This window comes from Manacus vitellinus, unplaced genomic scaffold, assembly GCF_001715985.3.
Source record: "Manacus vitellinus isolate BGI_N305 unplaced genomic scaffold, ASM171598v3 scaffold_1_pilon, whole genome shotgun sequence".
Taxonomy (NCBI): Eukaryota; Metazoa; Chordata; class Aves; order Passeriformes; family Pipridae; genus Manacus; species Manacus vitellinus.
Window position 1 is genome coordinate 43,275,696 of NW_021939396.1, and position 72,089 is coordinate 43,347,784.

The window sequence follows — 72,089 nt, forward strand, 5'->3', positions numbered from 1 at the left end:
CTTGTGAGTGGTGGCAGAAAGTAGGGTTATACTGTGGCTTCTTTGGACTGCACATTCATTTCAGAATAGAACAGAATTTTACTGTGTGATTGCTTAGGAGAGGAGTTAGCATGGAGATAGAACTAAGCCTGGCTCCTGAATGGATTATCACATGGGAAACTCTTTGTTCACTCTGTGGACTCTCAGTGATGATGAAAAACAGTTCTATTGAAATGACAATCTTGTCTTGCTACTGAGCAAATAAGTAAATCTGCAAAGGCTGAAACTCCACTACTTGCAAAACAATACTCCAGAAGAATCTCATGAACTTGCTCTAAGGTGCAAGACCGTACTAGTGTATCTCTCACAGGAATGCTATGGCTCAGAGTAGATCAAAATACCACATATTACTTTGAGATAGATAGAAAAAGCACTCAAAAATGTTAAGATCCAGGAGGTCTTTGTTGTATTAGGAATTTAATGAATTTTCATTTGGTACTACCTTTGTAAGATAAAACCATGAAACTTTTCAAATGGGAGGTTTTGGTGAGAAATAGCATGCCCTATTTCAATCTGGGCACAGTGGGAACAATTTGATCTTGTATTACATAAAATACAGAAATAATTCCTCATAGTAATAGACATAAAGTTACAATTTAATCTGAGTTGCATCCCCAGCAAACTTGTGCCAGAAATGAGGTGAATTCTGCCATCCCTTTCATACTTCTTGGCACGTGTTACTCCATCCTGTGCTGGAGGAATTCTTGTGGTTCTAGGCTGCTTAGCCAAAAATTGCTGAAATGCTGAATTGACAGATTACTATTTTGTGCAATGCAATCTAGAGTGATAAGGTTTTACAGAGTCAATCACAAGCTGTGAGTGTTACAGGAGATGACTGATAATATAGCAAGATCTTGTGCTTTTTCTCATCTCAAGCATCTATCTCCTCAAAAATAGTAGAAATCATACTAAATGGGGTATTCTTGAATTGTGTACTTGTCCTGACCAAAACTTTATTCCAAAAAAATTTTAGAAGGACTGGTTATTCTGATAGAGCAGTTTTCTGAACTTGTTTCCTTGTCTGAAGTTGTATACTGAACTTTTCTATACTCCAAAAGAGGAAAAATAATCATAACTTTAAAATAAAAAATTACTTATGACAGAAACTCATTTAATGTCTTTATCTGAAAATATATTATTTCAATCCTGTCTAAACATCAAGTAATGGAATAATGAGTTAACTAGCAATAAATACCTAAAAGTTTGTAGCAAAAGCGATATCAATTGTTGTCTAAATTGTAAACAAAATGTCTGTTTCTTTACTCTTGTGGTTGGTGTAATTTTAATTGATTATTGCTGTCTTATTAGAAAAGTGTCTAGCAAATTACATAAAAAGTCCATCCATACAATGGTTTAAGACAGGTATTATTCTTCTGATACTCGGCATGCATGAAAAGCTCTGCCCTCTGCAGGAGTTGGTTACAACTTCAAGTTTGGAAGTTTGGAGGTAATTGCTCTTTTTCACTCAGCTTGGCTTGATACTAATTAGTAAAAAAAAATCCTCTCAAGTCCCCTTAATTTAAAAATGGTTTCCTAAAATTTAAAAGCTGATGAGTTTCTGAAAGGATTCACTTATACTGGAAAGACTGTTTCTACAGTGAAACAAGTGGGACTAGCCATGTAGGGTCAGGAAAAACTTAGCATGAAAGATGAGGGGGAAAAAAAGTAAAATGATTGTTTTGATTTAAAAATAATAAAACATTACCCTTCTACTTAAAAAAGGAAATTGAACTAGTTTCTCTGTTGCATTTTTATGACAAGAAATTTGTCCTAAATGAAAGGGAATTTCTCTAGTTTTCCCAGAGACTTTCAAAAATTCCACTTAAAATAATTTAACCTGTTCATCTCATTTTTTTACAGTTATAAATGAGATAGGGAGTATCTTGTAAAAAAAATCAAAAGTAAAATCATAAAGACTGTCAGGGATGCCCCAAAACATTGGTAGTTTCTGGGAAAAGCACCACAGACATATACTGAGAAGGTTATGGATAAATGGCAATGTAAAATGTATCCACTACGATGGCTTTGATATAGACCATTACAGGGAGAGAAAATTAATTTATTTTTATCTCTGTCAAGAACGTGATACTTGACTGGGGGTAGATTTTGCAACTCATAACATCATTTCAGTATCATTCAAAGATTCAGGTAAAAAATAGCAGCAGGAAAAATACTGTAGGGAAAACTCAGTTCTGTATTTGGAAACTTATCAGTAGAAGTGTTGGAGATATATTTCTCTACCAGTGAGTCCATACACAGAAAGCCAAATAGTATTCTTTATTATCCTTCATGTCATAGGTCGTTGATAATTATTACTGACTTTTAGGATTCAATGCTTGAAGCTAACAAAGGAAATGAGCACCAATTCACTTTGAGTTTTGACTGTAACTAGTTTCTGTTTGGATGCAAATGCTCTAGTGACTTGTGCCTCAAAACATCGGCTTTTTCCCAGTGATGATTATTTGTTCCTTGGTTAATACACTTACAAACTTTAGTCCTGGTTTTCTTTACTAAATACCTTTGGATTCCTCCTGGAGTTGCATATCTTCCTTCTGGACAGGGAAGGCCCCTGAACTATGTCTGTAAGTACAATTTCTTGATGTTTGGGAAAAGTTCTTATTGTTAGGAAGTGACACTGTTTCTTGAAACATAAACTCAACCACCCTTTGATTTCATTTTTGGGATAGGGTTTTGCCAAGCTCAGGAGCAGAATAGAGAGGTTTAAAGTAGCTGTCCTTTGACAGTCAGTGACATCATGTGCTGCCCCAGAAGAAATGCACAAGGTGCCAGTATAAAAGTAGAAGAATCTCATGTTTGGATTCACTGACATAGTTCCTGTTCGGCAGAAATAATACTTGATACCTATGGCCTCTGTGGGTCCCACTGCATGGGTTGAATTTTGAGCTGTTAACAAATTTTTTTCCTTGTGTAGCACTGACACATATATGTATAGTATGTTTACTAAGATAAAAAGATAGTATAATTACTTTAAGTAGTGTGAAAAAGTCTGTCAAAGTGCTAGAGTGGAAAATGCCTATGTGTTGGGGAGGAGGATAGTATATAAAAAGTTTAATGAAAGATAAAAAAAAAAATCTATGGTTTCCATTATTTAAACCTGAGGATACAATAACTACATAATGTGAAGAAGCTTAGTAATATACCAAAGCTTCCTTCTGATCTAAAGTTAAGTTTTCCCTGCACTGACTAAACCACAAAAATCAACATTTTTATTATTCCTCAGCTGTGAAGTGTAAGTAGAGCTGCCTTAGTGAAAAGCAATCACCTGCAGTGAGACTGCCTGAAGGAGAATGGAATCATGTGGTATGACGACAGCCACAGTCAGAATAATGGGGACAGAGTTTTTAATTTTAAAGATCATCTTCTAATTCAGTATCTACTGTGAAATAGAGCTATCTACACCAAAGTGTTACCTAACCCAGGTGTATCAAAAGTCAGGTCTCTGAACTGCAGTGGATGTGGAAGAGACTCCTGGATGTTTTTTCACTTAATACACTCTTATTCCAGTGAGATAAGGAATTATTTCTGGGTATACTAAAATATAAAGATGTCTGCAGTAATAGAAATACACTGAAGGAAATTCAGCCTTTCTTCATATGCACATTGCCATTATTTCAGTCCCTTGAAATCTTAATGTTTGCTGTCTTTTCAAAATTACCCTTGATTAATGTCATGGAAAAAATTATTTCTATAGAGCAAAAGCTAGACTGGAACAGAAGATAATAATTTTCTCAACACTTCTGTTTTTAAAACCATGAATACTGATTAAACACAGTCTAGGACTGAGTGATTTCCTGATCCTATTTAACTCAAGATTTATTTACTGTGCATTTCTATCAGTTTACAGGAGTAAATCATTAATTTGTAAAATGTCACTTGGCTAATGAGTTCTGCTAATTGCTTTAGTGGTAGCTGAAGAAGTGAAAAATTAACAGTTTAAAAACTGTTGCTTACAGACTGTAGCAGTGAATAAATCAATTCAGCTGATACTTACAAGTGTTATTCCTTTGGGTTTTCCTTTCTGTAAGTTGGAATAGATATGGTGTTCTCCTCCTGATAATTGTGGATCATTCCTTACCCTGTTTCCTCCAGGGTGATGAAAATTCTACTAAAAAAAAAGAGAAAAAGGATGTAACTATAGATTTTTTAGTGACAGAAATAACTTAGTGATCATCTTCAAACAACTGCCTCGTGATCCCCAGGTGTTTTGAAGCCGGAGGATGAAAGAGTTATTTCTGTATGTTGAGGATTTTGCAGAGAAAGTAACAACCAATTCTGACCAAGAAAATAAATATTTCTTGAAACTCACAGGCAAAATATTTCTTCCTGTCCATTTGAAGACACCACCAGCAACATAACCAGCTTTCCCCCCTCCCCTGCCCCCACTGCAGATGCTGTTGTTGGGGACATGACGGAGGGAGAGACAAAAATGTGCTTGGGACATGGGCTCCGCTTCTTGTAGTTGCTGATGCCAGGGTTGCATTGGTGGCATATTGTATTAATTGCAGCTAAAGCCTGAGCTCTTGGATTCAGGAGATGCTTTGAAAATACCAGCTTTTTGTAGTATGCACTGCTGGCTCTCACTGTGTCGGGGAAATACTTGAAAATATGATTTGGTTGTACCAAAAGTTCTGCAGCCATAAAACAAGTTTAAAAACAAACAAACAAATAAATGAACCCTACATAAATCCCTTCTTGTTGTAGTGCCATGGGCAACTAAAGGGAGCTGCTGGAGAGAGGAAAGGGCAGTGGCAGCTCAGAGCACTTCTGGCTCTGCTTGGAAGGAGCAGTGGGAGGCCTGTGAGGGAAAACTAACCCCAAAAGTTTTCCTGCTGTGACAGAACTGATTGAACATATCAGTCAAGTTAAGGGGACAAGGCTCAGGAATCACAGCTAATACTATTTTTCATTTTAACATCTGTCCTCAAGGATCACAGTTTTCATTCTCCAGACCACAGAGGGGAGATGTCACTGCCTTAGATGTTCATGTTCTGTTTCTGGCTGCTTTTCAAATCCACTCTCTTCATCTGTAGGCCACATGAGCCCTAAGCGTTCTGAGTTAATTGTGTCCTCAGCTGCAATAAAAATACTATTAAATTTAATTATTCTGTTATAGATGCAAATTAGAGCAGAATCTTTCTTTAATTTATTGAAATGCCACTTAGAAATTTATGTATTTTTTAGAGTAATATCTAGAACTTTTTCAATAACAGAGCTGTAAAAGATTACAAGGAGATAGGCAATACTTTATTTTTGCTTGTCACTACATTTTTTGCTACTAGCTAAGACTTTTTTTTCTCTGCAAGCTAGAGTTCAGAAAACATGAGTGGGTGTTGAACATACTCCTCAGAAAAGTTTTCTTCTGTCCAAAGCAATACTGTAACTTTGTTCAGTATGTTATGAAACTTCCTACAGGCTAGACTTTTTCTGAAGACTTGCTAGGTATTTTTAGCATTATACAATATAATTTCTGAGTGCCTGGAACTTGACATTGATGAAGGTTGCCATGAAAATACTTTTCTTAGCATTGAGAAATTGCAAATGGGATGTTTAAACCCCTTTCAGTGAAGGTCTTTCCGTGGTGGTATGCCTTTGTTACACAAGACAAACAAGAATTGGGATGACAGCGGAATGGCAGATATGTAGTGAAAACCTTCACTGTGCTGCCATTTTCTTCCTCACTTTGGCTGCTAGGTATTGGTGGAAATGAGGAACAGTTCAGTTGTGAAAGAACAGCTTTGTTGCATTTTTTCTTTTCCTTTTTTTCCTTTTTTTTTTTTTTTGTCCTGAATGACATCTTTACAGTGAAAACTTGTAATTTTAAGTGTATAGGTTTAAAAATTTGTGTGATTTATGCTCTGCCTGAGCTGTCAGTGTGCTGTAACTCAGTGTGAGTGAGGGCAGGTGCCAGCCTTGTGGAAGCCCTGCAGTGCCAGGCAGCTCTAGGAGTATGGAAACAAGAGCTCAAGGACTCGTTCTTCCGTTGGTCACATGAAACAATCCCAACTGTGGGATCAATACACCTGCAGATGAGACAGCAGTCCAGATACTCCTGGTTGTTAAAAGCAGATTCCTACTAAAAGATTCCTACACTGTTTGGTGGTAAATGAAAAGGGGACTGTTCTCTCCACATCCTTATTTAGTGCAATTTACCAAATACCAGATAGAACTGTCTGCTTCAAGTATAGTTGGTCCTGCTCATATGAATGCCCTGCATCAAGTAGCTTAGTAAAAATCCTATATGCTGTTGTGGACTGTTAAGTTTGTTAAATAGGCAATTATTCTTGTCAGGGGTGTTTAGTCAGGTGTGGCCACTTATACATTATACAGTCAGGTATGGTGTTACTTATATAGTAGCTGTATGATGGATGCATTGATCAATGTAGCATTTCTAAAGTCACAGAAATGAGAAATAACAGCACTGACAGCACCTCAGTAGGCACTGGCTCCTGACTGAGGAGAAAAGAAGCCGACGTCTTAATTTAAAAATCCTGCTTTTACACATTAATAGTACAAAATCAACTGTTTGACACACTACTGTGGTTTGACATTGGACTCCACTGATTAATAGGGTGTCTGTGTCTATGAAGGTAGTTGAAGTTTGCCATATTTCTTTAGGAGCAAGGATGAAAATCCCCAAGTCCATATTCTAATTCTAAATCCAAAACACAGCACTGGACCAGCTAATAAGACAAAATGTCCCAGCTGAAAGCAGGACAGTCGTTAGGCAGTTAAAAAGGGTCTGAGGGGGAAAACAACCCAAATAAATGCCTAATCCCAACTAAATTTATTCAGTCCTGATACTGGATCTAAGACAGAATGATAGGGTAAATGAGCACACTGAGCAGTTGTTGCACCTGTGGTCTTAGGAAGAGAAAAGGGTGGAAAATGCTAAATGAAAAGTTGTATATGTTTACTAGTAGAAATTTCCTGTTCTCAGCTCATGATAAGAATGTAAGAAGGAAAGATATAACCATTATTCCTCAACCTGGATGGGAAAAGGAGATAAGCATAAAAGCCTTGGCCTCCGTCTCCCTCAGATTCCTGTAGAAATACCCGAAAAGACCAGTAGGGGCAGAAAGGCTCTCATGGCCATTTTTGGCAAAACCGGACAGATCTACATTAGTAAGGAATGTTACTAAAGAAACATTCCTTTAGTATGTTTCTCTATGGCACCATACCTAGAAGCACTGAAGTCTCAAAAGCCTGTTAGAGCTCCAGAAACTCCTGCTTATGATAAAAACCTTAAAGCAGCTTTCCAAGCATACTGCAAGAACTCAGGGCTTACAAAAATATCATGAGGCGTAAGAAATGTTTCCTTAAGCCACAGAGAATTAGATTCCTTATAGTGAGGAGTCTTCAGGCAGCAAATGACTAAGCCTGATGCCATGAAGATTTGGGAGTTCTGTTACCGCTGCCCTGGAGGAAGGTCATGGAAGGAGTTTTTTATAGTTTTCTCCTGTGACTTGATGTAAGTTCTATGTCAAGGTACTACAGCCAATAAAAAGATTTACAAATGAATATGAGGAAAAAGGCTGAAGAGGTGTATGGTCTTCACACCTGGCTTTAGAGTACAAAAAGGTGCCGATGGGAAAATAAATGCAAAATATTTCAGGGGGGCAAGACGGTGGAGTAAGGGCAGCTAAGAGAAACAGTAGAGGACAATGAAAAATGCTGAAATGATGTAGTTAGATGAAAGGATTGTACCTGTCCTTTTAAGAAGCTGGACAAAGTAAATGAGACAACAGAAAACTTTGAAAATTTAAGTAGCAAGCTTGAGGGAAGAAATTGAATGTCTTAAGTCTTTGGTGTAAAGCAAAGTCATTTGAGGGGCTGATGGACTTGATGTGATAGCAGTTGTGACTCAGCTACAGATGGGGAAGGATCTTTCCTGGTCAACAATGACTGATGTGAAAGCTTGTACGAAGAACACCTTTTCGAAGAAAATCAGCTAAAAACTCCAAAGAAATGAGGAAAAATTAGAAGCTCTCTGGTGAAAAATTACTTAGCAGGACAGGAAAAGATGGTTTAAAAGAGACTTTGCTGGGTTTGAACTAATGAGTGTTTGCTGTAAGTTTTTGAGTTGGGTTTAGAGCACCATGTTGTTATGGACAGTGGCCTTAGTAAGTTTTAACTGTCTAAAATCAGCCTGCAGTTTGATGTAAAGAAAGAAGAAAGCTGTGTCAGGTATTGCTTCCAGCCTGGTGAAAGCAGTGCATGGGTGGCAGGTGAGACCTCACTTTTTGTGATTAAATTTACATCCTTCTCTCTGTGGAAGAGGATGCAATGGTGATATGAAGGAGGTAGATGTGACCCTAGACTGTGATAGACATTTCTAATAAAAAACTGCTCCTGAGCTAGCCAGTGAAGTACAAGATGGTTTCATGGGAGTGAAAGTTTAATTGGTTAACAAGAAGGACAGGATATTTCCACACCCATCACAAATAAGTTAATTCTGGGTAGGGATGGTGAGAGAAGAAGACAAGACAAACCTTTTCATTTGAAAATAGTAAGAATCAAACTGGCTATAAAGAGATGTTGTTGGTTGTCATGGTACTGAGAGACTCGTTGGTAAACTAGAAGAGAAATTTGAGTGTGGAGTTAGGAGTAAATAATTAAACAAACTCATTGAAAGCTCCCTAGCTAGCTATTATAGCTCAAGAAAGAAATTTTGCAGTCTTGATGGTCAGTTTTCTTTAACATGTGTTCAGTGTTTAGCAGCATCAACAACAAAAAATGAAATAGATTATTATTTATTTCACTGTGCAGTTCCACAATATATTGTCACTATTTGTTGTTGTGGTCTCTGCATCTTCAAAACTCCATAGCAGAATGAGAAAAGCACGGTGAAGATCGAAAGTATAGAAAAATGCCTACAAAAAGAAAGAATTTGCTTGTAACTGCACTCCCAGCCTCTTCCCCATTTCTCACTATTTTATGTTTACCATTCCTTTCTGTGGGCAAAATGCTAGAAAATGAAGCTTCTAGAGAGAACCATCATTTCTGATTTGCTGGTTTAAGGTTGCAGACCACTGAGCTGTCTTCAAATGATGCCTTTCATGATTGTACCAAGGCCGTACCAGATCCCTGTTGAGAGGGGTTAGGTTTTCTTGTGGTGCTCCCCATCTCCAACATTCAGGAGCTTCCTCAGCCCTGGCAGAACAGCAGTATGCAGAGGCAGCTAGGCTGCAGTGTGTGCACTGACGGTAAATGGGGTAATTTGGATGTTGGCATGCCCTTTTTAGTTTACTTGGGTAAAGAACAAGTCTTTGAAGTTAGTTTTGCCTCACCAGTACTCACAGAGTGCCTCCTGAGACATAATGGATACAGAAAGAAAAAAATAGTCCAACAAGGTCTGTGAGTTAATTTCTCATTTAGACAGGGGTTTAAAACAAAACAAAACAAAACAAAACCAACCCCCAAAAAACAACCTCTTGCTGTTCAGAGAAGAGCTTGTTTGATGGGGCTGTAGGCACCTGTTCTGCCTGTTCTCTGAGCTCTGCACAGTGTTTATTTGTCACTGCTGAGACAGGATGGCAATTGGATCAGTGTGTGAGGTACTAACACCCAGTTGACTAACACCAGTGACTTCAGAGAGATTCTGGTTTTTATAAAAAGAATAAAAAAACAAGTAGAACTTTTTCCAAATTCATACCTGGTTCAGGAGCAGCACCCGTGTGACAAGGATTTTATAGTACATAAAGCGACAGACGTTGCATGAACACTAAAATATGTCTCTCAAAAGTTCATCTGTTTCAGACAGCAGCAAGGGAGGAGCAAAGGTGACTTATTTATACTTTTTTTGTGATGATGTGGGAGTTGGTGTGATTGGAAATCAGGGCTACACAAATGGCAAAATCAAAGCATCATTTCCTCCTTCCTCAACTAACCCTCTGAGTGACTTTCTAAGAGTTGTGCTGGACCTTATGGTTTAGGTCAACCCTGGATGATTGCTTCAATTTTGTGAGGTCCCGTAGATTGTATCAGATAGTGATCATGTTGTGTGACCTCCTGTGGCCTCTATGAGAGGTATCTTAAGAAGTTTCTAGATCTGGGATAACTTCTTAGTATAGAGAAGTTTGTGGGAAGATTTTCATCTTGATTTTAGGAGTGGAAATGTAGAATTAATTATTCTGGTCATAACAAAGTACACAACAGATTTATCTTCTCCTCCCCCCTCCCATTCTATTCTGTTCTTTTTTATCAAAGTCAAGAGATCTACTTAAGAATTGTCTTCTTTTGCATGCTATTCTCCCTTTCTGTGGTGTGATGTAAACAGAACAGTTCTGCTACACTGAGGATAGTGGATTTCTCCTGTTACACTTCGCTCAGAAGTACATAGATTGTCATTCCCTTTGTACAGCTTTTCTCAGCATCATGTATTTGATTCACGTGGATGCTTTCAATGTGGTTGGCAGGATAAAGAGAGGCATATTATCCAGCACTCAACATACTAAGAAAAAAGAGTAATTCAAGTTAATTTATTGATTTGTAATATCAGAACTTTTGAATTTTATCCTTGTTTTTTTCTTGCCTTTGTACATTCATGAGTAAGCTTCTACACAGGTGATAAAATGCTAATTAGAAGTCAATTTCTAATTAGTCCTTCCAGTAATTGTTATTTATGAAGGTGGAGTGGCACGATGTTAGGGATGAGTACGATTTCAGTCCTGTGTTCCAAAAATATGGCTTTCCATAACCAGAGTGAAAAAATTAATTTCCAAGAGAATTTGCCATGAGGCTGAACAATGGTAGGACCTCAATGCATCCATGCATGCATGGATGAGTCAGCTCACTTTACGATTGTGTGCTGAAATGACAATGGAAGGGAATAAAATGAGAGAGTAGAAATCTATATACAGAAGTATCTATTCACATATGTGAACAACTGATTGTGGTCTAATACATTTTTCCAGTAATTAGTATTAAGATTTCCAAAGTCTTCACAAACATGGCCATGGCAAAAAAAACCCCCAAACAAATCCCATGTTTGTTTGGTAAAGGCCTCCATGTGCTCTTATTTCAGGAATCTTTCATGCACTGTGCAATCATCAGAGTTGCTGTGTGTAATTTCTGTTGACTTAATTTTTTTTGTCAGAGTTACTGAGGAGTAAACCTTTTCTAAGAAAGGGAGGATTTCAGAGATTTTTTTTAATCCAGGGTATAATAGTTTCTCCTTATGTCATTTAATGGAGAGAGGTGATTAAAAAGAGTGCAGAACTCATTTCAAAAAAGCTGTGCATAGAACTAAATAGAATGCTTCTTTGGTATAAAAATGTAACTATTACTGAAACTACATTTGGAAATTTTTCTGCTTCTGGTCCCTCTTTGTCATATGCTGATGTCACTAATCTGATTTGAAATGAAATAATAAGTACTAGTATCAAAAATACTTTACAATAAATGTTGAATTATTAGACTGTGTTCATTTACTTGTTTTACCTCATCCTACCCTGCTGCTCCATCAGCCACATGCTTTTCCTTTTAGGCTATTTTCTACTGAAGATTTTAAGCAAATAAATACAGTGTAGGAAAAGAGCAAAACATAGAATACTTAGGGTAAATGTTGTGTGGGGAGGATGGAAGAACTGAAATCAATAGAAGTCTATCTGAAATTAGAAAATGAGAGATTTATGACATATGTTCACAATAATGATAGTTTATTAAGAGTGTGACTTTTATACCTATTTATTAAAACTTATACCTTCAGTTTAGATGCTCAGGCCTGAGTTGTTACCTGGTTTATGGTAATTAATACACTCTCAAAAGTTTAAGAATTAAATTTTTTTAATTTTATTTTTCAAATTTGTACTTAAATGCATTTCTTGTGTGTTGGTGAGTTTCTCTTGCTGTTGAGGGAAGGAAGTGTTGTACAGGTAAACACTGGTGAAGTATTTTTCAAAAATATCATTATGTAGTTCATCAGCCCAGAAAAAAAAAAATCCAGTGAAACCTGTTGTTGTTGGCCAGCACAGCATGCTAGAATGTTGAGTGGTTTTGAAATATCAGTATGCAGTTCTTGTCTATTCCAGTTCCTCTTTGAAGACAAAAGTAAATTTTTAGGTAAAAATTTACCGTAAAAGAATAGGAAAAAATATTTACAATGCTCAGAAAAATGTGGATTTCCCAAAACTGAGAATAAGAACAGTTGCAACTGACACTCAGGTGATTCTCAAAATGTTGTTTAATGGAGGCTTTTCCCTCCCCTTTTTTATTAACAAAGAGGGGGGCATTTTTGCTTGATCTTTACACTTCCTATATCTGTTTTTATTTTCTTATTTTGATAACACACAGAAGGCGAAAGCAGTTATTCTTATGCTGTCTTTACACAAATTCTGGTGCTGGAAATATGTCAGAGAGGAGATGAGTAAAGTGGCCTCTAGGGACTATAGTTTCTATCACAGAAAGAATGAAATAAGGTATGACAACCTTGAAGTGATTTTCATTTACAGTGGCAGGGGAAAACTGTGGTATTACTGGAACAGGGATAAAGTAGATGAGACAAGCAAGAGCTACATTGTCAGTGGTGCAAAACCCCAGCATCTTGGTGTGTCTGAGTGAGAGCTTTTTTAACTTCTCAAAAAAGAGGGGGCCACTCTTATCACAGACAAATTAAGAGAAGGGTTGGATGGTTTTTGGATGAGGGACACTGCATATACTAAGAATATCAGCCTGTTTTTGTCATGTCTGAATGACCCTTGAAGCATGGAATTTGTGGCTTAAATGCTCCACTGTGAGTCCGGCCAGTACTGGGCACTTGGAATAAAATTCTTTTCTCAGCATGGGAATTTAATTCCCCAAAATTCATTCCAAGGACAAGGATAAAACCCAAGAAAGTCGATCTCTGACAAGTAAGCAGACAGCTTTAGAAAACCAGAAACTCAAGTGGCTTTTCAGTACTCATGATGAGCTGAAGAACTGCATGTTCTAGAGTAGAATGTCTTTCCTTTAGCAAATATAAAAGTTTGGTTTTGATAGGAGAGAGCACTGAAAACAGAGTACTAGCATCTGAAAGGAGCTCAGCCTTTCCTTGTGGATACCTTGCCTCAGGGCAAAAGCAGGTGAATGTCCTGTCACTGTCTTTGTTAGTCTCTTGAGCACAGTCACACGCTGCAGCACCGGCCACCAGGAAAGTGGGAGAGCTGAGGATTTTGTTGTGAAGTCTTGCTGTTTAGTTAGAAAAAAGTGACAGACCACAGAGAGAATAAGCAGCTTATAGGAAGCTGTAGGGAAGATGGACAAACTGAATTTAGATACTCTGTCTATTACACTGAAAGAAAGAAATGCTTAGATCAATTAGATAAATGCTATTTAATGTGGACATACATCATCGAGCTAAAATGCAGTGGATTTAAGTGGTATGTGAACTGGGAGCTTTAGCTGCTTCTTAAGGTGAGTTGATTTCTCCAGGTACCTTTTCTTTCACATTTCCCATTTCCCTCAAGTCAAACGTGTAAAGCTGTGCTGCTACTTCATTATGAGCTGCTCTTGGAGCAGGAGCCTGTTGCTGTTCATAGTGTTTAAGCAGGAGACAGGAGCTTGACCTTTGGAACAAGAAACTCGATGGAAGTAAAGAGGAAGCGAGAAATTACCACCAGTGCAAATGTATTTACTGTTATCTGAGACAAAGGTCTGTGAATGTAACTGGAGGATTTTGCTGAGCTTCCATCATCATATGTTTGTGGTAATTTCCATTTGCCAAGAACAGTTCCAGATAATCTCTCTAATACCAGTTAAGACAATACAGCAACAGCATCTGTGAGAGGAGAAAAAACAAACAAAAGGATTAGCCTTTTCTACATTTATTTCTTTCTGACTATAGTAGAAGACAGCTCCACCTGAGGTGGTTGCCCTTAAATTCTGTGATGTGTTAAACCCTGTGTGTGAGAGCATTTACGTATCTGGGTGTGGCTCTAGCAGATGTATTGCTTAATGGATTGCTGGTGTTAATTATTTTTTGTGTCTATTTGAGGTTACTATCTTTTTGATTTCTGCAGGGCTGAGATTTTATTCCAAATATTCACTTCTTGCTGCATTTATCCATTGTGAGTAGTACTAGTCAAGTGATGGTAAAATACTTCATTTGTTTTTCAACTCCCTTTTCCTTTTCCTTTTCCTTTTCCTTTTCCTTTTCCTTTTCCTTTTCCTTTTCCTTTTCCTTTTCCTTTTCCTTTTCCTTTTCCTTTTCCTTTTCCTTTTCCCATGTTGCTTTCTGTATCAAAATACTGCTAAATATTTTGACTAAAGGAGCTGATGCTTTCAGAATGTGGCATGGGGCTTGTGATAACTGCTACTGCAAATCATGCAGGTGTATGGAAAGAAAGGGAGGAAGTATAGTCATTCAGATGATACTTTTGCTCCTCTGGAGAACCTTTACAAGTGAATGTGTCCATTTTGATTAAAACTAGTTTTAAAAACATGTATTAAAGTAGCAGAAATAATAATAAGCAATATTAATTTATGACCTAGGCCTACTACTCTCAAGGATTTTGATTTTTCTTTTCAGAATGATTATGATTATCATTATACTGCTTTGTTTTATGAAAATGGCTTAAAAGTGAATCATAAAAATAAAGCAGAACATAGTTACTTTACTGTATGTATGCTTTTCAAATGAGAAAGTCTTTTGTAGTTGTAAATTGACCAACACATAATTTAATTATACAGTTTTATTGAATTTTTAAGACTACACCTCTAGCTGTATTTCTACAATTTAGTATTACATTTAAGAAAGAAGGCTAAGAATTAATTTTCTTGGTTACTTGCCAGGTGGGTATATGGGAAACAGATTTGCTTGTTCTATGCATTTTGTGGGGTGCTGTTTGGGATCTGCAGTCTCTCAACACTGACATTACTGAGCATGTTATGCTGCCTCAAAATTAGTTTTCCAGCTTATGGTAAGCTTATGTTTCTGTCTTAGGTTTCTCAATTTTCGTATGAACATAGATCACCACTTTTGGGCTGCATATCCTAGAGAGCATCTTTATAGAAGAGATCCTTTGCATCCAGTCAAACAATTCTTGTTTCTGTGATCATTGATAACTAACTGTAGGGCTGGATGTATGCAGCTGATTACTTGTAAGATCTTTTAACTCAAGGTTATAATTGTCAAACATTGGAATAGGAGTCCTGATGTAAAAGCAAGGCTAGCTTGAATAAAATAACTTTTCTTTCAGAGTTTATTGGTACATTTTGATAGAGATTTTTTCATAGAGATTTATGTTGTGCTAAGTTTCCTAGATGTATCAGAGAATTCAGCTACCTAATTTTTTTCAAAATTGTTGCAAACCATGCTCTATTCTTACAAACCTTCAATCTGTTGTAATATTTTGAATGCCTGTTAAAGTTATCCCTCTTACTTACCCAGTTCAGCTGCCCACATATGGGAAACTGCATTCAAACACGTCAGCCATGCTAATATTCGCTGATTGCTTTGTGTCTTCCAGGGAACAGGTTCAAGAAGGAACATGGTCAAATCTTGATAGCCTGTGCTTGGACTGATGCAGCAGTTTTTGCATGTTCTCCCCTGGCTCACTATGGAGAATATGAAGTGGAGCCCTGTGGCACAGCCTGCTGCATTGATTGGCATTCCACCAACCAAAATGCCAAGGCCACTTCTTAACACCATAGTCCTCTTTGCTTTTTGTTTTGTTCTCCCTTGTGGAGTAATTGTCATTTCCATTCCCCTATTCTGGTAACTGTGAAAGAATCCAGGAAAGCAGCGGAACAGTACGTCTCAGGTCCTGCCAGGATGAGCAATGCACAAACCATTACTGTCAAGGTATTTGAAAGTTAGTTTTTGGCAAGACCTTTTTGGCACAGCTGGGCAGCACCATTTAAGGACCAAGAAAGTTCTTAAGAAGGGAATAGAGATTGAAAAAAATAATTGATCCTTACTGCATTTCATTTCAGACAAAAATGTTGTCCTGCTTAGTCGTCACAGCAACAAGCCTGACAGAGTTCAAGAAGTGTTTGGGCAATACTCTCAAGCACATGGTGTGACTCTTGGGGATGGTCCTGTGCAGGGTCAGGGGTTGGACTCAATGATCCTTATGGGTCCCTTCCAACTTGGCATATTCTGTGATTATGTGGATTCTTCATATGGCAATGAGTTTCTAAACATACAAATAATAGCTCTGTTGTTTCTGGAGGGTGATATTAAGCTCACAGAGCTTCATTACTTATGAAAATTAAGAATACAAACTTTTAATCAAAAGGAAGGTTAAAAATTGGAGCACTGTGAAGAATTGATTTTGGGTGTTATGCATTTGACATTGCTTATGAAAGCCAATCTGGTTTTGAGTGAGTGAATTCCGTTTGCCCAGTTACAGACATCCAAGAAGATCCATGTCTAAGCTTTATATCATTAAAGATTTTATATAGTATAGTAGAGATCAAATTCCTGTAGTGTACAGGTGAATAAAGGACAAAAGTCACTGAAAATGTATCTCTGTAAATTCGTTTTGAACCAAAACCTCTGAAGGTTTGGTTTTCACTAGCTTATACACTCAAACCCGTGGTTGCAGTATTTGTTGTGGAAATTGTTTCCTGCTGCAAAACCATGTCCTTTCAAGGAGAAGATCAGCATTTATTTTTTTAATATACCAAAAAAAAAAAAGAAGAGGAACTTTGCAGCTGAAATTAGGTGTGCTTCACCCTTTAGATAATGTACCTCTTGAAAGATATGGGTGTTACCTCTTGACTCTTAACTATCTCCACTGAGAAAGTCTTTGGTTGGTTGGTTGGTTGGTTTTTTTCCTCAATTTCAGTGAATCCTTCTCTCATTTTTCTATTTTGGTGTGTCCTTCTAAGTATCTTCCTCACCACCTTTCAGATTTCCACTTAGGTTCATCTTTGGTCCTTATCTTGTCTCTCTGTTTAGGAATATGGACACTCTCATTTGCTAATACAGTTGGATATCTCGCAGATCTGCTTCTGTATAGATTTGCTGTCTCTTTTTTGTGCTAACAAACTTGGTCTCCCTCTGACACTTCTCTTTAGATTGCCAAGTGCAGTGTAGCTACACTAGACATCATAATCTGCCCTGTCTCTCCCTTTGAGTATCTTGGTTTTGACCACCATGGGAAACACCATCCTCCTGCTTACCATATGATCTTGTAAACCAAGTATCTTCCTCATTCCAAGCAGTTCAAGAACTTAAGAGTTATGTCCACATTTTACCCACTCCTTCTCTGTAATAACTCTTAGATGAAACACTTTCTAACTGAAGCTCTAAAGCATATTCCTGCCCATCCTGGATATTCAGTAGAATTTTGTTACTGAAGTCTTTCACTTGACTACTGGATACTATACTTTAACTCTTTAATTAACTTCCAGACCTCTTCATAGCTTGTCCCAACTTGCTTCTATACCCCTGTTCAGCAAGACCAAGACTCTGGTTATGCTGTATGCTCATAGCACTCAGAAAAGCACATGTATGTTCAATGTTACTTGTCATTCTTGTGAGTTATTTCTAACAAAAAAATGGCAAAATGAAAACTATATCTCTTTCAAACTTCCTTTGTGATGTTAAGACAGGAAGTCACACTGGTATATCCCACAGGTTGATATTGGTTGAGCTGCTGGAACATTAGGGAAACTGCTTAATATGTAGTGAGAAGTATTTTTTCTTTTATTCCATTTTTTTCCCTTCAAAATTGTTGTGTTCTTCACTGTTAAACTGTAAACTCTTTGAGTTACTTTGAAACTGCTTATCATCTGCAGAGACTCTCCCCCTGCAATAATAATAATAATTATACAAATAACAGGTAATTATACATGATAATCCTTTGAAGACACTTGCTAAGAGGATGGTATAAGTCAAGTCATAAATCATAAAAGCAGAAAGGAGAAAAGAGAGTAACTTTCCTAAAACAATTCAACCCAAATATGTTAACTCTGTGGTGCACTTCTGTTGTGATTTAACTCCAGTTGGTAATCAAGCACTATGCAGCCACTCCCTCAGTGAAAACATGAAAGTAAATTCTGTGACTTGAGTTTAATAATTGAAACAAAATAAAATATAACAACAATAGTAATAATAGTCATAATCATCTACTACTGCTACTAACTGTATTGAAAAGGGGAGAGAGAAAGAGGAGCATAACCCAAGAGAAACAAGTGATGTTCAACAATAATCACCGCCCACTGACCAATGCCCAACCCATCCCTGAGCTGTGATTGGTGACTCCCGACCAACTCCCCCAATTTATACACTGGGCATGATGTTCTACGGTGTGGAATATTCCTTTGACTGCTTTGGGTCAGCTGGTTGGTTGGCTTCTTGCTCTCTCCTGGCTTTTTGCGCACCTGCTCTCTGGCAGAGCCCCTGAAACTGAAAAGTCCTTGACTCAGAGCAAGCACTGCTTAGCAACAACTAAAACATCAGTGTGTTATCACCATTATTCTCCAACTAAATTCAAACCACAGCACTGTACCAGCTACTAAGAAGAAAATTAACTCAAAACCAGTAGAAACAAGGACAACTTGGAATTATTATTTGTTGAACTGTAGTTCTTCCTGCTGGATTTCAGCTGCAACACAGCCTACCTCATAGTACCCAACAAATCAGAGACAATTTATAGCCATCCTTCCTCTGGCATTTTTCATTCTGCCTCTGACAGCAATCCACTGTAATGTAGGAGTCCTGATCAAGTTTGACCTGCCCTCTACAGTTCGATCCAGCTTCGGCCGAAGTGCTTGGACATTATATCAGTCATGAAAAGCTAAATCCAGAAAATTAATTGGGCAGCTAAAATGGAACTAAAACACCTACAAGTTTGACTAAGCCCAGAAATGTGATTATAGAAGCTCTTGCTTGGTGGCTGCCTATGCTTTGAGGCTCCAAGAAAATTCTATAGGTTCCTCTGTGAACATAATTTCCAAGTTCCTGCAGTTTTCTTTAACCTGTTTTGACCTACACACTAAGTGGTTATCACTTTCCTAAAACATATTAACATAAGCACACCGTAAAACTCAATTTAAACCCCCTTTAGTCTATTTGTTTATTAGCAATTGAATATTTTTACTTAAAAAGAACAATAAAATACAGATAATATCATAGTCTACTTCCCATGTTAAAAGGTCTGTCTGTAATATTTTTTTTCTGTGCTGTTTTAGAATGACAATTACAAGACTTTTAAAAAATGTAATGGGAGCTGTGTAGTGCTGTTAGTGCTATTAGTGATTGTGAATTTGCAAGGTTGGATAACTGATGATATTGCTTTTATTATTATACAGTGCCATAAAAATCAATTGTAATACATACAGAGGACACAATTACTCTCATGTGATCTCTTCACTGGTGCTTGGGTTTGACAGTTTCTGGAGAAAACATGCTCTGAGCATATCGATAAGACAGATAAATATTATGAAAGCAAGCAGAGATGTAGAAAATTACCTCTTCTCCAGGAGTTCCTTGGGATTAAGCTATTTCAGAAACACAATTTAGTTCTCCCTAGGCATTGCAAGATGTCTTGTCAAATATTTGTCCAAATACCATCTCTGAATTTGCTGCAGTACATTCAATTTAAATCATGAGGGCTTTGGTCTAGGAGATTGTGTTCAGTTTTTGTTCTGATGAGTATGACCTTGAACAAAACTCCTGGTATTTATCTTATATTTCTTTGTGTCTGTAATCTGAGATACCTCTGAAGTACTTGATTTAAAACGCTGAAGATCCATTTGGCTGAAAAGGAAAAATTTGAATAATTCACATCTATTTTCCAATATTTTTTATTGAAGGAACTGATTTTGGTAATCTTTGGAATGCAATGATTTCCAGAGAAACAACACAGACTTGGACACCATTGAGGTTAATTGGTCTTATATTTTGTTCCTACAATGCATGGACATAGACTTGGGATTTTTTTAATCCTCATTACATTTTTTTGTTAAATTAATAGAAATTTTAGCATCAGCATTAATGGAGGATGTCACACTGCTCTGAAACTGGAAGTATTATATATGCACTGGTACAGGCAGTCTTGAAAGCTGTGGCTAACTGCAGGTGGGAAGATCTATGAGCATAACGGGAATTATAAAGGAAATCAAACTGGATAAAGGCTACTCTTCACAGAAGACCCACAATTTAGAATACAAGATGTTAAATCTCAATAATTCTTTATAAAGGGCAAAATTACTCTTAAAGAAAAAGAAGAAAAACAGCCATTTAATGCCCTTTTCTGATTTTGTCAACTTTAAACAGAGGCTTTCTTTGTAAAGCAAAGCAACATTGTGATTTGCTGTAGGTATTTCAAAGGGATTAGTTTCTCAGTGCATGTGAAGGGCAAGAATCTACATGGAGACACAAATAGCCTTAATGCAAATCTTGCACTATCAACTTTATAATATTTATTGATTTGAGGTGGAGTCAATTAGCTTTTTGTCAAGTGTAGGAGATGACTGACAGAGAACATCTTGAACATGTCTTACTGTCAGGGCTTGCTAGGGAAGAACACATACATTTCATCTGGGCAGGATATGAAATTGAGTTTCTCTTTAATACAGATGATTGCATTTATGATTGACTTTTATTTTTGAGTAGCAGAAGTATTTAGAATAGTGGATCATAAAACAAGTGCTTTTAGATTCCTATTTGAGCATGGTTCAGATAAAAAAACCTCTTCCATTATGCTTCAGAGGTAAAAGCATCAAGTGATGGGAACACCAGTGGTATGTTTATGTTCTCCTACTCTTGTCTGTGATCTGAATTAGTGAGAATGCTTTGTTGCTAGCTTTCATAATTACACTCCTTAATTTCTGAAAACAAAGCTATGATAGATGTTTGGGCATGGCCTAAGATACACTGGTGATATTCTCAGGGAAATTTAGAAGCTCCCTCTGGCACTTTGGCAGACAGGGGCTAGTGCTGGGCACTCTGCATACAGGCTGGGTCTTCTCATTTGGGCTTTCAGGGCTTTTGCCCAGTGTGATGCGTGTGTGCCTGTGCACACTGACTCTGAACAAACCTTTGCTTTTGCAACTCATGATATACAGAAAATGTGTTGACAATGCAAGGAAGGGCAGAAACCAGCTTTGGATGCACTCTGGAGGTGTAGACTCCCACAGGGAAATTTGGCCCTAAATCTACCACTGGAATTCCTCTCCAGAGGGAACTTAGATCTTCCTCACCCATGTACTTTAGGTGACCCTAGGGCAGGACAAGTGGAGTTTAAGTATTTAATCCATTCAGATGCATATAATGATCCCATCTACTTGGCAGCCAAGGTAGTCCATGATGCAAGGAGAATGGATTGCACTGAAGGTACATAGGTGACATAAACATTTCAAAAAAAATGCTTATGCTGCACTAGAGCATTGTCTCTACTTAGATCTACAGGCAGATTGTGTTAGTGCCTGACTACATGAGAGGGAATGCCCTTTTTATGTGTACCTTTTGTAAGATATGCATTATTGTAGAACTCAAAAAAAAAAAATGTAGCTACTAAAATATTTGGGGCAGTAGCAATTAGATAGCATTAAAAATATTTTACCATGTTTTAGCAAGACCTTTGAAGAAGAATTACCTTCACCTTATACAAGTCAGCACCACTAAGTGGAGCAGATACAGTGAGATCTTAGTATGTACACAAGAATAAATGCACAAAATAACACCAGATTTTTTAAAAAAATGCTTCCAAAAGTCTGTTCCAAGGTCTTAAGAGAACTGATTGGAAAGTGGCCCATTGAATTGTTTTGGAGTAGACAACAATGTGAATCAGGTGTGTTTTTCTTCTGAACAATAGTACTGTGATGGTATTTTACTGTTTTTACTTTTTGACTATATTGTGTTTTCTTGATTGAAAGGAGGAGTAAAATCCCTGATATAAATTTCTCATTTCTAATTTTTTTACTTCTTCCTCCATTTTAGCAATGCATTGTCTTACTGGTTTATTATTTTGCAGAAAAAATTCCCACAAGGTACAAGTTGTAATAGTCTCTTGAGGCATACAAAGTCATGGAAATTAATTTGCTGCTTATAAGCATTCATTTGGCCTAAGTCTTACAGAACTTGAAAACAGTTGCACTTACCCTGTCAGAAATAATTTGTAGGAAAAACTTCCTATTCTCAGCAGAAAAGTCTCACCCATAGCAATTCCTTTAGAAGTGAAAAAAAAAAGAAGAAGTATCATTTTATTGGCTTTGTCATAGCCTTGTCTAATTACTTTCTGAGAGCACAATTCTCCTTTACAGCCTCTGGGAATTTGGAATCCTTTAAGGCTCTGCTGCAATAAGCATATCACATAAATAAATTGGGAATAATTAAGCACTTCCTGCAAATGTTCTTTTTGTTTTACAGACAAGAATTAATTTGTCTGCCAAAATAAGCAAAAAGTTCTACAGAAGACACAAATGATGGACCCTATATGAGTCACAGGAAGGACAGCATGCAGTCCTCTCAGTTTAGATTACACAATCTCAGGAAGGCATGATTCTTCTAATTCACTTATACTTAAGCCTTCTTATTCAACATCTCTTTGCAATATGTTTCTTAAGGAGCAGAAAATTTACTTTTAACTTTCTATTGTAAGCTTTCTGTATTATTAAGTTATTCTTTATCGATAATTTTTTTACCAGAAACATCCACATGCCAGCAAAGTTCTCTGTTGTATGTAGAGATACTTAAACCAAGACATGAAAGATGCTGAATACACTGAAGCTCTGCTTCCCTGCTATGCCTAGTATTGGCTTCAGGTGTGTGGGATGGGCTGTCTCTGACAGTGTGCAGTTTTACCTCGTCTGTGCCTACAGGCTACAATTGTTCTGCATTTCTCAAAAGACCCATAAGAACCCAGGGTTTTACAAAAATTCTGTGATGTAACTCAAAAGTATCTTTCTTGCGCTCGACCAAACCCTCCCCGTTCCACATGTTCTGTACATTGCTTAGTTTTCTGATATGCTGCCAATCTTCAGCAACAATGTTAGAGTCTTCATACAGGTATATAACAATCAGCTGAAAGTGAATGTTTTTAAAAGGGTTTATTATTTAGACGGAAGATTTTCCCAAATCTTCTTTACTATAGTGAATACACTGATATACCAAACATTTATCAGTCCTAAGAGATGTCATTAAAGTAAAGGGTAGAGTGTAATGAAGATGTACACTTAACTTTCTTACACGAAACAGACTCAAACAACCCCCTAGGTATTTATTTAGACTGCGACAAAATCCCATTTCACCCCTATTTCTCAATAAAAGATATTCTAGGCCTTTTTTTCCTCCTCATTCCTCTAATAACACTTGCCATATTCTCACCCAACCTCTTAGGAGATCCAGAAAATTTTACACCTGCAAACCCATGACAGAACTCTCATAATATATTCTCAAAATTGTGCATATTTCTGGACAATGTAATTCTTCAGTAGATGAAATTTTTGTACATAGAGGTTGGCTGTCACAATGAAGCTACTGCATTTGGAGACTTAAAGTTTTTCAGGCTGACTGAAGGTCCGCAGCTTGTACTAATTCAGTAATTTAGTGGAATTTGCAGCTAATTGACACACAAGTAGCTGTCAAGCCTGAAATTGTAGGCAGGTGCTAAAATAGTGACATATGTGCTGAGTGGTAGATACTGAGGACTGAGTGATCTAAATCATCTACATTGTTTCCATTAAACCTTGCTCAAATTACACACTACATGACAGATATCTAGATAACTCAGTATTTCTAAATTTTATAATTAAAAAGCAAGCCCACTATGTAATTATTACACTGGTAGCTAAACACAACATCTGATAGAAGCTTGTAGTTATAGCTCCATGGTTGGCTGTAACAAGGTAAGAAAGTGATCAACAGTGACTTCTAATATTTTAATATTCATAATTTTTACCTATATGAATCTTCATTTGCTATTAGCAATACTGGTGATACAATCCAGTTTTGAATCCTTAGAGTAGCCTATCATCATGGGTATAAGGTACATACTTGTTTCCTTGCATTTTAAAGTAAATGAAATTTACTTTTTGAGGGCAAAATATCACTGCAATGCAAAAGAACTTGTATTCCTCGATACTTTAGGGTACAGACACAGGAAACAGGGAACCCAAATGTCTAGGAAGCCAAAGGCAGCAGATAAAAGGGGACAAATCTGAGGAGCTCGAAAATATGGCAATTTCTGTTCCAACCCTTTTCTAATATGTCTGGATTGCTGGGAGGGTTCCAGGAGTTAGTTTTTGTTTGTGAGCTGCTCCTAGGTAAGTAGCATCATGCAAGAGAAAGCTTTATGTCTGCATAGTTTAAGCAGGAAAATGAGTGATAACAGCATAGTTTTTCCTATAAAAAGATACCCCTGTGAAGCCTGGGTGGTGTCCCCCAGATCCTGGACACTCCACCGGCTGGATCGATGATAGAGACAGGAATGGTGATCCTCTCTATCTCCCTCCCTATCTTTATTCTCTGTCTCTCTTTCACACTACCCCTTATTCAAAATCCACCACCATGTACTTACATATGGGACTTAGAAGATATGGGACCAATCTTCATGCCATGTCTATAAGTCACTAAAACTTTTTAAGTTTTTGAGGACCCTCTGACCTTTCTTGTTTGTTTTGAACTACAGGCACCTATGAATCTCTGTGTATTCTCTTCCCCTTAAGGATGGGATGCCACAATACTCTAGAGGACGTTTCATATTCAATTACAAGATACATATGGATAATCTAAGAATTTAAGAATGCATGTACACAATGGCATATATGCTTTTGCATGTGGAAATGAGTAATTTTCTATTGAAAACATGTGAAACTCCAAAAATTAGACATTTAAAAGTTAGAAATAGAAAAATTCACATAAGATATTTCTGTTGTAATAATTTTTTGAATAAAAACCATAGTGATTAAGTGGTTCATGCTTTTCAATTAGTTTGCAAAATATAGGATTTGAAAAAATCTTTCACTTACTTTTAAGTCTGTATCTTTTCCAAGCGTTGTGCATTCTTAGTAAAGAAACTTACTGTAATCCTAAGAGGAAGCTGTGAAAGATTTCAACATGCACACAGTTCCCACTTCATTGAAACAACTAACATGACCCTTTCTGGTAGGCTGACAGCCAGGTACTGCTACCTCTCTGAGCCTGGGTGACTGGCTGAGTGCCACTGCATCAGGATATTCTCACCAGTAGTTCAGTCACATAAACCATCATTTATTTAAATGTGACAACCAGCAGAATTCACCCTGTCTTATTCAATGCATATTCCAATACTTGGCAAACTATATAAGTTAGGTCAAGCTTCCCAGTCAAAACAGGTACTGGGATTACAGGGGGATGCTATGTGTACTGTCGTAGTATTTTTCTTACTCTGATATAATGATAAAAAGGACCATAGGGATTCTTCTAATTAGTGAGATCTATGAGTGAAAATACAAATAATTAAAACAAAAAGCTGGCTTGCTTTCAAGATGTGGTAAGTAGGCATAACCTTTTCTTCATACTGCAGAGCAACAACAGGACTCTTGAGATCCTTTTGATAAGAAAAGATGTTAGAAATTTCCATGGATGTGTCCAATTATGAAAAGAGAACTCACAGAGCAGAAGCTGTTTTTCTCTCTATTTCTATGATAAAGACATTACAGAGAGAGCATTATAGTTCATTAAAATAATCTTATTAACAGTAAAGGATTTTTGATTCTAAACCTTTGTTTTTACTTGCTACAAATCGTAATGAATTAGTGCCTTTTGTAATAGTTTCCATAACAACTAATTTTTTTACGCTTTTATATGAGTCCTGCACATATTTTTCTAAGTCACATCATCACATTGTTCCTTGACCAACCACACAATTTTATGCCAGATTTCCTCGTGTTCTGTAAAGGCTCAGTTTGCTGTTACTGCAGTCTTTTATAAGCCTATAATCTATTATAGGCTGAGCCTAAAATTAGGCAATATGTCTCTTTTTTGTTTTAATGAGAGGTGCTGGTCTTAAGTCTAGGGTGAAATTATGAGGCAGCTTGGCTGTAGTCCAGCATGCCTGTTGTCCTCGCTGTGTCTCACTGTGGAGTGATGCACAGGAAATTGCCATCTCAGGTGGTATCACCTTCACAGGAGAAAGCTGACAGCCAGAACTGACATCTGTCCATCAAGTGTAGCATAAATCTCTACACCACTGTTTACGTGGGCAGACAGTGATAGGACAATGCTTTTAAACTGAGAGAGGAGAGATTTAGATTAGATGTTAGGAAGAATTTCTTTATTCGGAAGGTAATGAGACAGTAAAACTGTTGCCCAGGGAAGATGTGGATGCCCCAAATCTGGAAGTGCTTGAGGCCAGGAGGGTTGGGCTCTAGGTAACCTGATCTAGTGGATGGTATCCCTGCCATGGTGGGAGGTTGAAACTAGGTGATCTTTAGGGTCCATTCCAACACAAATCATTCTGTGATTCTATGATAATTGAATCAACCACAGTGATGCTATGAAATGGGGTAGTTGACCCACCTCATAGTGTGAAAGTCATATTCATTTATGAACTGTTCTCCTTGGTGTACGTAGTTGATATGCGACCTTTGTGAGTTAATGATAATAAAAGAGAAAATGTACAGATCAGTTATTCTCAACAATGGTTTCTGAAGTAAAATTAAATCATCTTTGGAAATAACCTACCTGAGACAGAAGTAATTTTTTTTTCTTGACATATTCACAGAATTCTAGTTGGTTATTGAGACTTAAATTACAGAAATGTCACTTTGTTTCTATCCTGCTAGTTATATCTTCAGGTAACATTTGGCTGCTCTATTGTGCACTGAATTAAAATTTTTTTTTGGAAGTCATTGGCAAAGTTTAAATATGAACCAGCGGGAATAAAGTAATGTTTGCTCACAAGTTCTCCAACTCTTCCAGTGAAAGAGCTTGTGAAAAAAAAATTACTTTATACTTTGCTTAAACTTTTCTTGTATTATATTTGACTCATTCATGGGTAGGCAATTGAAATCCCTTATTGTGGCCAACTCATTTTGCTTTGTTACATCTGTATTTTCACTGGAACAATGTACATTTGATAATCTTTTTCTGATTATTTTAGGAAAACTGTCCACTGCAGCTTGCATATGTAGTATTTCAAAGGTAACTAAGGCACAGTTATACAAATACACCCAACAATGGTGCTGACATGTAAAAAGCATGTCTTTGAAGGCATAGTGTGCCTTTGGAATGTTCCCCCATTTGTTGCCTTTGCACAGTTCAGCTGTTCTTGTTTGACCACAAAAATGCAAAGATGTGCTTTGGCTTGGCCCTCTGGTGAATTTCTAGTGATTCTTCACAAAGTCACCTTGTATCTGCTCCATTAAAATTCTCCTTTTTTACTGTGCATGTGAAACACTTGAGGTTTTTTGCCATCCTGTGTTGACAAAACACATCCTTGATTAGCCCACTCCTCATACCTGATTTTTTGGTACCATCTTGGTTATTTTGTTGATCTTAAGGAGATGGAGGTATGTCATCAAGCACCTACTTTGAAACTTCTTATAAGAGGCAGTGAGTTTGAAGTCCTTTTGAGATAATAATAATAATAACAACAACAATAAAGTATCTTTCTATATTCATGTACATATATGTACAGTTGATATGCTTAAATACCTCAAAGGGCGTTCCTTTTTCCTAATTTTGCTCCACTAAATGTTAGCTGTCTTAAGTATTGTCCTCAAAATTGTCAGTTACAAAGACCTGAGAACAAACCGTCACATCTATTTTAGACATAATTCTTTGAATTATATCAATTACTTTTAGGAGATATGTGTCTCTTTCCTTTAACATTATAAAGAACCTAGAATGGCTTAGGTTTAGAATGAAAGTTTTTGGACAGCTCAAATTATGCAAGATTAATCCCCTCCCTATTCTAGAAACTGTATAAATAGAGTTTAGGAAGTTGACTGAGCGCTCCTTGAAAATATGTGCAAAATATCTTTTCATAGGAAAAGAAAAAAAATAAAGCCTGTCTCAATCCCAAAGTCTAATTACAACCATAAATCAGCCATCTGCAAAATGCACCAAGTGATTCTAATGTCCATTTCTTCTAAATGTGATTCAAAAGTACTTAGGTACATTATTTGCCACAGAGACTGCTTTTAGTTTCGCTTCGGAGTAAGTTTCAGACAGATGTAAGTTGCTAGAAAAATAACTGTTTAGAAGGCAGTTGAGGTATGAAGAAGCTATGACTTGGAGAGACTCTAAACAAGAGGTTCAATCAGGTGGTGGTTTTATGCATATAATGTTTTGATGATTATTTTTCTCATACATGCAGTTTTTTAACTAGCTGCCTTCTCTTTTTCTGTGCAATCTGAGTGTTGCTGTGTGCATTGGATTTTTTTGCTGCTTGGAGCCCTTATTGACATGTGGGCAGCTTTTGGGTCAATAGATAAGATTCTTCCATTATGCTTTGCTGTGACAGCTGTGTTTGCAAAGTCCTCCACACTCTGCAATCCAGTTATCTGCCTCCTTCTGAAGCCCCATTTTTGAAAGACCATTGTCAAAGATTTCACTGTTCTTCAACAGTTGTGCGTCAGAAGTTGTTTTTGTGTCAAGGCACCTCAGAAGTACAGATCAACTTTGAACACCAGCCTGAGGTCATTTAAGAGTAAAAATGAATCCAGTTGTATTTCTTTGCTGGTTTTGGAAGAATGTTCTTATTTCCCCCTGGAAAAGCACAGGCATACCTTTGAATGCTTTCAAAACTATGCAAAATGCTGCCAGGAGAGGCTAAGCGCTATGAACATGCCCTCCTCAAGAAACTGTGTCCTTGGAGATCAACCTCTAAGCAAAAGTGGGACAGGCCAGTAAGATATCAGTAGAGGTGGTTGTAAGGGGAGAAAAAAGCACTGAAATGGATAAGTCAGAAATCACCTTGGAAGCAGTACCTGTGCGTCATACACTTACAAACATCTAGAGCTGCTTGTATGAAGCCTTCTGACAGTATTGTTGTTATACTGGATTTAAGAATGTGACTTTTTCTAAAGGGTCCTTCTACTACCCCATTTTCTAGACTACTTCCCTGTTTTTATTCTTACTCTTTGGTGGGGCATGTGCTACAGCATGGACATGCTACAAATACTGTATGACTCTTGTCGTGCCAACTTAATTGTATTGAGTTAACTCATGATGTGTTCACACCATGAACTATGTCAGACAAGTTCTGGCTGCATTTTGTAATATGCTTTCACTCTGTTTTCAAGAGATTATGCTAGCCATTGAGAGGTTTTCCATAACGCATTATTACCCTTTCTAGACTGTGTACATTTTTTGTTCTACATTTTTGTAGAGTTTTAAAAGGATGAGGTCATGCTGGTATAGTGGTTATAGCAACTGAAAAGGTGAATACTGCATGAAATGCCTGTTTTCCAAGGAGCGTAGATGAATGACCACATATGTTGCATCTACTGGGAGGTGTAGGTCACTTTGTTCCTTTCTTTGAGATGAACAGACCTTGTTCCACATGAATGAAATTAAAATATTTCTGGTAAATCAGGACAGTATGTAACTTTTTTACCTTTTGGAATAATTTTAGAACTTGCCCTAGGACATTATTTATTATTTCCAGTTTTCTCTTTAGGACCCTGGAACTGGGATGGTGAAGACCTGGTTCAGAAATACCATAGCAGGCAAGAATTTCTGCTGGTGCAAACCAATGACACCTGTAAAACTATTCCACATAAAGATCCCAAGACTCCATGAATTCTTGAATGTTGTGTACAATGACAATGCTGTAGAGTAAGAATAGGCACAGCTCTTTCCCCCTTGTTCTTAGGCTCCTTTTGTCAGAAGGATCATTTCCTCTGCTGCTGCTATAAGAGCAAAGGCCTGCTGGAAGTGACAGGCTCTCATTTTGGCGAGGCTACAGCCAAAATTACCACAGATTTGCTATTAAAAGTGATTATAGCTTTGTTTTCCAGCTGGGGTTACTTTGGGTGATAAGGCAGTCCTCCCTCAAGGACTTTGTCCTGCAGGGCCAGTTCATCCCACACTCCCCAGGAAACACTACCAAAGCCTCAGGCATACCTGTATCTTTATGACAATGATTCATCAGCAACACATTTTGCTGCTGTTTCTGTGGTGACTTGAAGCAAATGTACCTCATTGCCAAAGGGATAGCTGTGTTCAACTCTATCCAGTTGGCCACTTTAAGGGATTTTTGATTGTTACACGGTTCATTTGGCATATTCACTTGGGACATAGAGTTTTCTGTCCTATTTTTAAACTGTTCTTACCCCCATACACTCCCAAACTCCCTTTTTTTCCTCAATGTTTTTTTGTATATGAACAATAATTAAGATACAGCTTACTCAATTTCCAGAGATGCATCAGATGTTTAAAATACATAACCTAAGGAAGCGTACAAAATGTACAGGACATTACAGAAAAGACATACCCCCTAGGATGAAAAATCAGATGAGGATAATGAGAAGTAAAACCAAATCTTGAAACAACTTCCCAGGCTTAACTTTGCTCTTGATTTTTCTACCTCCTTCCCTCAGCAGCACAGAGGGGATGGGGAATGGACGCTGTGGTCAGGGCATCACACATTGTCTCTGCTGCTACTTCATCCTCAGGGGGAGGACTTCTCACACCCTTTCTCTGTTCTAGTCTGGGACTCTGGGGACAGTTTTTCATGAACTTTTTCAGCTTGAGTCCTTCCCACAGGCTGCAGTTCTTCATACTCTGCTCCAGTGTGAGTTCCTTCCATGGAGTGCAGTCCTTCAGGAACAGGCTGCTCCAGTGTGTCTTCCCTTAAAGGATCACAAGCTTGCCAGCAAACCTGCTCCAGTGTGGGCTCTCTCCATGGGTCTACAGGTTCTGCCAGGAGCTTGCTCCAGTGCAGTTTTCTGATGGGGTCACAGCCTCCTTCAGGCATCCACATGCTCTAATGTGGGGTTCTCCATGGCTGCAGGTGGATATCTGCTCCATGGGACCTCCATGGGCTGCAGGGGCACAGCTGCCTCGCCGTGGGCTGCACCATGGGCTGCAGGGCAATCTCAGCTCTGGTGCCTGGAGCACCTCCTCCATCTCCTTCTCCACTGACCTTGGTGTCTGCAGAGTTGTTGCTCTTGTATGTTCTCACTCCTTTCTCACTGCTCTTCCACAGCCTGTCTTAGCTCTGTTACCCCAGAGGCACTAACACGGTCACTGACGAGCTCAGCCTTAACCAGCAGCGGGCCCATTTTGCGGCCAGCTGGCATTGACCCTGTCAGGCATGGTGGAAGTTTCTGGCATTTTCTCACAGAAGTCAACCCTGTGGTCTCCGCTATCAAAATCTGGCCATGCAAAACCAATGAAGTATCTCTATAAAATTATCTGAAAAATGTTGCATTTTTTTTCTGACTCTTGTGCAACTGTGTTGCTTGTTAGATACATAGTGAGATAATATTATGAATTACTAGTCTAAATCACAAATACATTTTTTCTAATAGAGCTACATGAGGAAGTCAGGAAGTTTGGAGCCTCTAAGCCTGGATTTATAGTCACTTTCAATTTCGCATTCCCTGTCGTGGCAGCCAATGACAATTTGCACCAGATATTAATTTTTTAATGGAAAATGTGTAAACATAAATTTACATAAATCTATTTGTTAATGTGATGAAGAAACCACTGTATTTTTTTAGATTCCTTCAAACTGGCATTGGACTGTCTGAGCCCGGTCGTCAGCTCTAAGAATAGAGTAAAACATTGAAGTAGAAGGTCACATTCAACTTTGAGTAGAACATGTAATGTTTTAAAAATAAGTGTGGAATCCATGCCAGCTGCTTTTATAAAATAAGGGAAGAACATTGTGCCTTTTCAGAGAATTCCCTGCATGTTAGACATTACCAATAATAGTGTACTCAGACTATGTTCCCACTGAGTCTGAGGGGCAAGTTTTCCTTCTTGTATGGGTAGCTTCCTCTATAGCAAATACAGTCTCCAAAAGACTTTTTTCAAACCTGCCAGATTTTAGATTTTCCCATCTCTTGTTCATCAAACTTAGTCATAAGTTACTGCTAGTAAGTGTATAAATCAAATACCATTGGTTGGAGAGAGCTTATCATTATGCATTAGGGTCTGATGAAAATGTTAAAGGATTACTGCAGTTAAAAAAATCTTAAATAAAATATTTGCTTTTAAAGATAAAACATAAAGCTTATTCTTACTTGACAACTTGACAATTGAAGTTATCATTTTTGTTGTTAAAAATGTATTCAAATACACTGAATACCACATTTATGATGTCAATGCCAGAGAGGCAAACCAGTGAGGTTGATAGTGTAGCATATCACGGAAGAATAGCAGGAGCTGCCTGCCTGCTATGCTTTTTGAAGGGGGAACATTGTTTGTCCAGAGCTCAGTTGCTCAGAAAGGTCACTGATCTAAGCCCACTTCTGACCAGAAGAGGCCAAAAGTCATTCCCACTTGATGGGCGGGTTGGTGATGTACATGGGTGTGGCTCACATGCTAACAGGTAACTTGACCTCTTTGAACACACATTGCTTAGCAAAGACCCAGTACTGAAAGTGTGCAGAAAAAATCCCTCTGCCTCAAATGTTGAAGAGCTCAGCTGGCTGAGCTGAGGAGAGCAGGAGAGAGCTGGTGGGTCTGGACTGGGGATGGTTAATCCTTAGGCAGAATAGCAGGAACTGGCAGTGTGTATCTGCCTGTACTCCATGATCACAGCAGCCTTGCTCCCCTCTATATTCACCTCTTGCATTCATTTATGGCTTTGTCTTACAGGGGATGGCAAGTTTCAGGGTGGAAAATGCTTTCTTATGTGCATGTGAAGGGTTTCAAACCAGGTGGGAGACCTCAATTCTTTTCTCAGTGCCACAGGAGGGCTGAGAACCTTGTCTGGAGTCAGTGCTGAGAGGTTTGTGCTGCTTTTGACTTTGTTCAGTCTCCACTGTGGAGAGGCAATGTGTGCTGCAGGTTGTTGATATAACAAGTTTTGGGAGCACCTGTGCTTGCTGCTTAAGCCATTTCATGCGCTGAGCAGTGATGTCCTTGCAGTGGAAGGAGGGTCTGTCATAGGGTGTAGAAAGCAACTTCACTCAGACAGAAGAGATGGAAATAGCTCTTCACAAATTTTTCTGCCACTTTGTTGCTCCTCCTGTGGCACTTTGCTTTCCTTACACTGTGGCCTTTTCTGCTGTGCACTCTCTTTGCTCTGCTTTCTCTTTCCTCAGTTTTCTCTTTCTTTTCCCAATATTTCTTCCCCTCCTCCCCACTCCCCAGCACTCAGAGCACTCTAGGAAGCTCTGCAGAAGGCACTTGGCACTCTCATTACGCCCAACAGAGCGGTCATAAACTGTCAACAGTCCGGTTTCTGTGTGCAATGTCCAATCTCCTGTCATATCATGAGTAAAGGACATCTGGAAAGAAAAGCCAAGACGAGAGGCTCTTTGGACAGGAAATTTGTATGCTATGAGTGTAGTGCAATCCTTTGTGTAAGCAGGCAGAGTTGTACTTTGGACCACTTCCACGTGTTCAGTGCAGTGCAAGCAGTGGAATGATGAGACAGAAGGGCACTTTACCACAAAAAAAAGAGACCATAATGTATGAGATATATTTTGCAGTGAACTGTGTAATAGCTGAGAGCATTGAATGGTTTTGAGTGTAGGAGAAAAATGCTAGAAATATCAAAACTGTTCAATACAGCAATTTTGAAGTGAAAGACTTCAATTTTCTTGGTCTAAAATCATAGAGATATTTTGGTATCATTCAAAAGGTGGCAAACCAGATGAACCCTTTGTCCTTGGGTGATGCCTGGAAGGGTGGCAGGGGCTGCCATGAGGCTACCCCACCATCCAGAGACTGGCAGCCTACACCACACCAGGGGCCAGGATGGGGAAGTGGGGATGGCAGAGGAAGGTTTAAAACTGCACTATCTGCTGGATGAGCCCTCCCCCACAGGGCAGCTCACAGACCCTGCACCAGAGCTAGCCATAACCCTCCTCAGCGAGCTGAAGGATGATGCTCTGGTGCAGTCCTCTGGTAAGACACATGGAGACCATTTAACTCCTGGAGATGTAGAGGAGACACTTCTCTACTGAAGAACTGCTCCTCTGCCAGCACTGCAGCCTGGAGGAGAAGCAAGCAGCTGCCCAAGCCAGCAAAGTGGAAGAGCCAGCTAATGCTCTGGACTTCCCCCTGTCCATGGTCTTAGTGCGAGACGTATTTTGTTCCAGATGTAAAATATCTGGGATCAATCCTGTCCTTCCTGAACTGTGGCGATCGCATCATTATTGCCAATTACACTTTGCAGTTACTCATGGATTTTCATCTTATCGTTTTATGAACTGCAACTAATTAATCCTCTCATTCCTCTCAGCTCAACAGACACTATTGAGAATCATCTGCATTTTTGTTTCAAATGAAGAACCACAGCAGAGATTTCAGAAGGCTTGTCAGTGTAATTAGAGGAGTCAAGGTGGTGGAAATTGGTCTCCCATCACTTGGAATCTGGGCATAGCTCTGGCTACGCATCTGTTATTTGGAGGAGTCACACCGTAAAATTAATAGCTGTGAGCTGAAATGAGAATGAGTCTTGTTGTCTTTTGTTTGATGTGTCTCAATTTCTGAAGAGGGTCAGGGCCAACCTATTCCATTGACAGAGAGACACTGTCAGACACTGTCTGCCAGTAAGTTTTTGAGATTTAGTTCAGAGAGACTGTCAGAAGTTGTCCTGCACACTGAAACATTTTTCTTTTCAATTACCTTATTTCTGTGCCATGACACTCTGCTTCCTATCAGGCTTCATGCCGAGACAAGGCTGTTGCTGAATGCTGATTACCTGCTGCTCAGGGAAAATGACATTTTTTTCTACAGGCATATTTTACAGTTCTGAGCAACCTGGTCTAGTGAAAGGTATCCCTGCTCATGGTGGTGGGGGGTTGGAACTGGATAATCTTTAAGGTCCCTTCCAACCCAAACCCTTCTATGATTTGATAATAAAGTCTTGTTCAAATTATGGAGGGTATTGTATGAGGTTAAGATGTGTGGTCTTGAATGATAGGAAGGAATTGATTAAAGTATCACAATAAAAAGAAGTGTAGGTTAGAGATTATGAATTTTTAATTTTCTTCCCCCTTTTTTTTTTTTTTTGCAAGATTTTACATAGGAATAGCAATAGACTAAGGGGAATGGGTTTCAAAAAAACCCAACACACCCATGCGGCTGGCAGGGAGAGAATTTTTTGGATAAATATGAAACTGGCAAACTTAAAAATCAAAAAGACATCATATCAGAAGTGAAAATGTGTTTATGAAGGCATAATTCAAGAATGAAAAGAAAGTGGAGGTGCATAGTAGTGTTCAGATAGTAAGAGATGAACAAGTAGAAAAGATTCCATTAGAAACAAAAGAGAAGCAAAGGAAGTACTGGGCTGTTTTAAAAAGAAAAGAATAGATAAGTAGGGAAGCAAATATTGTTGAAGAATTCAATTTTTTCTTTGCTTCAGTCTTCACAAAAATGTAAGGCAATTGAATAATTTTAATTAAATAGTTATAGAGGGGAGATAAGTTCACAAGAAGCTGAAAAGCAGACTCAAGTATATTTAGCTAATGGAGATGTACTAAAATTTCTTGGCAAAGCAGTATTAAAAAGTATCTTATAAGGGACTTAAAAGAAGCAGCCAATGTAGTTTGTGAAGCACTAGCACTTATCTGGAGATTTAACAGAGGACAAGGAAAGTCTTGGAAGACTGGAAAAGAATCAACATTATGCATTTTTAAAAGGCAGAAGGTCTATATATTTCTGGCTTTTTTTCTGAACTTTGATAACTGAAAAAATACTGCTCATGTTATTAATTTTGATTTGCAAGATGATAAAATGGGTTTATTGAGAACAGAGTATAATAAAACAGTCTAATTTCCTGACAAGGTGTCTGGCTTGGTGCACTAGAAATGGGTGACTATGGACCCTGACTTAACTTGTGGAGTTTTTGGCACTGTCTTCCAGGATATTCTCAAAAAAGGCACTCTTAAAAGCAGACAGTACATATAAAAAGGTAGTCACCAAAACTTACAATCACTGTATGAAGGTATATAGCTCTCAAAGAGAAACTGTGAATTTTTGTCAGTCTGGGAAGGTATTTCAAATATGGAAAGATCTGTCAAAAGATTTTGTAATTTTGAATATATCCAGGTTTTATTAGAGTTACAGCTGACAAGGTGTTGGGAAAAAGCTATCAGCTCTGGGAGATATTCACTGAGTTGTGACTTTTCTGAACTCTGAAAAAAGAGTAAACTGTTATCATGCCACCTGCATGAGGTGTTCTTACCCAGTTAAATTGTCTCGTTATCCTTATAATATATGTGCATTACATTTCTAAAATATCACAGTTAGATCTAGAGGCCACTGAATAATTTCAATAGTAAAACTTGTACTTTTTTTTCTCCCCCGAGAGAATGAAACACAGATTCTTTCATATCCAGTAAAACTTAATTTATCCAAAAGGTCACTGCCCATGAATATAGTCTCAAATCCATGACATTTGCATATCAATCAGTCTGAACTGAGTTTTGTCCTAATTGTTTTTGGCTAAATAAACTTCTTTTTCCTTATGATCAATGATTCCTTATAGCATGGTTTTAATGGACGGCTCATCAAATGAAAACCTATTTCGTATGGGCTTTCTGTTGGGTTTTATTTAATTTTTTTTTTAAATCCAACCACCTTACTTTTAAAATATATTATTGAGATAATGGAAACAGTCTTTCTACCTCTTTAGCATTCTGTTAGGTAGTTTGAAACAGCTCATAGCATTAATATGTATGAGGATGTGATAGTTTAACCCTGGCTGGAAGCCAGGTACCCACCAAAGCTGTTCTTTCATTCCCCTCCTCACCTGGACAGGGGAGGGAAAATATAATGAAAGGATCGTGGGGCAAGTTAAGGACAGGGAGAAATCACTCAGCAGTTACTGTCACAGGTGAAACTGACTCAGCTTGGGGAAGTTGACTTAAATTTATTACCAGTCAAATCAGAGTAAGATAATGAGAAATAAACCCATCTTCCTACCACCCCTCCCTCCTTCCCGGGCTTAACTTCATTCCTGATCTTCTCTACCTCCTCTCACCCTGAGGGGCACAGGAGGATAGGCAATGGGGGCTGTGGTCAGTTCATCATATGTTGTCTCTGCAGCTCCTTCCTCCTCAGGGGGAGGACTCTTCACACTTTTCCCCTGCTCCAGGGTGTGGTCCCTCCCATGGAGGACAGTCCTCCATGAACTTTTTCAGTGTGAGTCCCTCCCATGGGCTGCAGTTCTTCACAAACTGCTTCATTGTGGATCCCTTCTACCTGGTGCAGTCCTTCAGGAGCACACTGATACCAGGTGGGTCCCTCATAGTGTCACAAGTCCTGCAGCAAAGCTGTTCCAGTCTGGACTCCTCTCTCCACAGGGCCACAAGTCCCACCAGGAGCCTGATCCAGCATGGGCTTTCTGCAGGAACACAGTCTCCTTTGGATGTCCACTTGCTCTGGTGTGAGGTCCTCCACGGGCTGTAGGTGGATCTCTGCTCCACTGTGGACCTCCATAGGCTGCAGGGGGACAGCCTGACTCACCATAGTCTTCACCACAGACTGCAGGGGAATCTTTGCTCTGGTGCCTGAAGCACCTCCTCCCCTTCCTTCTTCACTGACCTTGGTGTCTGCAGAGCTGTTCCTCTCACATGTTCTCACTCCTCTCTTCAGCTACAATTGCACAGTTTTGTTCCCCCTCTTCTTAACTCTCTTATCCCCTAGGTGCTACCACCGTTGCTGACAGGCTCGGCCTTGTCCAGCAGTGGGTCTGGTTTGGAGCCGGCTGTCATTGACCCCACTGGAAAAGGGGAAAGCTTCTACCAGCATCTCACAGAATCCACACCTGGAGCTCCCGTGGTGCTGAAACGTGGCCATGCAAACATAATGCATAGGCCTGCAGATGCCTATTCAAGAACAGATATTCATCTTAGAGATGAAAGTGAAAGGTAGTGCAAGTAGGATGCTAATTTCACTTCATGTTGGTTTTCCAGAATGCATTCCCAGTAACTGTAAATCTCAGTGAAATAAAACTGCTCATTTTTCCTGGAGTTGAGGACTAGAAAAGTATAAGGGCTTCAGGTCCAAGGCATTTTGTTGGTTGGTTTACCTGGAAATAAAAGATCAGAAAACTTCCAGTCTCTCAGCAATTTATTACCTTGCCAAGTACATTGGCAGGAAAGAAGGTGGAGTACAAAAGATGTCTGGAAAGCACTTTTTTTGCTGGTAACCTGCCTGACTTCTAACCTTGAAGTTAATCAAAGTTGACGGTTCTCCATAAGGTACTTTGATTTAAGAAATATACAGCTGTAGAATATCTAATTGAAATTTTTCGAAACCGTGGTAACTGCCAAGGAACATAGAAAATCTCATTTCCATTTGGTTAATTGGACTTGCCTTTGTTTGAGAATTCTGATGTACAAGCTGAAGTGAATAATCAGTTCATTCTAAAGTCCCATTGCTCTTTTCTAAGGATGAGAAATTCTAGGACTCAGACTCTACTAGAAGCATAATGAGCAGATACAGTACACAGGTATGAGTTCTAAAAATCAGGCATAAAAGTGAGTCTTTTACAGGCAAGGGAGTTATGAAACTAAACAGAGGTGCAATTTTTTCTTTACCATGTCCCATATGAATTTTACAGAATTTATTAAAAATAGGTGGTTGGGTACTGCCTAGCTCTTCTTCTATACCATGAATGTGAGAAGAATAGCATAATCTGCCATGGTATTACAGTGGGTTATGTAAGGAAATAGGAAAGTAAATTCTCTGAGGCAAGGCAGAATTTATTTTGTATGTACTGCCCATGGATTAACAGAGTCAAATCATATGAGTGCTGAAGAGGAAAGTAGTTGTTCAGGTTGATCCAAGGCTGTTCATTTTATAAGAAAAGAAATTTTACTAAGCAGTCCTGACTAAGTGGTCCTGAAACAGTGAGGTAGAGTGATTTAGCAGAAATATATTTGAGGAAAAAAGGCATCTCTTTGCCTGAATCTTTCCTAACTAATCAGAATGCTTGCAAGATTGTACATTAGAAGTTTCGCTATGTGGGATTTTATTCAACTATAGCAAGATGAAGAAGACAAGAAAAGTGCAGCCAATACCCTTTCCCCTGTCTTTCACCTCAGATTTTTTATGAGGCTGAGGAATGAGAGCAATGCCAGTTTGGTATACTTAACTCTCTCAAACTCCAGTTTCTCTGGTCTAGCTAATAGATTAAAAAGGATCGTGACATTTTGTGTGAAAGCTTGTTTTCTGCCTGGTTTTAGCTTTGTATTTTTTTCCATTAGATTCCTTACAAGATTTAAAAAAAACCCACCAAACCACTCCTCAAGATCTATTCTGTGTAACAGAGTCTACATGTTAGCTCATGTATAAAATAAAACCTCTAGCATACATGTGAAGAATTTGGCAAGCTTTCTCAAACTCACTTTGCTTTAATGAATAACACTTTCCAGTTTTAATATGTGACTGATCCGTTATATGACTAAACTGTGCATGACAATGGGCACCCAATGATTTCAGTCTTTACCATTTTCTCACAAACTCTCTTCTTCCCTTTTCTTATTAGATTTAAAGTAGCAACTTCCAAGTCTGTTTTCCCCATGATTCTTTGATGACTAGGTTGCTACTTTTTGCCCCAGAACAAACATTGAAATTTGAAACAACATTCTTGATGTCAGTAAGTGACTATTTGTAAATCAGGTTGAATTACTTCTGTCAGCTGTATTTGTACAGCTCTTTTACTTCTCAGTATTTTGCCATATATAGTCTCTACAAAAATTGCCTCCATTTAAACATTCTTTAGTGGTTACTGGCAGCATAACCGTTGGACAACAGTCTCAAATCTGAGAAGATATGAAAGCTGAGTCTTTAATGAATAACCTTAAAATCTACCTAGCCAAAAGGACAAACCTGCAGGAACTTACACATCACAGGCAAGGGTTATGATGGAGTACCTATGACTAGGAGCAAGGAACATACTCTGATTGTACTGCCCTAGCATTTATCATGCAGTGTATCATATGGAGTGGTACTGAGTTATAGCAAAACATTGCTCTCCATTCGTCACTTGTCACTGTTGTTTGTCATTTACACTGAAGACAAACAAGGTCTTCTTTTTTATTCTCTTTAAAACTTGAAATTGCTTAAAAGTGTTCTAAAGAATTTGTAGGACAGTCCTCTGAGGAGTCACTTGGGAGGCATCAGCCTCTGATAAAGTACAAGGCTTCACAGAGCCTCTGGAATATGATTCCATGGCAATATAAAAGAAAAGGTTCATGTTTGCAAAATGGAGCAATTAGGACTGATTTCCTCAGTGTCCTGCAGCCTATAAACACAGTAACACATTTTGAACAGTCATATTGATAAAGATTCAAGTCTGAGAGTTGCTTCTGGAGGCAGAGACATCAGCTATCCTAACAACAATCTCTCCAGAGGCCTTGAAGGCTTCTCTAGGCTGGGGCAAATGAGTAGGGAGAGGAAGGGTTGCTGGCATATGTAACTGAGGTGCTAGTGTCTGAAAGAGGATGGGGGTGTCCTTTCACAAAACAGGAACCCAACATCTCAGTCCACCTTTTATGTGTTTAGTGCAACAAAAAAAGTGTGGCAATAAGGTATTTTCCTTGTAGTATTAGCAGCAACTTATGGGTTCTGATGCAATGAGCGCTGTCAGGTTTCACTCTGAGATGTTTTTGTTCTGAGATGTTATTCTTCCTACCCAGAGGTAATTTTGATAAAGGTGTGGGGAAAGTGCACATTCAAATGGTGCTACTTTTATAGATATCATTGACAGGATGGGAAGAACATAATTTAAGAATGGCAATTCTGATTGGTGTTTTGGGGCAGTGAACACGAGAACACTGCATTTCTGCAGGTCTGGTTCATCTGCCTGAAACTTGAGGTGGAGTCAGCAGTGAACTTCAGCTGACTAATGCACACACTGGTCTGCTGAGGATGAAAACCTGCTTGCCAGCTTTACAAAGGGATGTTTTCTCCCAACCTTTCTTTATAAGGATTTTAATCACCTTAAGAAACAGGTACAATAATATAGTAATAATACAACAAATAGGAAAGTAATGTAGAAACCCTGGGGCTGGGAGAGATAAGATTTTGTGTATGTGTGCAAATATGTATTTCTGAGAGTGAAAATGTGCAAGGGTGTTCAGATACCTGAAAGCATGCTGGAAATGCTTTCCTGGCTCTCAGGCTTGTATTAACGATTGGTTCTGTACACTTACATTTGAAATATCAAGTCAGAAGATTTTAATTCCAGTATTTTTAAAGTGAAATTAATTTACTGATTCAGAAAGCAGGAAGGAGAAGAAGGAAAAAGATGAGTGAGAGAAGGTACACAAAACAGATGTATTTTTTTGCCCACATCTTCATATGAAGTACCTTTGATACTCTGCAGTTGAAAAGTGGAGAGGTATTTGTATGTAATTGCTATGTGTGACACAGCTGTTTCATGATTTCATCACCATATTATACTAGGAAGCCAATTCTTAAGATGTGTTGATATTAATAATCATGCCTGCCAGAATCAACCCGTTGTGACTAAGCCTACAACCAAACTGCTAGAGCAAGCACCCATGCATGCAATGACTTCCTGTGATGTCAGTCATCCTAAAACAAAGAGTCTATCCAACCATCATTCAAGTGGAAGCTGGCAAAGATGATAGACTGAGATGTTCTCTCCAAACTCACAGAGACAAAACTACAGTCTTTGTTTTGGTTAAAGGTGACAGAATAACCCATAGTGCTTTGCTGCTAACCAAAAGTTTTGTGTTAATCTGTGCAAAAGCACATGTCAGGTGAGTCAAGTTAGTCCTGTCAGAATGTCCCAATGTTGCTACTGTACAGTGCTTCTGGTGACCTGTGCATGACCCACAGAAAATCCTATGAGATTTTTCTCTGGGAGATACTGTGCTATCTTAAGCAGTGAACCTACCCAGCACATTCATCATATATATATAGAGTGACTGATTCAGGAAGAGGGCAGGTGAAGAAACGATTCTGCCTTACTTCATTTTACTATATGCAATTCAGGTCAGAAAAAAATAGCGGTTTTTTTTCCCACATGTGTATGTTTACTTCCACAGCTTCATGGAAAATGGTAGTTACAAAAGCCAACTATCTAGTACTTCTTCCTTTCTCCATTCCTCAGAATTTAATTCTACCTTGAATACTGCAAAAGTTTCAGCAAGTGTTGAGTGCCAGAAACTCTACCAAGAATGCCAGAGCACAGAAGGAAAGTATTCCCACCAAGTTAAATTAAATGGAATTAGATGTGCGATTAGAATCATATCTAACACCCTCTGATAACACCAAGGAAATCCTCTAGTAGGGATATGATTAAAGAGATGACGGGAAAATCAAGTGAGACAATTTGTTGCTAATGAAGTTTTAAGATTAGATGGAATCTAATTAGTCTCTCATGAAATAAAAGGTGATGAATTACATATTCTGCTTAACTGTTGTGTTAAAAACAATTACAGGTCAGGAGAGATGTTTTCTGCTTTGTCCTGCAGCAATAATAACCTTTTTCATAATCAAGAACAAAACCTAACTAGTCTCTTTGGTAATCATAACTTATTTTGCAATGTTGCCAAATACTCTTGGCACATCCATTTCAATATTTTATAATGTGTTGTCCTTTCTCTCCAAGGAATTTGAAATCTTATATTTTTTCTTCTCAATTATAACAACATCTTTTAGAATATACAGTACTTGTAAGTTGTTTGGCTGGGAACGAACCTTTTGTTCTGTGCTTTCTTAGTCTTTACCTAAAATGGGGGGATCCAGCTGCTACAGGAATACAGACCCCTAATATAATGGATTCTTTGTTTTCTCCAGTGTTATGAAGATTCATGGTAGATCCTTTTAAACTGAAGCAGTGCTGCCGGAGCTGAGTGTCTGGGCTCAGTTCCAGCAGCTTAGACTCTAACTCCCTGCTAAAGCTGCTCAGCTGATAAAACTAGTTATTACTGTGCTGTGTTCTAGTGAGTGCCACCAGATTAAATATTTGGTAGAAACTCAGTAGCATCCTTACAGCTTTGCTGACCTGAGAGCCTGCAGGCTGGTGTCAGCCTGCTCTGCCTGCAGACTGCATCACAAGGATGTCAGCCAGCTCTATAGCACGTGTGCTTGGGGTACCCTGGTACTGAGCCTGAGCTGCTGGCTCCATGCAAGGTTTACAATCGCAAGCTGTGCTGTCACCACGGGTTTGTTCACCCGAGAGAAAAGAAGGTTAAGGAGGGGTGCATTTAAGTGCACTTGTCAGTGATCTAAGGGGTTATAGTGAAGACAGACTCTTCTTGGAATTATACAACGAAAGGACAAGGGTCAATGAGCACACGTTGAAGCAAGGAACAAGAGAAATTCCAGCTGGATGTAAGGAAAAAGATTATGCACTGTGAAAGAGGTCCAGCACTGAAAGAGGTTGAGCAGAAGGTCCTTGGAATCTCCACCCTTGGAAACATTCAAAGCTGAACTGGATGAGGGGTGAACAACCTGCTTTAACTTCAGTGGTAAACTTCTGTTCAAAAAATTAACTTTGTTGCAAAAAGGGGCTCTGTGTAGAGAGTATTTCATAACTGTCTATGCAGGGAGAGGGTTTGGTTTTCCTAAATGAATTACTGGACTTATTTAGGAAGGGAAACCCTAAGTTTTCTATTAAAATGACAAAAACGCCAAACATTTCCGGGACTTTTTCATAATCAACAGTTCCATGACAGAGTTTTATGCAACATAATGAATTCTCTCAACAAGCCGAGATATTCACTGTTTCTCATTAGTCCACAGAGATTTCTGGGATGAGTACAACGATTATGCCCATCTCAAATCCCTTATACATATGAGAAATACTTGAATTCAGCAGTATTTGACTGAATAACTTCCAGTCTTAATTGAATTTTTCTTTACACAAGGTGGTATCAATTCTTCACACTTTCCATTCTTTCATCAAAAGAGGCACCAAAATGGAGATTATTTCTGTTCTTTTCATTTTGACTCCGTTTAGCTCAAGAATGACCATCTTCTAGGAAAAATGCCGGAGAAATAATTTCAGATTTTTTTTTAACTTTCATGTCATAGTAGGAAAAAAGGCATGGGGAAAAGATCCTTGTATATATCCTCTCATCCAATAAGTGTAGTGCTTGGTTGTCCAGAGTTGAATGCCTGTTCCAACAGACTGAAGTGACTACCAAGACTCTTAAAAATTCCAGTGAGCCTTTCAGTACTTGAGATCATGAAACAAATACTTGTTTTCTTCACTCTGTCTCCTTGTAGGGCTGCAACTCAGGCATGAATCAAGAATCAACTGTGGTTCTTACTGGAACAATGCTTGTACACACTGTTTTCCTCCTGACTTTCAAGCTTAATAAGAATGCTCATATTATAACTCATCTCAGTGAAGTAATTATGTGTAATTGCATAATTACCCATTGCAGCTGTTTGACTTACTGGCACTTTAATTAATTAAACTGATGTGATGCACAACCACAAGTTAATTTAAAACAAGGAAACCATACAATGATCCCTCTTGAGGGTGTCTACACAGGCAGTGATAATGTGGTTAAACAGAAAGCGAAATGTGGAGCTTTCTTGAACCTACTGCACAGTTTACTTTTAACCAGTGATGAGACACAGAATTAAATAATAAACTCTGTAATAATCCTAAACAAAACAAAATACAAGGCTCTGGAATGAAAACAGTCTCACTCAAGAATGCTTGCCACACTCCAAGTAGTAAGAAGTAAAATTTCTTACAGGCAAATAATCATACATTTGTTTATTATAAACATTTCTCAGTGGTGGCCAAAGCTAAACTTGGATTTAGCTCAGTACCTGCTGATATATTTTATTTTCCTCTAGATTAAAATTCAGCATTTGAGTCTTGTGCTCAGTCAACTATTATGATATGCAAATGCACTTAATGTATTGACTTTTTGCTCATGCAGTGAACACCCAAATCATATGAAAAGGAATAAGATTCAGAATATGAACTTCAATAAAGAAAACTGAAGGATTAACATAATGAATAGGAAACAGAATGCTGTCTTTAAATCTATGCTTTTGGAGACACTAATAATCCCACAATTACTGAAAACAATGTGCTACTCAGTTTTGACTCAGAAAAGCACTATTTACATACTTACCTTCTTCATTTGGAATATGGTCTATGCATTTTTTCAAAGAAGAATGTCAAAAGCCACTCCTGCTGCAACAGATAAAGAAAACCTTCATTCTGTTTCCCTCTCAGTCTTTGCATGCTATTGAATTATATGACTATAAATAGAGGTTCTGTTTACTGTGATGCATTTTACTTGTAACAGGCATAATCAGAGAAGTACATGGCTGCTCTGTACTCAAAATCTGAAAAAATTCTCTGTAGTGAATAATGTTGGAAGTTTAAATACTTCTCTATGGAGGAAAAAACCTTTTCTGTGTTCCTATAGACTTTTGCTCTCTGGAGTTGAGTCTAGTACAGGTTATCACTTCATGCATTGAAGAAACAGGTTGCCTGGGTAGAATACTCTTCTTTTGAGAAACCTGTGCAAGAGAAACAGAAGCACTCAAGTTCCTCAGGGCAGAAACTCTATGACCTGTAGCAATATTTTCTGTTTTTTACAAGCAGCAGCTCAAAGAATTCACTTTAAAAGTAAGAAAAATAGAGATGTCCTTAAGACTGAAGCTGCTTATGCAAACTGAGAGTTGCTTGGAGAAGACACCACCTACAAGAAAGAGGAGGCACCTCCTATTTTATGATTCTTATGTCTTATTTCATATTAATTTATGCTTTTTTTGTCTCTTAGAGCTTCTTTTTATGGAATTGACTGATAACCACCAGAGGGTCTATTAATCTAATAAGACATTACAGTGTGTAATAGTGCATGCAGTGCTTTTCTCCCAAGGTTTTACCCTTCTCCAAATTTTCTTTCACTCCTCCTGAGGGGTAATTTGAGGAATTGTGCTACACTTGTGTGGCCCAGATAACCAGAAGGTTTTAATGTTTCTTTTGGTGGCACAAACCGTTTTAATAGAGTGTTTCAATCTGCTGTTTAACCCTGAGAAACTATAAGATGCATATCAATGCCTTTTGGCACTTAAGTGGCTAGTACTCTATACATGAGATTTTTTATTAGCTAGGTGCTGATAGTGAAGTTTGTGGGGTTTTTCAATGTATTTGAAAGATCAACAGAATAGTTCTGAAAGCATCACATTTTAAGGCTGCTAAGATAGCAAAAAGAGACAGCACTCCTGACCTCTGAAAAAGATAATCAGCAAATGAGAATAGCACAATCATTCTACTTTGTGCAACGAAAGAAACCAGAGGAGCAAGAATCGAAGTATTTCAATGAATTTGGATGAGTCAATATTTTTTTTATTTCCATGCTGAAGCAATTGGCTATTACATGTACTCTATAAGACTAGATGATGAACAGAGATGAGTATTTATATATAAATTTGTTAGTTTGAGTTTCTACCAAAGACACTTTTCAATAAGTTAACCAGAAATTTGATTTTTGCTTACCAGTAATATAAAGGTTCATCTTGCAGTGAGCAGATAGGATTGTTCTACTTTAGATCATGAGAATGCCAAAAAATTATCTAGAGAATGATATTTTTCTTCTCAGATCCAGGTTTTTCATTGTCATAATAATTGAAGTGACTAGATATCTCTGTAAAATTCTAATATTTGTAAAATACTATTTTATAAACTATCATACGTGCCTGGATTGAAATACATTGAAGTGGATTTTGGACAACAACAACATAAAGGTTTTTTTAAAAAAAGTAGTATAGCTGGAAGATGTTCATCAGTGAGATGTTCATCAATGGCACCTTCTCCCTGAAAAACAATATTTCTGGAGAAAAGAAAAAAATATCAAGCCAAACTGCTGGTATGATGCATCAAATACTGCAATTTATCTTTTGTTGTTGTTGTTGTTTTAACAGTGCTGAGTTTTTCAACTGAGGAAAGCTAGACGTGAGGTCTTTCAATGGAAGGCTAGTAAAGTGATATGCTAAGGAGAAAATATGATTATAAGCTTTAAGAAAAATTGACACAATTCTAACTATATCACAACTTTTTGGTTTATAATTTGGCCTTTATAAATCATCCAGCTATTGCTAGACCCTTCATCCAATAGATGGAATGCTTTTAATATGTTTTTTATGTCAAGGATGGGAGGTTCCACATACAGATCCTAAACTGTTCTTCAGCTTCTTTGCACAGAATGGTTGCTGCCAAACAGACTGAGTTCACCCCAGTTTATGGTACAGGTATTATAAATACTCGAATTCCTGCTGTCTTGGCTTTTAAAATGGAGAATCTGGGTTAATCCTTGCTGCCATCATGGTCTGCTGGTGTATGTCAAAGGCTCAGGCAATAGTTATGAGATTGCTGAGAGATCTAACCACAACAAAAGTATCTTGCAGTTACTGAGCGCACAGATCCACTCTGGACTGCACTGCAGTTTTCTCATAGCTGAAGGCTGGATCTGTGAATCAACTTACAAAGACTATCCTAAAGATATTCCATACTGAGAACCTCTAACTATGAGGTTGAAAAGCCTGCTTCTGTTGTGCTGATGAGCTCTTTATCTTGATGCTGAGCTGACTGCCAAGAAAGTTCACAAAGGGAATCATGATCTTGTTCTTCCCATACATGACAGAAGAGAAAACTACTTTAAACCTAGAAACTGCTTGAGGATGAAGAGAAGAGCTGCATACAAAGGATGAAAGGGTTTCTCTGGTCAAAGGGTTTCTTTTGCTGCAAAGCTTTTCTTACTTTGGGAATTAAACGCCATGCAGGACACCAACCTGCTTCTGTACTGATGTACATTCATGTACATTATTGTTTGAATATGTGACCATCATAAGTGTGGAAGAAAAGTTTCCATCAGCTTTGAGAAGTTAACTCTTCTGAAACAGCCCAGTGCTTACTTCACACCATGTTGTCAGCATGGATTCATCTCAGCTTGGCCACACAGAATGCAATTGCTCCTTCCTTGGCCGACCTCCAGTCCCACTACTGCTTCAGGTTATTTTATCTGTATGTATGCAATTCTTGCATCAAGAAAAGATAAGCAAATGTCAGAAAGTAAAGCATATGGCATATGTTTATCCAAAATTATCCTCCTCCTGCTGCGTGATTATTGCAAACAAGTTGGTGCAGCCCAGAGAACAATTGATGTTCTCCTGAGAAAATACTGACACCTTAAACCACTATATCACACCCAAACCTGAAACAAGAACAACAAAATATGAGGTGTTTTGCAAAACTCTCACCGCAGGTTTTGCATCAGAAAGTTCCAGAGCTGGCACAGCTAGGTTTTATCTTTTTACATGTTGTTGATGTTCTTTTCTGGAAGACATCAGAGATTTGACTGGCTTTTACAGTACTCTAGTGATGCTCCACAAGTTAAAACAGAGGTTGGATCACCTCTGTTGGAAATCCATAAAGGTAACAAGCAGTCAAATGCCAATGTCTTAAGCCAAGACCAAGTGTTTTAGCATCATTAACATTATTTTATTGCATAAATGCTATTGGCAGAGCATCTGCAAATGTAATGCAAACTTCTCCATAAAGTGTTCAGGGCTGGATTTTTAAAACTTGAGCTCAGTAGAAATTTTTGCATTTTGGGGTTATAGGGGGTTGCATTGTTAAAGCAACACAAAAATTATTTCAAGCCCTGCCACTTACACTGATTTTAAGAGCAATCATACAATTCATCCCATGATACAATAACAAAAGGTTTTACACAATGGGCTCATGATTTTGACTATGCAGTGCATTTTCCAGACCACTGGGCAAAGGCCAGTACAGTTCCAGTTATAGTTGCTCCTTTCCATGCAGTTAAGTTTAACAATACACGCTGAAGTTAATTAGCACTAAAGCATCAATTTAATATCAGTAGAGCCCTTATTAGCAATGCATTCCCATATAAACTAGGAATTTCCTCCTTGTCATTAAATGTCATGTTATTGGTATTCTTTTATACTTTTCCTTAAATGATGTGGAACACATTGTCTTAATGAGACTATAATTAGCCATTGAATTTAGTTTTTCATACCGAGAATGAATATTTTCTACCAATGTGTAACTTTCTACCATTTCACCAACAAAGAAATCTTTTTTGCTTGAGAAACTGCTAACAACCGGCTTTTTAAAAGCACCTTATTTCTCTTTCTGTGTGTGACATATTTACTTCTTAAAGCACTCCTTTATGGATATAATGTTTAACAATGAGAATCATTCTGTTAAAGTCATTACCTAAATTAGCATGTGCTCAAGTGTTTGCCTGAATGTCATTTCAATTAAGAGAGCATTATATATAGGAGTTAAGTTACAGACATAGCTGTCCTTCCTGCTAGCCTCTCCTTTCTTCCTAATCTCTGCACTTAAGGACAGGGTTTTGAATGGGCCCAAGGATATTTGAAAAATCTGACATTGCCTGTGTGCAGTAAGTGCCAACACACATGCAGTGAGGGTACTCTCCTGGTTGGCATCAGTTCTGGCAAATAGGGAGATGAAGCGAATGAACCTACTTTTTCTTTTTCAGATGTGAAACTCTTGAAATTCACAAATTTCTCGAAAATTAAATACTGTTAGATATTCTGGAGTAAAATCCATTTACACCTATCACCTTTAAGTTTTACACGGACCTGAATATTGAGGATAACATTCTGGTCTCCTTAGAAATAATAGGAGATAGACTAATGACTTCAAAAGGGCTAGGATCTCACCTGCATTACACACAGTCTTGTTCAAACAGAAAGAACTCTGTGCTTCAATATTTAATGTATTGAAAATAGGTTTCAGAAATAGCATATTACAAATGAAATTAATCTAAGAATTTAGTCCTCTCTGCAGAAGAAATTTACTTAAAGAATAAGAAAAGTCTGAGTTTTCACTTTTTTATACATAATTTTATAGCAGCAGGAATAATAAAAATAGTTTTTCTCATATTTGTAGATAAACTGTGAGCATGTGCTTCTCGTGAGAATCTATAGTATATATGGATATTTGTGAATACGTTTTTCTGTGAGGTCCTACTCCTGAAGTTTTAATATATTACCAAAAATACTTTTCCCCTTAAAAATGCCTTCAAGCTCCAGATGTCATGTGTGCCTATTGGCAAGCATTTCTTTTGTTATGCCCACCAACTGTAACAGGCTTATTTGTGGATTAGCTGTGTCTCAGCTGTAAAATTAATTCAGGAGCACAGCCTGCTGTTCCAAATGAAACTGCAACAGAAGGAAATGTTGTTTCCATGGGTTTGTCTTTTAAAGATTTGTATAATTGGTTAATGCTGTTTTGTCTTTTTGTTTTTTTGGAGACAATTAATCAATACTTTGTCATGTGTAACTTTTATTTTCTATTTTCAGCACATTGCAGTATACAAACAGCAAAGTCAGATGATCGTGTCCTCTAGTATGCAAGCAACCAGAGAGCCCTAATTAACTGATCTTATTGTGTAGCAGATTTAGCAATTAATTTTAAGTTACAGACCCATGAACCGAAGACTTCAGTTTGCAGCTTTCTGGATTTTTAAAAATTTAAATCAGTTTTTGCAGAATAAATGTATATTTTCACTTTTTTCTGCTCTCAGTAAAATAGAAGACAGATGGCTCGATGCCTAAAGCCCTGCTTTTGCACTCAGGTGCTGCAGGCTCTGTTCTCTGCCCAACCTTTCTGCCTGAATGTGTGGACACCCCGCAAGGTGTGAGGAAACAGCTGAGAATTCCTTTATGGATGATTTCTTAATGCAGCAGATATAATTTTTGGACACACTGAGTCTGTCCCTAGCTTGTCAGGTATTGCTCTTAGCTGGAAAAAAGTAGCTCCCTGCCCAAAGCAGTGAGGGGGCCTTTGGGCTGTAACAGACTGTGGAGGCACACACAGCCGATTTCAGTGCAGAATCAAAGACATGAGCTTTAAGCGCTTTGGGCTTACACAGATGAACAATTTTGTGCTCTGCAGACATCAGTAAGCTCAAGCAATGTGCTGTGGCTGTAGTGAGGGTGGCCTGTCCTGTCTGGAGCGACATACTGCGAGTCCTGTGTGTGTGCAGGGGTTTGCCTTCAGCTTGCTCAGCTGCACAACACAACGTGGTGACAGGCAGCAAATGCTTTCTTCCAGCTGAAGTAGTGGAAAGCTATGCTTTTAACACAGACAGGACTGACTTTTGCCTCTGTAGCCAGAGACAATTTAGTGCCAAATAACAGCAGCTGAAGTCTTTAAACGGCTAAAGATCACCAGTGGGTAAAGTGCTTCGCTCCTTTTCCTTCTGTCAGTGCTTAAGCCAGTTTCTCATGCAAATCTCTAGGAAAATAGAAGACAAGTTCTTTGCTAAGGGAAGTAGTTGAAGGTTCTTTCTATCTCTGTGTTATAATAGGGATCATTTTTACCTACACAGAAGCCAAATATATGATACTTGCCTCCAGAGGCCCTTCCTCACCTATCAAGTGTTTTTCTTTGCCCAGCTAACAAGTGTTGTATTTTTCTTATGATTTCTCCTCCATTTGTCATATACCTTGTACTAGGATAGAAGCTCTGCACCAGCACACTCCTGGAGTGAACCTCCCCATCTAATCATTTCCCTGCTGTGATGTGGCAAGGTCCTTCCTGTGATATAGGCTCTTTGGCTTAAGACAAAATGTATCATATTTGGAAAAGCTGATCTCACTTTTGACCAATCCAGCTCAGCTACCTTTATACCTGCATAGCTTTGAACAGTAATCTTCATTATGAGTAATCTACATTGCTTTTCCCTGCTATTCTATAAAAAGAAAAAACCACTGCATAGATATGCCTTCTTTCTATGCCTTCTCTCACTGAGTTGCTACAAATAATCACTTGAAAGCAAACAGGTGAACTTCTAGGTTGTCTTCTAGAGCCAGCTCAGATTAAATACAGAAGAAGGCTAGGTGTGAAAGAGGGTTTATGGACTCTCTAAAGTATGTGCAGTGGGACAAATCCATCTGATGGAGCCTGGAAGGTGGAGTATAATTATACAGAGAGAGAGGAGATTCAAAGCTCTTCATGCTTCATAAGGCATGAATTGAGAGAGGACACAGGATAGTGGAGGAAAAAGGACAAGAGAGAATTCCAGTAGGACACAAAGGAGTGGAATGAGCTGCAGTGGAATGAGCTTCTTAGGTGGAAATTTAATGGAAGCTAGCAACTTACAACTTGAAGAAAAAATCTTCATGGTAAAGCCAAAGTATGAGCTAAACTTCCTTCCTGCCCTTGTTATTTTGTGCCATCTTGCAATTTCCTCTTAGATGGCATTTTTTCCAATCTCCTTGTGTTCAGCCAGGGTACATTTAACACTGTGAGTCAATAAAATGACATACTCTTACCCTAGTTGAGGTTCCTGATACTCAAGTGAATTCCAGTCCTCTGGGCTGCAGCAATTATATAATGATCGTTGGCAACAAGGTTCAAGGTAATTTAACAACAGCGTGGGATACTCTGAGGTGAGTTATTAGAACCAGCCAGGTGCTGAATAAGTAATAACAATTTTGGCAATTTTACATGTAGCCCAAGAGACTTGGGTCTCACTTGCAGAGAAAGAAGACGAAAAGTCCTAAAGCTTTCATACACATGCATTCAAATACACTTTATGTAAAATAAACCATTGAAAATTGATTTATACTCTAAAGTCTCCTTCAAGACCTGACCCAAGATTTTAAATCACCTTCCACCAAAAAAAAAAAAGCTTCACTTTATGTGACTAGCATTGACAAAATGGGAAACTCTTCCCTGTGATAAAGGCCTGAATTTCTGTTCTCAGTATGAGGACTCTATTGACATGGCTGGGTCTGCCAGGAGTGGACAGAAATACCACTTCTGTCTACAGCACTCAGGCTGGGTAGTGTTGAACTAAACCTTAAGATTTATATCAGCTGGCCATTGCCCTTGTGCATTGCACAGTGCTTATAGCAAGGCTTAGCTGCTTGTACGTCTTGGAGAGGTAGAAGAGCTAAGTGGGTGAAAAATCTTTTTTTCCTGCAAATACTGCATCTTCTCAACACGACCGTGTTGGTACAGCTAAACCACAAGTATCTCTGTCACAAAGATGTAAAAATGGCTCAAACCAGAGAAATTCGGACATACGTGTGTCAAAATTCAATTTATGGCCTCAGTTTTAACTATGTGTAGGTGGAAGAAAAATACGTTTTGTAGGCTTCTACACTGGTTAGACAAAGCCCTGAATTACATCAACAGAGAGTTCCTCTTCCTCAAAAGAATGAAGCTTTTTTCTACCAATCTGACATGATTATTTCTTAAAATAATAATTGTCTCTACAGTGATGGACTTTGTAAATTTAACATGTGATATTTCTGAAATACATTCTATAAGTTGTTGATTGAAGTGTCCAGGGTATAGTAATGTTGCTGCCAACATTAAATTGACAAAGGGTTACAAATAAAAATGTAAAACTATGCAACAATTCTTGTGTCTTTCATTGCAAAAATATGCGATTCATCTCTTTGATTCCCGTTCAGCTTCTGATAACTGCAGCTAGGAGGATAATTTAGTCCCAGGAATTTTTTGGTAAGATAATGCATGGTGTATCAAAGAGAAGCTATGACTTAAGAAAGTAATTTAAGACAGTTGTTTGATTGTTTCAAACTGCATTAGGTTTCAAACTGCATTCAGGTTAGGACAATGGTTCTGTATTGAAAGGCTGGGAGACAGAAAGATTTCACTGTATCTGAAGGACTTATTTTACTTCTTTTCAGTTCTTTTCAGATTTTCTGTTCCTTTTTCTTCTTTGCAAACAGCATGAGAAGCGTTTTTATGTAATAGAATCTCATTTCTCTAACTCTTCCAGTTACAACTCTGAAATATTTCAGTCGTTCAACAAAGACAATTTCATGCAGAACTGGGCATGGCCTATTCCTGGCCAATCTGTTTTCTGACATACGCAACAAAAATTATTATGTGGGTTTTAAGATCAACTGCTGCTCCCACTTTGACCTGCTCAAAGGACTGTTCCAGAAGATATGGAGATGCCTCCATCCATCCAGAAAGAAAAATCCAGAATGCATCTTCCAGAGGTGCAGCAGGATCATACATTATTGTCATACTCTTTTAAGAACTGCAGCACTTATCCCATGTCTACCAGAGGAAATCCACAAAAGCAAAGATAATAGGAGACATCTTACTTCATTTTTCAATCACTAGAATCAACTTCTAACACTGTGCAGGTGGTCTGGCAGAATTCTGTGACCAACAACATTTTAAACAGAAGTTCTTGAAATGAAAAATTAGCCGCATTAATGAATTTCATTTTACCTTTCTGGTTCAAGACAAATCTACCAGTGATATCTACCAGTGAGCTATTGTGAAACGTAAATATATGCTAATGTCTATTATAAAATTAATTCTTAAATTACAAGTTTTTCATTTCCACATAAAATATGATTAGGCTAGGAGTTCATCTTTCCTTACTGCAACAGTATTTGCCCCTTCCCCTCCTTTATTTTGTGTCAACACATAATTTTCATGGGAAAGGACTGGTTGCACAAATTAAGAACTGGATAGAAATGCAAAGCTTTTATTTTGGTGCCATATCCTCCATTAAAGAAAATTAGAAGTAACTTTCAGTATAGACATTGTCCTGTAGCAAACTAATTTAATGGACGTTCTTGGTAGCTGTAAATCATCAAATGTCACACTGTAGGTTTGCAGTTTTATAAAAATTTGTTTGCATGTATATATGCAGATCAACCTAGATTGTCAATTTAAAAATTCAAATATTCCATATAAACTATTACAAACTTGATTGCTTTTATTAGACATTCTTTTAAAATGCTTTGGTCGTCAGTTGGTACAAACTGTGCTCACTTGTAGAACAATATGCAATATAATACCTTACAAATTAGCACAGGCACAATTGTTCATGAGATTCTACCCATAGTTTAACATTTTGCCACTCTTTTCTGCTCCAGTACCCCATGGATTATCAGGAGGAAGATTTAATCTGTCATAAGATTGTCCAGGAACAAAATAAGAACAGCAAAGTAAGCCCTCAGCTTGTGAATTTCTCACCGTGCTTAGTTCAGTTCACTTTTGGTGCATGTAGCAAGCTGAGTTTTCTCTAAAAGAGATTGATTTTTTTATATTAAACAACATTTTTTATGTTACAGTGTTGTCTAAAAGTCTTTTTTTTTAACTCCACGCTTTCTATGGGTAGTTGTTCCCTTCTTGGTCCATATCAGATGGAGCCTTTACTACTCTCAGTTGCTCTTTGCTTTTCTGTGCTACTCCTCATGTCTCCACTGAAAAGCTTCTAGGAGCCCTGCCTAGGTTACTTCAATCAAAACCAGCTGGATTTATAGAAACTTCTTTCATTGATTAGGTGATTAAAAGGAACTATTTTGGTTATCGTGGGTTGGGAATTCACACATTTTCTTTTACTGAGGGGGGGAATAGGGGATAATCTCCAGTAAAGAGCACTGAACAACCAAGGGTGGGAGTTTCTTGGGCAAATACATCAGCTAATGATCTGTAAGTCAGCATACTCAGACATGTGTCGGAGTTTAAGATAGTGTTTCAACAGGAAGAAAACTTCAGGAATTTGGTCACTGCAATATTGAATACATCTAGCTGGGAAATAGCCATCTTATACCACAGAAATTTCAAAGGGAAGTGAATGAAGATTGAAAGGAAGAGGAAGAACATCAGAAAATAAAGGCAAAAGATTATAACAACCACCTGACCTTGTCCCTGTCTTTGTCCTCTTGAATCTTGAATCTGTGTACATGCTGATCTACTACTGTAGGGTGCATGTTTTAGGCCCTCTCATTCACATCAAAATACCAACAAGCAGAGGGGTAAAAGGACAGAGGGAAGCAGTGGGAAGATAGTAAGTTAAAACTCTAGAATTTCCTGCTCTTATCCTCCTGACGGTGGCCAATTGTCCACTACTGCAGAATGATGGCACCACACAAGGATGTTTAATTCCTCTTACATGCCTAATTTGTAAAGAGATTGGATTATAATTTTCACTGAAAGAAAATCTGTAAGAGCATTGTTTCCTCTGATTACTCACTCAGATAGCAAAATGGTCACTGAAGTCGTATAATATTGTTCTTTCAGGGGATAGCTGATATAATGAAAAAAAAAGGAATAATACATTTTCAGTATGAATTTTCAGACAATGTTCAACCGTACCAGAATTTATTAAATCTTTGAAATTTTTTTATCTCGATAGTGCCTGATTATTTAATGATACTCAGCAGACAATTCAGTGTCATGCAGGAATTGCTGATGATACTAATAATTTAGCTCCAACAATTTTATAAATATTTTTTTTTGGTCAAAATATTGGAACAGTGAATTAGCTGCAGCTGCAACGAATAGGGATTGCTGTATAGTAAGCATTTAGCTTTAAATGAAAATTCAAGAGACAGGTAGGTTGCATTTGTTGTAGAACACTGCCCAATTTCAAAGAAATTATTTGGTGTGTTAGAATGACATCTAGTGACTAGTTCAGGTTCTAATGCTGAGTTATAAAAATAGAAACAAAAAAATTAATTTAATCTTCTGATTCTTTCTTTGCTGCCCCCTAATGGAAGATATAAATATAATTAATAGTAAAACATATCCAGAGACAATATAATTTGAAAGAAAATCAAGTTAAATTAGGGTTAGAGGCAAATAGTACATGAGTGTAAGGGGAAAAAGCAATAAAAAGACTTCAGGTTTCTGAGACTCTGGGAATTCAAAATTATGAATGCATCTCACTCTTCAATATTAATTTATTCTTCAGGAAATAATCTATCATTTCTCTTTTGTATGGAACATACCCACTGAAAAATTTGCTAAAAGCCCCTTAAAATAGGTTCCTGATCAGAAATGGAAATTCACCTGTGTTGTGAAAACACAGTTTAACAGAGTCCCAAAGCATCCCTTTGGAATGATAATCAGCAGCCCTCTTCCATTCCTGCTACTCACTCACAGAGCAGGGTGTAACAGGGAAAGAGTTCAAAAGGTATCCTTTAACATTAACAGGACAAAGTCTGTATTTGGCAAATCCTAACAAGATGCAAACGTTTTTTTTCCATGTTTAATGCTACAACTACAACATCTTAAGAATGGAAATTTGAGAGACAAATGGGATGGTAGTGACATAAAAACTAATTTCTATCTCTAAGACACAAAGTAATTTTTAATCTGATTGTTGATTTAAATTATTTTCATCAAGTATATAATTTCATACATGCCTGAAAAAGATTGAACTGTGCTTCTCTCACTGAACACTGCAAGCACATTCATTAGATTAAGATTGTTTTCCTGTCACTTCTCTTTCTCTGAATACACATCAGACCGGTGTTCCTAAATAAGGAGAATACTCCCTATGCACAGAGCCAAAGAGTATTCCTCTGACACTAAGCTTCATTTCAAAAGGAAAGCTGATTCTGTAACTGCAGTGTTTAAAAGCAAACTGTGAGTATACAATGGACATGGAATCATTACACAAGTGTCTGCCTGAAACTGTAGAGAGTTGAAACAATAGTGGTGAAGTACAAATGTCACTCAGGATGCTCTAAAGATCCCTGTTAAGAATTTTCATGGTCATGAAGACAGAAGGGAAAGAATATATGAGAAAGGTAGCATTTTATGATTCATAAAGTACTCGTGCCATTGTGAAAATGTCTCAGGGATAAATTTATAATGCATAGGAAAATACACTGAAGTTATACAGGACTATGAGAATTGGGTTTGTATTCTTTAGATAGTTTATCATAATTTCGGGTAATGTTATACTAACCCTCAAACTTTGAAGCACTCAACTATACAGCTACACCTGATGGTGCTAAATTAACTAAACTAAAGTTTAGTACTTCGCCCTGAAATCAGTAAACTCTATAGTGTCTAGGTTTTACCTAGGGTCTTAGTGGGTAAAATATGTTTTCTGCTCTGAATCTCCCGAACCTTTTGATAATGCATCATTACTCTTGTCCTATGATAAATCTCAACCTCTTTATTATTTGTTTAACATGTGGAGATATTGCCAGTTTCTACAGTGGCTTTGGTATGGGTGTTCCTACAGCTTTGGATCTGGTATGGCTCGGGGATCAAGACTAGCATCACTATTTTGTGTTCTCAGCACTTTCTGGTTAGATTTATCTAGGAACACTTTGTGGAACCCAACCATGCAAAAACCTTGGAGAAACATTAAGTTTCTGAATCCCATTTTGTGTCAAGATCCTAGCTGCTTGGCGCTGGAAAGGCTTGGATGATTTGGGACATCCTCAGGAAAACTTGATTAAGCATCCAGTGACCTTCACAGTGCAAAATTAGTTATTTAGGGAATTTATATGTTCTAGGGTTGGGCAATGCATGAATTGAGATTTTAAATTCTCATCAGGTTTACACCCTGATAGGGCTGCTGAAACAGTTTGATATTAGGTTCCTTTGGCAGATCTAACCTCTACTATTTCTATACCTTAAATTCCCATCTACAGAGTAGAGAGAGTTGTAAAATGCAGGGATATCAAGGATTAACGTATTGAATATCATGAAACACATACAGCAAGGCTGGAGAGCCAATATGTGCTTCAGACAGAAGGCATTCTGCACAGTCAGTGCACACAAAATTTTTTTCACTCTTATTAATTTCCAAAGTGGCAGCAATGAACACTGCAATGGATGAGAGATAAAGAATTTACAAATGAATAGGCAAGAACAGAGAAAATGAGATGTGAACTGGAAGCCTGGAAAGAATATATTGGGATTGTCTGTATTTTAATGTTTGCTTTGATTCACCCTGTGTGGGCATTTCTTACAAGGGAACCAGTCACAGAAAAGGTCAGAAAATGTCAGATAGTATCTGATATGATAGGCTTTCAGAGAAAGAATAGTGTTCTCTGTTAAGGGTGTAGGCAGAAAACCTCTTAAAATTTCAGTGAAAACATCATAGAAAAAATTCTGTTCTACGAACCTAAAGCTGAACTTAATGGAAAATGTTTCCCATGGGATATTAAAACCTGATGATATGGATACTGATGAAATCAAGAGTTTTCATAAACCTTTTTTAAATATTTAATACACATTGCTTAACAAATATTGTGTTCTACAAAAGCCCAGTTTGTCTACACAAATTCTAAAATACATGTTTGGCTGGGTATTTGCATGCAGTGGCCAGTAGGGGTTTCGTTTGGATAATAAACACAAAGAAATGGTGTAGAGTAAGACTATAAACACAGGGAAAGGACACGACATTGAAAACAAGGATGTCACTTTGCTCATTTACCCATTATGCATTGCATGACAGTCTGGCCCTTCAGCTCACTGCAGTGCTCAGCATTGTACTGATAACCAATCCAACATTGTACCGACAACCAGTAACACACTCCATTTTACAGTAAGAAATGTTTTAAATAAAAGTTACTTTGGAAATATGTGCAATCAGCGTAATGTCTTTTGAGGAATTAATCTCTGGCTAATCACCACCTGTGGTAACTGCAATGACAAAAAGTGTCCTGTGTTGTTACTGTTTCTGGAAGAATTCCACAAAGTTTTCTGGTTCCTTATCTAACCCTTTTCTGTAGTATAAGCAAGAGGATATGAAGAAGCTCTCATGAACAGTCAAACTCTACTTCCAAGCCACTCGATACTTTCAGACTTCTTAACAAATTTATATTCCAAAATGCACATCATGCTGGCTTATGTTGGTAAAACATGTATTTTTACCCTATTTCTTGTTGTCATCAAAATGAGCTGACCTGTGACACAGGTAATACAGAACACACTAGGGAGTGCACCAAGGCCATTTCGAGCGCAAAGCTTTCCTACAATGCATCAGCTGTGTATACTCCCCTCCTTACCTCAGAGCAATGACCTCTTTCCTCTAAGAGGTAGGATTGGTCAGGGAGATGACCCATCTGCTGCATCTTGTTACATTGGAGCAGCTGATGAGATGCAACCCTGCCCTGTGCTGCAGTGCAACAGGATAAGGTACAGGCATGGGGAGCAGGGAAACTAGGAATATAGACAGAGCTGTGAATCCTCCTTTAACCTTGTGAAGCTTGACAAGTCTTCAGCAGCCAGAGAGAACTGATTCTTTATTTCAGCCATCATCCCTTCTTTAGGAAAGAATGCTGGAGTTAATAATAGAATTACAGAATTATTTAGGTTGGAAAAGACCTTTAAGATCATTGAGCGCAACTGTTAGCCCAGCACTGCCAAGTCCACCACTAAACCATTGTCCTCAAGTGTCACATCTACATTCTTCAATACCTCTAAGGATATAGAGGCTATCCAACACTTCCCTGGATAGCCTATTCCAAGAGTTGACCATCCTTTTAGGGAAGAGATTTTTCCTCATATTCAGTTCAAAACATCCCTTGGCGCAACTTCAGGCCATTCCCTCTGATTGTGTTTCTTGTTACGTGGGAGAACAGGCTGAGCCCCATCTCCTTTCAGGTAGTTATAGAGAGTGATAATACATATTTTTTTTAAAATATTTTGATAGTAGTTACTAGCAAACATGGAACCATGACTTATAATAGAGGAGATAGTCTTCATTCTATATTTACCTGTTTTGGTTTTATGTTTATTTGTTTGTTTTCTTCAGACAGATACAAATCACTGAGTTACTGAGATCTGAAGAGAGTAGAATATATCCAAAAGGTTAATGTTAATAAATTCCGAGTTGACAGTCTCTGCTCTCTGCAGTGCCTCGCTGAAATCAGCTAGACTCTGTGTGGGTGTATAAAGCTAAAATTAGGGAGTTTTGACTGCTGGAAAAAGCAAATGAACGAGTGGGTTTGCCCAAATTACCTCCAGATAGTTAATCGTGAACATTTATTTCCTTTACCTAGAATCTGGGATAAGTGTAATATCTTACTGGAAAACTTTCTGACAGTTCAGATCAAGCACTGTTCTATTGCATATTTTGATCTCTTGCATTGCTAGTTTGTTTTTTTTTTTAATAAGCTGAAAGGAAATTAATGGCCTGAACCATTTCTATGCTCTGACCATGGAAAACGCTTATTGCAAGAACATGACACTAAAGTAAAAAACTGCTAATATCCTGGGCTTATCATATATATTAAAGAGATTTGCATATTTTTCATCTTTTACGAGGAGAACAAGATCAATTCCATACCACCACAGTACTGCAAAGCTATTCTGCTTGACAGGCAGGCAAGCTACCTATCTGCAGTTGTCTTAAATCATGACTTTACATTTTCTTAACTCAGGTGGGAGCCATTTGAAAATTTTCACAGAAAGTGAAACAATGTAAAGCATCACATACTAAGCGGTACACTATGTTCAGCATCTCAAATGGGTTGAAGCAAGGAATAGGTGACTTTCTAGTTCCCATGTCTAGTAAAAATACCATAATTGAATCTTCTTAGAAAACATCTGTCTTTATTAATTGCAGATGGCATATGCAGATTTGTCAAATACCTATAGGTATACTCTAATCAGACACACATTGAGTTTCTCCCTGAGCTTCCTCTTGTTTAAAACTCTTGAGCCATGTTGAAATGTGGTTTTGGACAGATTTTCTGTGGCTGTAATTTAGGGTTTCTGGGTGCACAACAAAGGTATAAGAAGAAGTTTAATTTCTGTCCTCTGTTTTTTCTCCTTTAATCTGCCTGGGTATGGTGTGGCATTTCTTAATTGAAATACAGATGTAGAACACATCACTCTCCATGAATAGTGTTCATCTCTCCATATCAGATTTTTAAGTCATATTGGTTTTATTGAAAAACAGTGGGATCCAAAGTGACTGGGAATTGAACATGTCTTATTCCAGTATAATGACTAAGAGCAATCTCGTGCAAGATTGCAGCGTGTAAATGTAATCAAGATCTGTGACCCAGCTACTTGAAAACAAAATCACCAGAGCTGACAGCTTTCCTTAAATCTGATAATGGAATTAGCTCTTGTACTGCCTTTGATGGGTAGTAGATACTAAAGGAGAAAACTTCAGCTGCAAAGTATCAATTCTTTTGTATACTGTGGATGTAATGGAGATAAAGCTAGATTCCTCTGCTTTGGTAAGTGGGGTGAACTGTTCTAAACGTAATGTTCCTGCTTTCCCTGGCTAAGAGAAAGTTACCTTAACTAAAGCAAGAAACACCTCACACTTCTGCTGGTATCTCATATCTACCTTGCTATGTCAAATAGAATTAGAAAATGTTTCCCTGCAGAGCATAAGCAGGAGCACAGCTCCGGCTCACTCTCTAACGGAGAGGGAATGAAGGGAGGATGTATTCTTCTTTTCTTTGAAATTGGAAATAATTCCATAGAAGTTAATGGAGCTCCCCAGCACAAGATAAATGTAAAAGAGCCTGGCCTGGAGGTTATAAATTAAGTGCAAGTGAAATTCAGAGAAAGAGATTTGTGCCATAAGAAGCTATATAAAAATAAAATGTATTGTACTCGACTGGCTGAGAACAGAAATGAATCAAAATATTAATGAATACTGCAGATTAAGAAATAACTTCTGCTTCAGTGCCTCTTTCTGTCTCTCCTTCTGCTGCTTTTACACTGGTTGAGGTTACTGACAAAGTTAACTCCTATGGTCTCCTTCTTAATGCAAGTGATTAAGAGACATAAATTATAATATCCTTAATCTGGAAGAAAGAATGTGCTAAATACTTACTTAAAATAAACTCTGAATTGTAAGTCTAACTCATTAAAAAGAAATCACAGCATTCTAATTAAATGTGTGGGTCTTTTTGTTTTGGCAAATTCCTAAGGTAATTTCAGGTGATGCTCTAAGTCTATTGTTGTAGTGTATGCCAGATATTGTACTCTGCTGATAACCAGCACTCATCACACCCTCATGTGATTGGGGAAGCACAAAAGACTATGAATCAGTGCTTCTAAAAATAGCCCTGGCTACCCCTTTCTTCCATAAAATGTTGAAAAGGTTGAGGCTGAAGAGAACAAGGTGAAGTAGCTTGAATGGAGAAAAGCAGCTTCTGCAAAAAAACACCCCACTTTTCTAGAAAATGGTTCTTTCCTGCCTTCCTCACTTGTATGCAGTAAAAGAAGGGTCTTGTGCTGATGTAATTGCTGGAGTAGTGTTGAAATGGTAAGAGAAGTCATATAAAGCTAGAAATATGCAGAAAAACACAGAAAATCAGAAAGCTTGTTTAGCTGGATTTGATTTTTATAGAAAATTTTCTCTGCAGTGAAATGCTTTCCTCTAAGAGAAAAAACAGAGGAACAACTAATATTCCAGTTGGGCATCTGTAGTTGAAGTTCCTTTTTTGTCCTATACAGTACTATTGAGGGTTGATTCCTTTAACATATACTGCTCCTGAGTGACTGTTCAGGTTCAGGAGACACTGAAGTTTTAAGTTCCCCATAAACAGACGGGCATATACAATTACCTTTAAGAGTTTGCACCGTGTGACTGTCTTAAAATACATCATATACATGCTATCTGTCAAAAAACTTTATTTCCTGTTTTATTTCAAGGCTACAGTTGATTAGTCTTTGATGTGAATTGGTTTTCTTCTTCATAATAAATGAGCATATGCTTGTCCATAAAGCAATCAACTTGTGCAATGCTTCCACTTCATTCTGTGCATGGCCAAATTTCTCACTGGCTACAGACTGAAGTGAGGTGCAGTATTGTGCAAGCAGGGGAACAGAACCTGATTCTCTTTCCCAAGTCAGCTGAAAGGGACTTTGCTTCAGAGGTTAAATATATCTTCACTTGGAAGGAGTTTTTATTACTACTCTGCAGTTTCTCTTGCTGATTTACGCTTAGAAATTACAAAAGAGTAGGGATATAACTTTTTATGGAACCTAATTTTGTGTCTATTTCAGCAATTTGAAAGTACACTCAAGCAAGCACGTTAAACAAAACCTAATTTTCCTAATGCCCCAGTTGTGTAACCTGTGCGTCATCTTTTACTATGTGCAATACCTTTGTAAAAATGTTTTGAGCCACTAGCTGTAAAGGTCCTTTATGAGTAATGTTCAGTCTTCTAAGCAGGCAGAATAATTTTTTTGTTCTGCATGAATTTACAGAAAGGGTAACCAAATTAAACATATGACTGAAAAATGGTATTGCTGGCCTTCTCAGAGTTTTCATGAACAGTTAGAAAGAGTTATCTGATCCCTTTCATATCTGGAAAATGCTAGAAATGCTAATGTTATGTTGTCATTACAGGGTCAGAATAACTTGTTTAACTGAGTGAAAACAGGTTTACCACCTCAGTGAGCTGAACTACTCACAAATTTAGCCACCCTCTTGTCTGGGCCAGTATTAGGGACCTAAAGAATTTTACTGGAGCATTTTGGAGGACTGTTGGCTCCAAAAATTGTCCACCATCAGAACAAGCAACACGCTAAACAATAAACCTGGGGAACCCAGATAAGTCTAAATCAGAAGCTTTTCAGTGCCCAGTAGCCAAGTTGTGGACAATGTGCAAGCAACACCCTAGATGAAGTTTCCAGACAAGAAAGGTATTAATACATTTGGCATCGAGCCTTAAAATCACAGAGGGATTTTCTCAATTATTAGAATTGTTCTGTGCCACTGGAACATTAATTGCACCTTCTGCTTTCATATAATAACCAGTGTTTTTGCTGTTCATCAACTTGACCACCAAAGTTTAAGTGCCAATATGAAGCCTCCTCTCTTATACCTGCTTGGTTATATATTTCAGTAGTGCTGGGCCTTAGGTTAAGCATTGCACCGTAACTACCTTTCATCAACTTCATTTAACAACAAAAGTCTGTGAAAAAAGTTGCAGCTACTTGAACCACTGCTTTTCTCCATCTTTAGTTGCAGTGCCACAGCTGAATTATTTTCATGGAATTCATCTGGCAACGAACATATCCAGAAACTTTTGCCATGCTTTCCACATTTGACCATACATTTCCACTTTTAAATTAACTGATCGACTACCTGTGCCCTCTTTATAGCTGAAATAAGGTCATCTTTGTCAAAGCATACAGCAATTTTTCCAGAAAAAAATGGTCTCACCTTTCAGAAAAATATAGCAAATATGTGAAAAGCAGAGGATTCATTTCTAATACTATTGATTTTACATTTAAAGAACTTGCACACAACATGGAACATTTTGGTTTGGAAACAATCAAACCCAGAAATAAATTATCAGATAACAAAGTAATTGTATTTTGGGAATCTCTTTCTATTTATTTATGGGGAAAAAGAAGGCAAAACCCATTTATTTGAAAAAAGGGATTGTACAAAAGCATTGAGTACAAAAGCATTGAGAGCAACTTACTTTGTCAATAGATAGCAGTGTTTTAAAACATCTAACAGGAATAATGAACTTAAGTGTGGGCTATTTTTGAATAGTTCATATACTTCCCATCTGCTCTGACTTATCTATTTGTAAAATAGGAATAACATTCCTTTGGATTTCAACTATCGACAATCGTGTTTTCTTTGTGACGTGATTTTGCTGAAAAACTGTTGGGAGATTTTTCTGCCTCTGAACAGTGCAGAAAAAAGTTTCTTAAAAAAATCAAAAGATAGAATTGAGAAAACACAGCACAGTATTTTATCTTTCTCTATGTAAGGGAAAATAAAAGTCTAGAATATTTGGGACTTGATTAACTTTCTTTTTATGTTTGAAGGTATCAATAAGGTCCTCGTATTAAGCAAAAAATTCTTCAAGGCAAATTCTATTTCCTGCATTGCATATGAAAATGACTACTGTGATGAGATTTCAATTTCCACTTGATAATAAGGTAATAAATATGATAAGCATGAGAAATTGGTCTTTTACTTCCTTAACACTATGAAGTACAAAACCACAGACTTGTAGATTTGGGGTTAACCTGGTGAATTTAATCACTTGCTTATTTTTCAGAATACAGAGTATCTCCAGTTACTTGAGTTTTGCTAAAAACAAATATACACATGGGTGGATGTATAAGCATATTTTAATACAATGATAGCCAAGGGACAAATAAACTAAGTCCTCTAACAGTCTCATAAAGATCCCTAATAAATATATTAATAATAATAAATGTTGATAAGGGATAATTTTTGAGTCATCCTATAAGGCAACCTGCATCGTTCCTTTGTAATTAAATTCAAATGGCATCCTTTCATACTGTCTTAATATATTACAATATTTCAAAGAACTCTAATCTTCCAAATCATGTATCTGAGATTTTTAAAGAAAAAATCAGGCATATGTCATTAAATAAAAAAAAGAAAAAATACAGTCCTGCAATTTTAAATGATGATGAATCCATTACCTCTTAATAACTTTCATTTGAGGCATTTTATTTTTATGGGAAAAAATGAGTATAATAAAAAAAGACAATAGAAAGATGTTTAACATACAACTACAGTAGCTGCTCTAAATTTTCTGGTTACTTGTCTGTTATTGGAATTATTAGTTAACGTTTAGGCTGGTTTATTGCTAAGAACGCCACCCTTCTAGTTCATTTTAAAGAGCTGGACTTTCTGTTCTAGCAAATGTTACTAAAATGAGTTACAATGGATCACTAGTATGTGGAACCTAGATGACATTTTGTGTTGGGTCATTAACAACTGGCGTTTGCTGCAAATAACTGCTATAAAGTGCTTTTAGAATGTCTTTTATGCTTTAGCCACCTTATAGTCTATTAAATAGGATCTTGAGGTTTTGAAGTGTGGCCAGTGACCACGAACTCAATGTTCTTTCCCAGGATGTCTGCAACGTGACGTTGAAATGCAACAAAATAAACGTGGCAAATAAAATACACTCTTAGAAATGGTACCAGTAACAGGTGAGAAAGCCAACTAAAAGCCATTGATGGAGATGATGGAATCAGAATAAGATACCATGAAAGAAAATCCTAATTCTCTTGGTAGGACTGGCCCTACAATGAGCTTCAGTCAACATACAGCCATTGTCAACTATTACACGTACAGTTTGTTTAGGACAATTTTAGTCTCCTTTCATCCTTATCTCAGTCTTTCAGAAGAGTCTGATATTCTGTGGCCATCCATTAGAAAACTAAAAATTACAGATGTAAATATCCTAAACTTGGAATGTGGGATTAAATTCCTAATGTTTTAATAAATTGCCTAGTCTTTGCAGAGTGTAGAAAGACAGAGACACAAAAAACCACCAAAATATTTCCTGAAGGCTATTAACTCATTACATATTTAAAATTTTTCAGTATTCTAAAGGCAGAAATATAAAACTTCACTGTCTTGTTCATGGAAGCAGCAAATAACAGGTATGTTTTGCATTTATGCAAGATGAGTGAAAATAATCTTTAATTTCAATTCTTCTCTCTCTCTCTATCTTTCATGTTGACCTACATGGCATAACATAATGGAGTCAGGCTGCTGGTTCCACATTTACTATGCACCATTAAATAATTTCTAGCTTTTAACATCTTGGAGAAATGAGGTGCTTCTCTCTCCTTCCAATCTCTTTTCAGCTATCCAGTAAAAAGGGCTTTTTCCCCTGTATTTTTGTTGGTTGTGTACTATTCGTGCAATATTTTAATCTAGGAACATGGTCTCTTTTCATAGATTGGAAGATGGATATCATATTTATCGTGATGCTTTGCAGAAAAATGCTGTATTTATCTCAGCTGGTTGCCACTGCAGTATATGCACAAGATGCTATTTCAGAATCCACCCTCCTTTTACTTTTTTCCCCTTTTTTCTTCCTAACATGTGTAGTGTCTCTATCACAGGTTTTGTTCTTTCTCACTGGGAAGCATTCTGTAATAAGGGTTATTAATTTTGCTCCTTCCCTCTTTTTATTTTTAAAGCTATTCCCTTCTATTCACATTCTATGACATTTTATTGTTTTATAAACTGAGGTGAGAGCAAATATTGACTCCTGCTAAAGAGTGCATTTCTGTTTGTCATGTATAATCTGTGAAACAGGCTGATCGATCTTTGTCTAACTGGGACTGTGACACTGTACAGCAACTGAGAGAGTCTCAACAGTGGTTTCTGGTTTCCTGTCAGAAAAGCTAATGCCATATGCATAGGAAATGTCACAAAATGCAATGTTTGCAGAAAATAATTCAACACTTAGTACGTAATTTAGGAAATGACAGCTAAACATCATCTAATAAAACATTTAGAAATATAGGTTAATGCCATGCCTTTCCATCTGACGATCTCCATGTTCAGTATAGCAATGCCATGATTTTGTAGGCCAGAAGCTAGTGACCTGCAAAAGGACCCAATGAAGGCTTAACTACCCATCCAGGGATTAGCTAATTACCCTATAATTAGTGTCTGAGGAACAGATTTAAAGCTTTGCTGAATTATGAAGGAGTGACAGTTGTTATAACTTTCAACATTCAAAGTTTGATGTGCAATTTCACAGCACTTCACACTTGCTTATGAGGAACACAAGTCTAGATTTATTTTTTTAACAAAAAAAAAAATCACTGCTGAATTCTGGCTGGAATTCATTGTAATAAAATAAAAAGAAAAATCTTGGGTTTTTACTTTTTTTGTGGGATGGTAGTGAAATCATTAAAGGGAAACACTTAAGCTCTTATCAGTTCTGCAAATTTTTATGAATAAGAATTATAGAATAACTTTTAGAAGTGATAACCTTGCTGAGGTCACTGTCACAGACAAGATTTCATTTCTAGCAGGAAAGAGTTGATTTGGTAGTAGGATTTAAAAAGAAAAAGGTAATAATTGGAGATCAATGTGTTTGTTTCTTCTGATCCCACATGTGCCCTTTTAATGACTGGAATATATCTTGTCAGAGAACAAAAAAACAATCTGAGAGGCTGTGATTGTTGTAGACAGTTGAACCATTATCTGAGACCTAAAGTCTGTCCACAATAAGGGCACTAAATAAAGACTCACAATCACCTAAATGGTCTTGTAGCAACAAAAATTGTTTCCAGGAAATACACAAATCAAAAAAAAAAAAGCACATGCAGGAAAAAATCTACTCTTTTTCTTCTTCCCACCACTGAAATGTCTGAAGCCATCTGTCCTGCTCTTGCCTGGACAGGCCATCTGGAGCAGAATAGACGAGACTTAAATCACCAGCAAGGCTGACATACTCACTGTGTTCCCTTATAAGAAAATCTGTATGTATTACAAGCAAAACTCAAGAGTAGAAAATTCCAAAAAATAATAAAAAAGCTTTTATGGTCACTTAATTTCAGAGACAAACATTTCATTTCCCCATTAGCGCAATGCAATAAATACATATATAGAGAGAGCAGTATATACAAGTTTTTATAGCAATAGATACCTGAATAAAGGTTTGGAAGCAGAGTCATGACTAATGAACAAGCAGCAGGGGGAGAGAAGGAGTAAAGGGGAGGAAGGTCCTTTCTTGTCCATGGTGAGAGATTATTGGTTTGGTTGTGATGCTGGTATGGCAACCACCTTACAGCTTTGTGTTCTAACCATAGATACTAAGCACTAACAAAAACATATTATCAAATGATTCAATAGATCCTCCTGAAATAAAGAGTAGGCATTTAAAAACTATAATTTTTTATTCATTTTTTAATTTTCATAATTTAACTATTTAATGCCACTGTGTCATTGGCATTTCTTTATCAGATATGAGAGGTTCCTATGTTATTTTACGAAATTTGGAAAACCAACCACAATTCTGTCTGAAAAGTTCTTATACTTCCTCAGACTCATGAAAAAGATAATTGCATTTGCAGCAGCTTAACAGAGTAAGGGTGGAACAAAATAGATACCTAGATGCTATGGATACTTGCATGGATCCTGCGTGGCCTTCAGCAAGTCGATCTAGCAGACTTGTAAGTGTATAGGAAAGAAGAACCAGAGTGTTGACATGCAGTGTTAAGGGAATAGAAGAGGCAGGTCTAAACAGATTTTTATTTTTTTCATAAGAGACAAAAGGAGAGAATTGGAAGTAGGGAGGGACAAACTCATTTGTGACAGGGACTTGGAGGTTTTTTCTGCTGCTGCTCCCCATTCTTAAAAAAAAAAAAAAAGCCACCTTTCTTTCTGTGCATCATTCTGACTTTGACTTGTAGACTCATGTATACCAATAGACTTGGAAGAAGGAGCAGTCTTTAGACACACAGCTGACCCAAAAGTAAGGAGAAAATCATGAATCTGAGCTTTGGCATCCAAAATGATTTCTGAACAATAAAATGCACTTAGCTGTTTTTCCCTCAGCTGTAGAGAACATAGAGCAGGACCAGGGAATGGCAATTCTATGCCTTGACTTTGACTTCCTATGCAATCCTACTGAGCGTTTTCCATTTGCTGGGCCTAAAAATAAATATATAATTAGTTAGCATGAGCCCTCCTAATGTCCAGCCAGTTACAAAATCGTGTGGATTGCAAGTCTGAGCCTTTGACACAGCTTTCCTTTTTAAGCTGTTCTTTCACAGGCAACCTCATTGTTTGAAGTGATTACCTGTGTATTGTTTCGTTGTATCTGCTAAACATAATGGTTCAATCTGAACTGTAATCTTTAATCTCTATTTATATTCAGTAAAGCTATAATAACTATAACTTTGGGTAATACAGATTATTAGTTGTTGATCCTTTCAAATAAAAGTCTTCAAAAATGAGCCTAGGACTGATCTAATCACAGAAGTCACAGCATATCTTGTGTATTCCAAGAGCATAAATAATGCTGGGTAAAAAATCGGTGAGTTATTTAGTCCTGCTTCAAAATGTAGGACTTCATCCTTTCTTTTCTGCTCTGGGACAGATTGTCTGATAAATTCCACTGATGTTTTAGCTCTCCATATTCCACAACTGTGTGGCAGAACAACTTTGTAATTTGGCTCCTATATTTGCGAAAGACCTTCTCTATTACGCCAAACCAAGTACATATTTCACAAATTTTGGTTCAGAGCTAAAGTGTTACTTTACTGCATTCCATTAACAATGTTTGTTTGTTTGTTTAACTTGCTGTGATTTTTTATACTGCAAAATGTTAAATGTCCAAAATGGTTGTGATTCAGCTTGTTCACTGTGTTGTCTCCAACCGAGGCTATGTCAAGAAAGAGGATGGATGTATTTGCTTCACCATGACTCCTCAGTTTCTGTGGTCAGCAGGTTGGGGGTTACTGGAACCATCGATTCAGACCAAATCATTGAGTCCATCAGTCATTATCAAATGTATCTCCTGTGGCTTTTACTAATTTTTCTCGAAACACATTAACATCTGGCCCCTATAACTCCCTGTGACAGTGAGTTCTAAAATTTAATTTTGCAGTGTATGAAAATATATTTCTTTTTGTATGCTTTAAACTTACAGTCTGATCATTTATTTGAAGGATTCCCAGTTTCTGTGTTTGGAGGGGAAGAAAAGGAAAAATTATACATTAATTACCTTCTCCTAGCTGTTAGCTTTCAAACTAAAGTATCCTGACCCATTTAGTTTTCTTTGTACAAAAAACCGCCCACAGCTCTGCCTGTCTTTTTTCACTTCTTCTTGTACTCTTAAATTACAGTTTTTGGAGAATAGCAATTGTGAATTTATCCATTAAAAAGAGAAGGTTTTTATAAACCAGTTAAAAAATATATTTCCTACTTAATTCCTGATCTGTCAATGAAACCTGTGTTCATATAAACAACATAAATTCACTGCAGGACTGCAACAGAATATTTTCTGGATATTTTCATCTCCACCTTTCTGCAAATTCCCTATGCATCTGAGATAATGAGAACAGCCCTGGAAATTCGATAGTTTAGTGTTGCCTCCTAAAGCATTTGGGTCATTTAAATTGTTTCTAGACTTAGCTGAACATAAGGAGCTCTAAAATCATCAGCTAAGGATTTTGAACTAAGCCACACCAAATACAGTAATAACTAAAATGAATGATGATTTTCAGAACATTAAAGCAAGAAAGTATTTTCTGTTGAACCACAAATAGTATAAATTAATAATTTTATTTTTTGTTACAGAAGTATATATTTTCAAATGATTTTTTTGTGCACCAATTTTTTTGTAAACTTCTGTATTTACTAAAAAGACAATAAAGGAAAAAGAAAGAGGAAACAAAATAAACAGAAAGGACTAGAAATTTAAGTCACAGACCACGTAGATGCTGGGTAATTGTGTTAGTTTTGGTTGGTCTCTTTGCGCATAGTTT

The 72,089-nt window shown here is 37.6% G+C and overlaps 1 pseudogene; it reads left to right on the forward strand.

The window, feature by feature from the left end:
- Positions 1-1,424: 1,424 nt before the first annotated feature.
- On the forward strand, positions 1,425-28,931 carry LOC103761195 (annotated as a pseudogene).
- The last annotated feature ends 43,158 nt before the right edge of the window (positions 28,932-72,089 follow it).